The sequence below is a fragment of the Protopterus annectens genome, chromosome 6.part0 (assembly GCF_019279795.1).
Source record: "Protopterus annectens isolate FY-2018-M chromosome 6.part0, PAN1.0, whole genome shotgun sequence".
NCBI classification, from domain to species: domain Eukaryota; kingdom Metazoa; phylum Chordata; order Ceratodontiformes; family Protopteridae; genus Protopterus; species Protopterus annectens.
Window position 1 is genome coordinate 1,050,609,957 of NC_056737.1, and position 72,089 is coordinate 1,050,682,045.

Genomic DNA, 72,089 nt, shown 5'->3' on the forward strand with positions numbered 1-72,089 from the left:
CCACATGAACAGGTGTCAGTGTCAACACAGCCACACTCTCACAGGGATGCACACACATTGACACACTTGGCAGGGCCAGGAATACAACTCATCACTAGTGGGATTGCCACAACACAGTACTGTGCAGATATCACAAGCACCACAGGGGTCATACAGAGGTTATATGGGCAAAGGATATGTTGAGGTGTCTGACATCAGACAGCATGCTTCAGTATGCCATTGGGGGTTGTACTGAGTGTGAATGTGGTCATATGCATCATACAACACACACACAGACACGGGTGCCAGTACTGACATGCATGGGTGCACTGCTTCATGGGTGTGTTGTGGTCAATGGTGCCAGACAGCTATACCAGGCTAAGTGAAGGGTGTACATTGGCATCGGGCCACATGACAATTGTCTGCATTGTGGCTCAGGGGTGTAGTGTCTGGAGTTGCCCACACAGGTGGGTATTGTATTCACCATCCAGTCACCTGGGTGACTACTGCGTGTGGATAAAGCTGTGCATTGCTTGCCATGTATGTGTTCCTTAGTCCATGACATGGACAGAGTCTGGGATGTGCACACCTCCCACATGCATATACAGTGACATGTGGAACTGTACCTCGGGTGTCTGGCCCATGTTGTGTACAAAGATTGTTATCATCAGATGTGCCAGTCCTGGCCTCATGTGGCAGGAACTGTTAATGGACAGCAGGTTGACCCTGCACCTACATTGATAGTATGATACTGGTATACCCTGGTGTCAGTGGCATCTGTCCATACAGGGCTTGTGTTTCAGGCATGGTATGTCCTTTGTGGGTCACATTTGATGGTGCCACAGGTGTGGCAGGTGTCCAGTGGGGAACATGGGGGAGGTGCACTGTCGGCATGTACATGCCTATTGGACTTCTGGGCAGGGTGCCATGCCCTCTGTAGCCCACTGCAAACACACTATGGTTACTATCAGTGGGCAATATGCAGGGTACTACCAACATAGCGGCTGTTCCCTAGGCAAGTGTGTGTGTGTGTATGAGACATGGGTTGAGAGTGTTCTCTAGGTAATACAAGGGTTGCTAATATTGTACTGCTGGCATTGATGTCACATGCAGGGGTATGGATTTGTACCCCAGTCTCTTGGCTATTTCACATCTGTTATCCCTGTAGTGTGGACATTATGATATATACCTGGGCATCCATATATGAAGTTTGCAAAACCCATTCCACATTGAGTCCACACACACACCTGTCATATCTGGGATTAGAACTCCTACCTAACTAGTATATTACACTACAGCACTACAAAGTTATAGGAGTCGCCACGGAGTAGGATTGCCAAAGTAGGGCATTTGAAATGTACTGAATGTGAGTAGCATGGCTCCCTACACAGACATACACACACGCATGCGCACACACACACACACACACACACACACACACACACACACACACACACACACACACACACACACACACACACACACACACACACACACAAACACACAGAGTTGCCATGTTGGGGATTAGAACTCCTACATAACTAGTTTATCACACTACAGCAGTATGCAGTTATATGATGCGCCACAGAGATTACAGGGCTACAGCTTTCCAAAAGGTGTATTTCACAGTGGATGATATTAGCAGACTAGCCAATGCAGGGCATTTGAATTGTAAAGAGTGAGACTAGCCTAAAAAGCATTGCTCTCTACACAGACAGGGACACACACACACACACACACACACACACACACACACACACACACACACACACACACACACACACACACATTTGCCAAGTCTGGAATTAGAACTCCTACCTATTTTATCACACTACAGCAGTACACAGTTATGGGGCACAATACGGAGATTACTGGGCTACAATTTTCCCAGAGGTGTATTTCAAGGTGGATGACATCAGCAGCCTTGCCAAAGTAGGGCATTTGAATTGTAATGCATGTGAGTATCCTAAAAAGCATCACACTCTACACAGACAGAGACAGACACACACACACATGCACACACAAACACACACAGTTGCCAAATCTGGGATTAGAACTCCTACCTATTTTATCACATTACAGCAGTATGCAGTTATAGGATGCGCCACAGAGATTACTGGGCTACACCTTTACCAGAGGTGTACTTCAAGGTGGATGACATCAGCAGCCTTGCCAAAGTAGGGCCTTTGAATTGTAAGGAGTGCAACTAGCCTAAAAAGCATTGCTCTCTACACAGACAGGGACACACACACACACTCTTGCCAAGTTTGGGATTAGAACTCCTATCTAACTATTTTATCACACTACAGCAGTATGCAGTTACGGGATGCGTTACGGAGATTACTGGGCTACAACTTTCCCAGAGGTGTATTTCAAGGTGGATGACATCAGCAGCCTTGCCAAAGTAGGGCATTTGAATTGTAGTGCGTGTGAGTAGCCTAAAAAGCATCACTCTCTACACAGACACACACACACACACACACACACACACACACACACACACACACACACACACACACACACACACACACACACACGCACATAGTTGGCAAATCTGGGATTAGAACTCCTACCTAACTATTTTATCACACTACAGCAGTACACAGTTATAGGACATGCCACAGAGATTATTGGGCTACACTTTTCCCAGAGGTGTGCTTCAAGGTGGATGACATCAGCAGCCTTACCATAGTAGGGCATTTGAATTGTAAGGAGTGTGACTAGCCTAAAAAGCATTGCTCTCTATACACACAGACAGGGACAGACACACACACAATTGCCAAGTTTGGGATTAGAACTCCTACCTAACTATTTTATCACACTACAGCAGTATGCAGTTATGGGATGTGCTATGGAGATTACTGGGCTACAACCTAACCCGAGGTGTATTTCAGGGTGGATGACATCAGCAAGCTTGCCAAAGTAGGGCTTTTGAATTGTACGGAGGGTGACTAGCCTAAAAAGCATTGCTCTCTACACAGACACACACACACACACACACACACACACACACACACACACACACACACACACACACACACACACACACACACACACAGTTGCCATGTCCAGGATTGGATCTCCTACCTAACTAGTTTATCACACTACAGCAGTACGCAGTTATAGATCACACCATGGGGATTACTGGGCTACAATTTTCAAAGGTGTATTTCACAGTGGATGACCTCAGCAGGCTTGTCATAGTAGGGTTATGGGGACGGCATTGTGTGTGCATGTGCCATAACCCATTCATCTACAGGTTGACACACCACATGCAGGCACATGCATGGTCATATTCCACAGGTATGTGTATACAGCTACTAGATGACTACTTCCTTGTACAGTCATGTTGCACAGCTAGCACTTGCACCACATAGTCTGTAATGCTGACAGATACCTGTGGCTAGCATCTACAGTGAGTGATATCAGAACCACATGTGGTTGTAGCCCTTTGGCAGTGTGCTGGGTGGGACAGGCCAGGTTGGCTCCCTGTCACTGTCACCCTCTTCCACACATCTATGTACGTCTACCTTTGGTTTATTATAGTGTGTTGTCCTTGGATATATGTCTGTATTTCTATCCACTGTGGGTGCAAAGCATGAATGGAGCATACTGAGGAGTGTCTGCACTAACATCTTCCACTGCCAGATATGTCTGGTGCACTGTTATTTGCAAACATTACCTTCATTTGTTTAAGTGTGTGAGCATGCCCAGTATGCCCGTTTGTATTGAATGTGTGGATCGAGTCCAGGTAGTTTGTACTGCAGTGCAGACCTTTGTGTTGTACACCTACAGTTAGCATACAGTTTCTGCAGGGTATCCATCGATCATTTAGCAATATGGGGACAAACTGTGCAGGGGATAGTGTGTACTGTAGGTGATTGTGTCTGTGCTGCTTCAGCTGCCTGGTACTGCTGTTAGAGATATTGAGATGTGTACTGTTAAACACAGTGATGTTTAATGTCCTCGTTACTGTCAGGTGGACATTCTTGCTCATTGTGATGTCTTGGGGGACAGGGGTGACTGCAGCTGTGTCAGGGTTGGTGGGCAAACACCTACGTATTCATGGTAATTTATGCCATCCTGGAGGGGGAGCTGCAGACACTTGGTGCTGGGTTTGTGTATCCAGTTCAGCACCTTGGTACAGTGCTGACAGAGGATCCCATACTTGTATGCCCATCAACATGACAGTATGGGCTTTTCTTGCTCTGGCAATGCCTCACAGCTGTACAGATTCACACAGGTTAGCCAGGGGCAGAGGCCATGGGTCAGGACATTTACCCTATTGTGGTGTACGGGCAAGTGTGTAGCCACCCATGTATATGTTTGCAGCCAGGGATAGTGTGTGCACACAGCTTGGTGTTGGACCTTGCACATTCCATGCTGCCCATGCTCGCACCTCCTCTCTGTTATTCTAACCTCTTCCACACATTATGCATACATTCTCTGATACTTCCTTAAGGGTATCACCCCATCACAGGTGTGTGTTAGTGTTGGTCCACAGTTCATGCAGTGGGACATGGTGGACATGTTACTATGGTTTGTCCACATGGCGTTGCATATGGATTATGTGGAGTGTGTTATGTTGTTATTTGGGTATCCATGACATAACATGCATTGACAGTACGTGTAAGACACAGGCTTTTGGCAATCTCCTGTGGGCATTAGGTGTTGCTGCATGCCAGATGTGGCAGGCCATTGTATTCTGTCAGTCCTACAGTCCCAGACCACCATACAGTATATTCCCTTGGGGGTGACAGGGTAGGTATGATTAGGTGTTCATGCCAATACCTTCTAACAGTCTTGCTCAGATGGTGTGGATGCTACCTACAGCTAGGGACACAACTGCATGGGACACCTGCACTGCATGCTGCAGTCTTCCACTATTGCCATATACAGGTGGGGTCTTACTGTACCCATTCCCCACAGCAGGGATGTGACTAGAGAGGTGCCTGTGGGTGGTGTTTGCATGAGCTGGGTGCATGTGTGCTATGGACACTACTTGCATCTGACACACAGATATGCATTGACCATTCCAGTTATGCTTGCATGTGCAGGTACATCAGCTGTTTCCCAATACATCTGTCCTACCTCCTTTGTGATCTGCGAGTGTTTGGGCAGACGACACTGGTATCCCCTACTACAGGACCAGATAATGTGATGCATACCTGTATGTACTTTTCCAAGGGTGCGTCCATTTCACAGTGACACAATATATACTGTATGTCTGGGGTACTTTCCCCTGTGTACTGTTTCTATATCTAGCCCAACAGCCATGCCATGTAAATCTTTCAGATGGTGACATATATTACCACCATACATTTGCAATGGCTTGCTGCTAGCTTGTGTTATACTGATGGGTATTGTGTATGGCACTGCAGTTGTGAAGACTTGTCCCTGTCATCAGCAGTAGTGGGCAATGGCCATCAGGTCTTACCTCAACATGTGTACATACTGACCACTCTCACACAATATGGGACACACACCAACCTAACGCACACATACCTGCATATTGTGCAGATGCTACAACCTATCCTGCTACCTTGGCCACCTCTATAAATCTGTGCTCCACTGGTATTATACCTACACATACATGTTACTACATTTCTACATAGGGTTGTGGGGGGCACACCTGACTGTTATGATGTGTGTACATCAGATTGGGGAGCACACCAGACTGTTACTACATAAATAAGTAGGGTTGGGGGGAGCACACCTGACTGTTTCTACATTCCTACACAGGATTTGGGGGGCACGCCTGACTATTTCTACATTTCTACACAGGACTGGGGGGACACACCTGACTATTTTTACATTTCTACACAGGATTGGGGGGCACTTCTGAATGTTACTACATTTCTACACAGGATGGGGGGACACACCTGACTATTTCTACATTTCTGTACAGGATTGAGGGGGCACACCTGACTGTTATTACATTTCTACATAGGATGGGGGGCACACCTGACACTTCTACACATTTGCTATGACTGTACTGGTATGTCAGGTACTCCATTTCATTCTGTATTCTAACCTATAATGTTGACTAGAGGCATATCAGTGTACTACAGGTCTTAGCTTTGATTGGCCTACATATTAGTTTCTGACTTCCTACCCTTCAAAACTAATGTCCCACTGCCTGACCTGCTGTAGTCTCTCTGTGTAGGCCTGGGGGTGGAGGTTACCCAGAGGCATCATTCAGAGGCCATAGCACAGCCTTTGTTTGTGTTTGTCAACACCTGTCCTACTGGCTGTGACTGTTGTTGGGTATGTGAACCCCCCTGACTGGCATGCTTCCTGACTGATATGCATCCTTCATTTGGAGCTGTCACGGCTCCGTTTTGGAATTTGCAAAAATGTACTCGGTTACTAACCGAGTATATTTCTGCAGATTACACTAGTTCTGCATGGCCGGTTTCCAGCTTCCTGGATTGCAAATTTGCCTCATTTGCATGAATTTCTCCTGCAAATGGGGTAATTTGCATACAGGTGCTGACTCCATGCAGGGCTAGTGCAGGAGAGCTTGTGCATGCCCCTATAGGCTATTCCTGGATCGCACGGCAGACATATTGCCTGCTAGAGCTCCTGCACTGATCCTGCACACCATGCAAGGCTTGCAGAATCCGGGGGAATATCTTTTCTGACCAGATCTAAAGAATCTTCAACTTCTATTACAGTAACATCTGCTCTATCAGTTCTTGCAAACGAATTATCTTCATCACTATTAGTCTTATTAATCCCACTGATTTCATTGTGTATTAAGTTTGCAAGCATAACATTCTCATCCAGCTGGCTTTGTATATCCACAGCTTGAGCCACGTTGTCAACGTCTGTTTCTCTGTTTTTTTTTACACTAATATTCTTCAATCCTTACAAATTCAATTCTGATTTCTTCTTTTTCACTTGCTCCTTGCCTTTTTTCTGCCTTCTCTTTTGGAAAAATTATGCCTTTTTCTGTAGACTGAAGGATTTCTGATAGAAAGATGTTATTATTCACTGTATTCCTTGTGTTAGCAGTATCCTTTTTAGTACGTATTCTTTTTACTTTAGAGACATTAATCTTTTTTTTTTCTTATTTGTTGTAAACTTATTCCTTTCTTTCTTTTTTTTTGTTTCCATCTAAACACTGAATCCTCAGAGTGCTGAATACTTGCATCCAGAATTCAAAAGTTGTCAGGGGCATTGTCTTGTTTCACAGCAGTTGAATGATCTTTACAGATAATACACACATCATTTCCTAAATGTGTTCTATTTGCTCTGTGCCTAACATTATTTATGTCACCATCTAGTCATTAATATATGTAACAACAGCCCCTCTCTCACAGGTGAACAGAGAAACTTCCTTCTATCCAAGTACGGTATGGGCAAACACAGTGATTTTGTAACACAGCTTTGAATTCAGCACTGAACCTAAAAACTGGACTATACTAGCTTAGAAAGGTGGGAAACAAGTATTTTTTTTTGTTTTTTTTTCAGAAAATAAAGCAGATACAATCAAAAAAACACTTTAAATGCATAGAAAAGGATACTTGTTATATATCTCAGATCAGAGTTGTAGTCAATGCCCCTAGTAATAAAGTAGGAAGAAACACAAATACAGTAAAAGCAGATGAATAAAGTACAATTGTTTAATATATATATAAAACATATATTTATTTTATTTTATTTTACATTTGTTAACCGGGCTAGTCTGGCTGGATACATGTCCATTTTCAGCAGAGGCCCGAGGAGAAAAGCTCCATTATGTACTAGCTAACTTACAATACAAAGATTAAACAATCAAATATATTTATGTGGCAAAGCAAACATTTACATGGCAAAGCACGTTATGAGCAATATTTGTGTTGCAAAACCCACTAAATGACATATATTTATGAACTGGAGTACTGCAGTAAATGCACATGTGAAGTGACAGTGTCATAATGAATAAGGCATTAGTAAGCAGGTATAAGCACAAATAAGCAGTAGTAAGCATATTTAAGCACTAGTAAGCGGGTTTAAGTCCATTTGCGCGGGGGTAAGCAATGCCTACACTGGCTAAGCAATTCTAAAGCTAACTCTCTGTAAGCAGATGTAACGGCAGGTTAGCAGTGCTTACCGTCGCACAAACCCGCTTACAACTGCTCAAACGTGACTTAATCACTCTGTATCCAACGGCCCTTGTTCTGCCCATCAACAAAATAAACAGCCATGCAGGTCTCAAACCCAGGACCCTATACACCATAGTCACAGTGGTTAGCCACCAAGCCATTGCAAAAGTAGAGAAGAATGAGGTATCAGCAAACAAGTCCTTACCATAGTAAAACCAAACTGAACCTGTGAAAGGCATCAGCATACAGTCATATGTGCCATACCCCACCACATAACAGACATATGTGAACTGGAGTACAACAGTAAGCCCAGACATGAGGTGTAATTGTAATAGAGTGTTGAAGTCCCCAATAAAACACAAGGACCCCACAGGGTGTACGTACACATCAATCAGGGATATCAGGCGTACATATAAGGTGTAATGAATAATAACACAATGTCAAAAAGGTATTATAATGAAGGTCTAATGTAAGCAATGCTAAGCATTGCACAGGCCAGCTTAGGAGGTGTGAGCAATGTGTAGACCAGCTAACTCTGTGCCCAGTGGTATACCCCTTTAAACAATGCCAACCTTAGGTAAGCAGGTTTGCCCATAGCTTAGCCTTTTCAAAACCGGCCAATCATGGAAAAGTGCGGAAAATTGGCCCTACTTAAACCCAAGAGGTAGGAATACATCTCATACCTGGTTGTAGCTTCCCTCTGCAGCACTATGGCAGTAAGGGGAGAAGGAGTGTGCTTCTGGGTGCAGTGCTGGTGCATCCAGAAGTCCAAGGTCATGGCAGGACTCCTAGTTAAAGACCATGCACAGACTGCTGCAGGGCCAGTACCAGGGCTCCCAATATAAGGCGGACACTGGGACTGTCTCACCCGCAACCTCACTAGTGACACTGGCATACCCCGAACTGGTGAGCAGGTCAGGCATCACTATGCTGACCTGAAGCAGCATAAGGGGGACCTCTTGGAGGAATGGCTCCAAGATGGTAGAGCATCATGGGATGTCCCAGCTGTGTATAAGTATCACCGCAGTGTGTGTGTAATAAGTGCCAGCTCAGGTATATCATGGATAGGTATGGCTAAATATTCCTCTTATGTCCCTCACAGCTGCAATGGAGTGGGCCGCGAACCAGGAGGCCCACATCAGTTGCCTGGCACAGTTGCGATGCCAGGCAGGTCAGTAATACTCATGCTTTTACTGTCATAGGAAATAAAAATAAAAGTAGTAGTAAATTAATTGCTAGTATAAAACCTGTATTGTTCAAGGCAAGTACTGCATACAGTAGAGAATATGGCAGGAAGAGTGTCATACTGTTTGCATGTCAATAAAAGTGTAATATCCTGACAAAACAGGTCTAACTGCTGGACTGCATGTGTATATATATATATATATATATCTATATATATATATATATATATATATATATATATATATATATATATATATATATAGACTGATATCTCTTTCCCCTTCCTGCTCTCACCCCTTTCTCCTCTCCTCTAACCTAGGCCTCTAATTCTAGTCACTACATTTTCCTTCATAGTAGGAGGATAAAATAAAAGGGTTTTCTCTCCCAATTGGGTCTTGCTTAAACTTACTATTGTGTTTAGTATAATTTTTCTTTTGACCAATGTTGCCTCTGTACTGTGATTTTACGTGTCTTTTTATATATTGTAAACTTTGTCACTGTTCATGCTTGGAGCTTTTCTCCCCGGGCCTCTACTGAAAATGGACATATATCCAGTTAGACTAGCCCGGTCAACAAATGTAAAATAAATATTCTGATATCATATGGTAATGTAGATTTGCAATCATGTAATAGCACTGTTGTATTAAGCACTGTTACCCACACCATGCACCATAAATTGAATATGTAGGAATGCCTGTATATGACAGGTGTAATCCCCTGATGCCATTTAGTACAACTGAGAGACACATAGTAAAACAGGGAAATTGCATACAACAAAAACCAAATAGCACATGCAACTGAGATGTGAACTGTTGTTTTTTAGCACACACAGCCATGGTTTGAATCCTGCCAGTGGTAGTAGTCTGCATACAGAATCATACCCCACAACTGTACAGATATGTCCAGAATGTCTATTAAAGTGGCTCATATCTATTGCCTATCAACCCATCCCCCTGGGAAATCAGTGGGATGATCCCAGATGTATAGGCAGCAAACAGGACATACAACTGATTGACACACATCTATGACAACAAACCTGGCACACTAGCAACTCCCCAATACCTTATGCGACTAAGAAGCCACGTATGTCTCATTTACACCCCAACTCATTAAGCTGTGGTCAGAGTGTGTACAGTAACAGAGTGAGATGTATGTGCATAATAGTAATGTGGAACCTGGTACTGTGTGTGGGAACATTCAGGTAGTGCTAACAAACATTCCTCCCACAGGTCTGTCAGATACCAACACTGTGCCCAGAAATACAAGAATGATATGCAGTTGCTCTGAATAATGAGGTATTACACATCACTGTTGCCCACACTGCCCAGCAACATATAACTGTCTAGGAAACTGTATATGAGTGTTGTAATACAAGGTCAGAATGCATAAGCACAGGGGATTAATAAGACAGAAAGCAGATGGGAGATATACAGCAATATCAATATAGCAGACACAACTGTGATGGACAGTGTTTAAGGTGTAGCAGACACAGCCATGATCTGTATCCTGGGAGTGGAATTAGACTGCATAGAGATTCATACCCCTCAACTGTACACATGAGGCCAGAATGTCCAATATATGTGCCCCACATCTGCTGCCTGTCCCCCTGTCCCCCTGGTAAGTCTGTGGGATGATCCCAGATGTGTAGCCAGCAAACAGGGAATACAAGTGACTGTCAACCATCATGAGAACACACCTGTCACTGTAGCAACCCCCAAAACTGTTAGGAGAGTAATATTGCAAATATGTCCTATCTGCACTCCCATGTTGTCAAGCAGTGACCAGAGTCTGTACAGTAACAGAGTGAGATGTATGTGCAGAATACTAACAAAAATTGCTCCCACAGGTACGTTGGATACCAACACCGTGCAGAGAAATACAGACCAATATAACCTGTACTGGTACTGTCCATCCTGGTATTGTAGGGGATTGTGAGTGTTGCAGTTTCTCTGAATAATTAAGTATCACTGGTCACTGTCACCCACACTGTGCTACATAATATAACTGTGTAGGAAAGCATGTGTGTGTGTGTGTCAGGTCACTAAAGGTTGAAGAGGGCAATATTCTAGATATGTCCAAGCACACCAGCATGTGGTCAACACATGGCCAGAGTCTGTGCAAAAAGAGTCGGATAGCATAGTGCAAAACATCAACCTGGAATCCAGGCATTTGTGTACAAACAGTTAGTCAGTGTTAACAAACATTCCCTCCACAGGTATACCAAGTAAGAGGTGTATACTGCAGGTAAAACCGGTTCATGTGTAATGATGACAGCCATGTCACTGTCCAAACTAAGGCTATAGGGTACTGTAGTAAGACCTGTAAAGTACAGATAACAGCACTGACTAGGAAAGTAATGTGGACTACAGGAATATGCTACTTGTTAATTGACATCCTCCACCCCACCGTATCTCCAACAATAATCAACATACCCACCTCAAATGGTATGTAATGACTCTGATAATGTCCAATTGTTTGATAAATATTTTAATGGTTCCCATACATGTGCCATATTGAATTATTCTAACATTGTTAGCATGGTGCCATCAACATACCTGCATGCTGTTCTTATTACCACTGTGGTCCCATATATACATGTGTTTTGTTTGCTATGCAACTGTTCAGTATCTGGTGTCTGAGTTAATGGGAATATCTATGCATGCTGTTATACCTAACCCTGGAATGTGTTGACTATTACTAACCCATATATGATGATGAAATCTAAACACTATAGCATGCTTGGGAAGGCTGGTCCCAGTGGACCCACCTGTCCCACCTCAGCTGGCCATAGCACTGGGCACCAGCATGTCTGGGGCCCAACCCCAGACCTCCCTGTCAGTTGGTCCTGCACCACCTTTGGGTGGAACCGACTCAGGGAATGGGGATCACCCCCCCTGGGAGTGGGAGTGGAAAGGCACCTGTCACCTGGTCGGGGTTGTGGTGGGCAGAGTGATCAACGAACAGTTCGGTGATCTTCTACGCCAGCTTGTGGGCCACGTATCATGATTAGAGAGTCAGCCTGGCTCTATGGCTCAGCCTCCAGCACAGCCACCTTCGGGGCTGTGAAGGTGCAGTGGTGACTGCCCATGGGTGGGGACCTCAGTCCCATTGTTACCACTAGGGGGCTTGTGTGCTTTCAATATCCCAACACCCCTCCCCATCAAGGTGTTTACCCCATACGTGTGTCATATACCGCCCCTGTATTCATCTTGTTTGTCTTGTCTGTTAACCTACCCAACCTACCTCCCCAAATATACCTACTACCACTCCCCAACATCCCACTCTCACCTGAATAAAAAAAATAAAAGGCAATCTGTTCCCACAACAAAATCTCACCCCATACGTGGCTGTCCATTTTGCACACATGTCCACTGGACACATGTAATCTGGTCTAATTGGCATCACAACTTATTATTGTTGTCCTCACCTCTCTCCCAGGGGTTTGAGTGTCCAAATCTACCTCCAAATTCAGTGTATATGCACAGCTGTTGCTGTAGAAGATATGGTCAGCTATGGACCTTCCCTACACCCATCCTGCACATCCCTAGCTATTTTCCCTACTGTCTTTCCCTCTTTGTGCCCCTTTTTCACCACTTTCTTATCAACCCTGTTTTCTTTTCTTTTAAAGAAATTAGCGTGGGGTAAGCGGTAGTAAGCACATTTAAGCAGCAGTAAGCGAGTTTAAGCCTGTTTGCGCAGGGGTAAGCAATGCCTACACAGGTTAAGCAATTGAGAAGCTAAATCAGTATAAGAAACTGTAACCGGAAGTTAGCAGTGCTTACCTCCACGCAAACATGCACAAACTCACTTACACCTGCTTTAAAGTGCCTTAATCACTCTGTATCCAGTGGCCTGTGTTCTGGCCAGCAACAAAATAAACAGCCATTGCAAGGCTCGAGCCCAGGACCCTGCACACCATAGACCACTAAGCCATGCCAGATATACATAAATGTGATGTTTTCAGAAACATATCATCCAGCCCAGTCATGCAACAGTACAGAGAATGTATACCAACATTTAGATGTATGTGTGTGTGTGTGTAAATATATTAATATCTAAACAGATACAACACATCCATATATGTGTATGTATGTGTATATATATATATATATATATATATATATATACATATTTAGAAATATATACATATATATATATAAATATATATGAACATATATACATGCAAATGCCTACATCGACACGTATATATGTCTACACCTATATGTCTACATATACACAGCAAGTTACATATATGTATGCAGATATATATCTATGTAGGTATATACGGACATAGTTATATATATGTAAGCAGATATAGATATATATATATATATATATATATATATATATATATATACACACATATAGGTATATATTTTATATTTATATATATATATATATATATATATATATATATATATATATATATATATATATATGGATCCCCTACACTACACCGACACACCCAAAACACAGAGACCAAAAGACCGACAACACACAATACTGAAAACTCACAAAACCGAACACCATAACACCAACACACAAAATATGAACCGCATATTACACACAACTATATATGCACTAACCTTAACCCAAACCCTAACCCTAAGGTCCGACACTACCGCACACTTACCCTACCTGCACCCTAACCCTAACTCACTTTACCCAGCCCTAAACCTAAAGTCCATCACTATCGCACACTTACCCTACCTGCACCCTAATCCTAACTCACTTAACCCGCCCCTAAACCTAAAGTCCATCACTATCGCACACTTACCCTACCTGCACCCTAACCCTAACTCACTTTACCCACCCCTAAACCTAAAGTCCATCACTATCGCACACTTACCCTACCTGCACCCTAATCCTAACTCACTTAACCCGCCCCTAAACCTAAAGTCCATCACTATCGCACACTTACCCTACCCGCACCCAAACCCTAAGTCACTTAACCCACCCCTAAACCTAAAGGCCATCACTATCGCACACTTACATGTTCGCACCCTAACCCTAAATCCCTCACTATCGAACACTTACCTGTCCGCACCCTAACTCTAAATCCCTCACTATCGCACACTTACAGAATTGCGCTCACACGTTACCCATGTCGGTGTTTTGGCTGTTGGGATTTCACCTTGTCGATCATCTGCATCGTCGGTCTTTTGGTCTCGGTGTTTTGGGTCTCAGCTATATGGCGTGGCGGTGTAGTGTAGGGGATCTATATATATATATATATATATATATATATATATATATATATATATATATATGGGTATATATGGCCATACATCCGTAGATACATACGCACATATATATTCTGATATACCTACTACTGTCAATATATCTGTAGATATCCATATGTATATGTGCATATGTATCACTATCTATATATGTGTAGACATTTATTGCTCTGTATATGTATATATCTAGGTGTGTATATGTATATCTTTGTAAATATACATACCCATCTATATATGTCGATATGTATATGTGTAATCATATATATAGATAGCTGGATAATTATATGTACATATATTTTCACCATATGTCCTGGACATGGAGTGTAGCCCTACCCCAGCCCCTATAGTCCCAACTTCATAGTGCAAGGGGATGTCAGGTATGTATAGCAAATATATTAGTAGACTACTGCTACTGTAATTGGGATTGTCTTCACAGACATGGTGTGTGTGGGAGGTCACATCTGCTTTTCAGATGTGTGCCATTGGCTACTGACAGACATCCTAAGGACATCATAGTAAGGTACCACTGCTAGCATGTAATGCCCCTGTGGACTGCAGCAGAGATATTGGCCAATATATGTGGACATTCTGACACTCTCTGTACAGTCCAGAGGTATACACAGAACCCCTTGATGCAAAACATGTGTACCATACCTGACAATATGGATGTTAACAGCCATGTAGATGGGTATAGCACATGACTGGTGTACATTTGCCACCATAGGTTATGCATTCACACACCCCTATCTGGCCTGATACATAATAACCACTGGTACAGGGGTGCCATGGCCACATACTATCCACTAGATGTTGACATACATCTGTACAGCATCCTACTGCTCTGTCTGATATACATGACTGTTAAGGGAGGCCCAGCAGCAGTACATCTGGCAAGTATCTGGACATGACATCTCAGTGGGTAAGTACACCAAGCTGCTAGGTACTGTGCAGGCTACAGGCAGACTGGCTCAACACTGGCCTACATCTTCTATGGAGGAATGCACATGTACCTGCATATATAGCAGGCTCTAAAGGCATGTCACAGCACAGGGTAAGATACACATGTGTGAAAGTGCATAACCCCAACCAATGTGAACACAGCCACAGCCACATATGGTAAGCTAGCATAATATTACAGTGTATGGAATATCTGTTCAACACCATCCTCATATCTACCACCCACAGACTAACCCTACATATACTGGGCTGCTACACAGTTTGGTCTGTTGGCTGTCTGTAGTATAGAACATGTGTGTGTATGTCCCTACAAACATGTAAGCCAATATGGTAACATACAGTGGAGCAGCATGTAACATCAGATAGGACGAGACCTAGAACAATGGCATCTACCACAGTCTGTACACAGGCCAAAGTACATATTAACAATACACACACTGTCGACATTCATCATACGTAAACAGACCTCAGTACTGTAATAACAACCACAGAATGTCCAGGTTATGTCATCAAATATAACCCTACTGTACATAACATGTGTAGCAGTCTGATATCTCACTGGCTTTTTATCAGATATGATGACACTAATCATGGTGTACAGCACATATGCACCTCTTAATGCATGACATATGTACAAAGGTTGACAGAGTTGTGGCTGGAAGCACATACACAGGGCCAATATTGATATGTTGCTGTGATAACCTTATACATTTACTGTTGTAACAGGAATTGCTGCAAAATATGTCCTATGAGGGATATGAAGTCAGTAACTGTCACGGCTTTCACCATCTACAGACTGCATTCCTCGCACTACCTTTTGCAGTTCACAGATAGATGCTTTGTGGGTAGCACATGAAACCAAAGGCACAACACACTACCCAGTCTGCAGATGACCCTACAGATAGGGATTCCTCATAAACATAGAACTAACATGGCAGGTATTAAAATATGTAGGACAGCCATATCCACACACACCCTGTTAAACCAACATTACTCAGAATGCAGTATAGCAGCACTTCCAGTCTGTAGTCAGGTCAGGCACATCCCCCTCCTGTGTGTTGCCCTGTTTACACAGTGTATATTGTTAGAGGTAAATCCCCAATCCATCTGAGATGCTGTTTGCCAAACAACAGATCTAGTTCTTGCTCACAGTGAATGAAAATGGCCAACACCAACATGATGTTCCTAGATATTGGAGTGTGTTTCCATGCAATTGGCTATGGTAATGTTACCACAGCTGTTCCACATGCAATCAGCTAGACGAGGGCTGCAATTCATGCAGAGGCCATCAGCTGATCATGAGCATCACTTAAAATATGCATGCTGCTGCCTAAGCAAAGGAGGTGTAGGTCTCCACATCCACCAGAGAGGGAGTGAGAGAGGCAGACAGAGGCAAAGACAAGTCAGGGAGGGGGTGGGAGAGTAAAACTTAAGCATGTTTGTGTCACACACCTACCAGCACAGGGTATCAAACCCCTGATGACTATGTAGTGCTATCACATTTCTATGCAGTTATTGGATGCGCCACATAGGTTAAATGTTGTGGAGCCCTCAGAACGTATATGTGATGGTGAGTGACATCTGCAACAGGGATATGGTAGCTATACGGTAGGTGTAGTACACGTGCTTGTCCGCATGAACAGGTACCAGGGTCAACACAGCCACATTCTCACAGGGACACACACACTTTGACACACTTGGCAGGGCCAGGAATACAACCCATCACTAGTGAGATTGCCACAGAACATTACTGTGCAGGTATCACATGAACCACAGGGGTCATACAGAGGTGATATGGGCAAAGGGTATGGGAGGTGTCTGACATTAGACATCATGCTACAGTATGCCAGTGGGGGTTGTAGTGAGTGTGAATGTGAACATACGCATCATACAACACACTCAGGGTGCCAGTACTGACATGCATGGGTGCATTGATTCATGGGTGTGTAGTGGTGAACTGTGCCAGATGGCTATACAAGGCTAGGTGATGGGTACACCTTGGCATCAGGCCACATGACAATGGTCTGCACTGTGGCTCAGGGGTGTAGATTCTGGAATTGCCCACACAGGTGTGTACTGTATTCACCAGCCAGTCACCTTGGTGACTAATGCGTGTGGGCAATGCTGTGCATTGCTTGCCATGTATGTCACCCAGGCATTCTACTTGTATGTTTTATGAGAGTGAAGCTATTACATTAGCCGTATTTCTTAGTAGGTCTCAGCTTGCTAATAAAACTGACTATTGTAGCCTTGTGCCCCCCCCCCCCCAAGCTGGTACAGTAATCCTAACTGTCCAATAGACAGTATACATTTAATTCAGATCCCTGTGACTAAATTAACCATCAAGCAGCCCTCTCAATGCTTTCTGCCTTAGTTTGTATCACTTGGAGGCCCACCTGTTTATTTGCATCTCTATACATTCCCCTTCATTGCTAATGTATCTCCCTACTCTAATCTGTGCACAAACTGGTTACTAATCAGCAAGTCAATGTGAAGAAACACTCTCATCCTTAATAAACTTTAATGTCTCTTCTCTCCTTCACTTTACAGGTAGCTTGAATTATTACTTAACCCCTCTGAGGCCTTCACTGATTTCCACTGATTGCCTCTCTGGTTTCTTTGCATTCCACCTGGTTTACACCCCTTGTGCTATCTCCCTCCCCCGATACTAAGTCTATATTAGAATCCTGCTGAGCATGGAGCCATCTTTAAATTTCTAGTCTCCCACCAGGACACAAGTGCTCTTCAGCAATTGCATTCTACTTGCTGGTAAGTCATTAGACCTCAGGAATTGGATAACACGCCGAGTATATTGAGAGAGACACACAATGAAGATACAGCTTCAATGCAAGATTTAAGTATTTTAATTCAGCTTCTCTCGCAGAAGGTGGAAGGCATCATTGAGAGGTTAGATACCATTGTAGCAGCTCAATGCAAATTATCACAGCAGGACTGAATGGTCATTTCGGCACCACAATTACAGCAGGACTGAATGGTTATTTCACCATCATCATCATTGAGGTGAGGGGGACAGGTCGACTTTAATAATTCACCCACAGTACAGGTGGAGAAAAGCGATATTTTACTGGGACTGAGCCCACAACTAACAGGTACATCAAAACATTCTGGCAGAGACTGTAATATTGATAAAATAGTACATTCTGCTCAAATGCTTAATACCAACAATGCATTAAGTGGCACTACGGGTAGCGACACAAGAGTTAGTAACGTAACTACATTACAAAGGGGATCGGTTGCGCATTCACAACAGCAACTGATCATAAATAATGTTAAACCAGCAGTAAATTTGAAAGATTGGTTGAAAGCACCTATAGGTCTGTCTGAAGATAACATGTCAAATAATACTCCTTCTAATGACATGACAACGGACACACCTATAACTGATCTTTTGAACATGTTAGATTATCATATGTTAAAATACAAAAAGCTCTGCCTGGAAATTGAATATTTCCATGATTGTTTAAAATTGGAAATAGTGCCTAAAGGACTCAGATCCTGGAGATACCCTACAGGGTTATTGCCCAGTTCAATTTTCCATCAAGAATTAATTAAACTTTTCAACCAAGGATTAGCCTTATTACAGACTATGGTGAAACATTATACGTTGATCATAAAAGATCTTGAACCTGCTATAGAATCTATTGATATGCAAATTAAAGAACATACGAATTTTTCAAGATATCAGTATGAATATCAGCACTGCTTCCAGAGTATAGAGCAGCACTTGGCTAATATAAGATCCACTAAAATTAAGAAACTACGGAGAGATCAGCTACAATATGAGGCAGGGACAGCATATCCTTTACCACCTGCCTCACAAGCATGGGCCAACCAACAGACCACCAAGACTGGAATTAATGTTGATGGAGGTGTGCACCAAAATAATGAAGTACCTCTCGAAGAGGACCAACAACAAGGAGAAGTACATAATAGTCATACACGAGACAACCAGAATGACAGTATTAGAAGGAGTGAAAGAATTAGGAAACGTAACAACAATAATAATAACAATAATAATATGAGTAATAATGAAGCAAGAAATAATCAGCAATCCTCCATCACCAATTCCAAACAGGGTTTTCCTTGGCGCAATCAGAGGAAACAATGGAACAGGAGGAAGAATCACAACTACAGGAGATAATAACATCGAATCCACAACATGCTGCAGTGACAATAGTAAAGAATAAGCAACAGGATTTTTTCGTATATAACTTCTCATTGTTTCACGTCACAGAGGAACTGGCTAATATCTTATCTAAGGGTTTAACTTTTATACCCTCTCGTAGAATGAATATAGCACAAACAATCTGTGATGTGAAACTATTTGTAAGAAAGCTGAACTTAAAACAACTTTTAGGCTCTCAACAGTCTACAAGTAATAATTTTAGAGTAGCCAGTTGCTTTAATCCACCTCTAAATAATATATTGTACACATTTGAGAAAATGTTATGAAATAGATCTGAGAAATTTAAATAAAGAAAAGAGGAATTACACACATAGCATGAATAAAGATGAGAAGGATAACATAGACTTACTTTTGTCGGCCAATGTTAGGATTATGAACCCAGATAAGGGTGGGGGGCTTGTGATTTTGGACACACCGGATTATTTAAGTAAAATTAAAGAACTTTTATCAGCAGATATCTACGAGGTTTCATCACTCAATGAATATAATAAATCTATTCAATTCATTAAAAGTTTTTTAAATGAATTATTTATTGAGGCTAGAATAGATTTACAGACTTTTAATTATTTAACAATAGAAGCCCCAAGAGTACCTACAATATTCGGTGTGCCAAAAATTCACAAGGATATTAATGACCCACCATTCAGACCAGTTGTAAATGGTAAAAGATCCTCCACCTATGCCTGTGCCAAATTGGCTGATGACATTCTGAAAAAACATGTAGCAATGGATGAATGGATAGTGAAGGACTCATGGACATTTTTAGAACAAATTAATCATTTAGAATTTCAGCAAGAATATAATTTTATTACCGTTGATGTGAGAGAGTTATATACTAGTATACCACATCAGTTGGGCATTGATTAGGTAATAGAGAATATGCAAAAAAAGAATGCTCCTATCGATGAAATGTCCTTAGTGCGTGAATTATTTAATGTCATCTTATCGTACACTTTTGTTTTCTTTGACAACCAGTATTATATACAAAAGAAAGGAGTAACAATGGGATCCCCTTGCGGCTCCAGTTTTGCTAATCTGGTGTTGTTAACTTGGGAAAATGATTTAGTGTTTGGCAACACTTTTCTTAAAACTGTAATGAAATTTTATGTTAGATTTATAGATGGCATCTTTATGATGATTGAAGGAAATGAAGTAGCATTTAAAATACTAAAAATCTTCAATGAAAGTACAGAATTTTTACAGTTCACGCACAGTTTTAATTCAGATTCAATATCATACTTAGATGTTACGTTGAGTAAGAATAGGCAGCATAAGGTGTTTGAAGCTAATATCTACAGAAAACCTACATATTCTAACAAATTCCTCCACTTTTCCAGTGCCCATCCCTTGCATCAAAAAAGTCAGTGGTCAAAGGTCAACTAGTCAGGGCTGCAAGAATGATTACCACAGAGGACAATTTGGACAGGAGTGTCTATGTTTAAAACATATGTTTTTGAACAGGGCATATCCTGTTCATCTTGTGGAATCTTTAATTGAAGAAGTTTGGTTTAAAAGAACCGTTGGTCATTTTAAACCTATTTTGAGGCATCAGATCTTTAGTAATACTGACAACGGAGTTTCAACAATAGCTGATGTAAGGGTTAACTTGGATATACAAGTAAAAAAATGTAGAGAAAAATGTAGAATTTAATTTAGCTTGTATTTTGAGATTTTCACTTGATTTTATTGCTATCAAAGAAATTCTAATGAAGAACTGGGCAATTTTAAAAGAAGATCATATGTTAATGTCTAAACTCGGTAATGCCCGCAAAGTAATATGGAAAAAAGGTACTAATTTTAAGGAATTATTTCAGAGGCAGACTTTCAATATATTACCACATTTTAAAGCGGGCATGATGCAATGTGGTAATTGTTCCTTCTGTCATCATATGATCCCAAGTTCAAAAATAGGCATCAATGGGGTTAAAGTTCACATCAAAGGCAAATTTAATTGTAGCTCCAAAGGAGTTGTTTGCCTAGCAACCTGCCAAGGTTGTCCCTGTTTTTATATAGGGAAAGAGATAGAGTCTATGAACATCTGAGGAGTATTAATTTACATAAAGAGGAGAATGCTCTGGCTAGACACATTATGGACCACCCTGAGCATAAATTTGTTTTTAGAGTAATTGACCAAATTAAGCAAGAAATTAGAGGAGGTCCTTTTAATTTACTGTTAGAAAAAAATGAGCTCCTTTATCAGCTTAAGCTTAATGCCTATACATACCCTGGCCTTAATGAGAAATGTTTGCTAATGTGTATTTTAAAGCTTAAAAGTTTAGAAAGATAATGCAGTAGTAAAATATGCTTTTTAAGTTTGTATTATCAGTTAATATTGTTTATTATGGTATTCAGGAGTATCATAGCATGGTTTATCAAATAGATGAACTTAGTGCTGTATTTTATATTTATATTGCGGCGAATTCTAGCATTGCTAAAAATTTTAAATCTTATGATGATTTATAAGTTTGTAATATGTGTTTTGTAAATACAATAATATAATATAATATAATATAATATAATATAATATAATATAATATAATATAATATAATATAATATAATATATTATAATATATATATATAAATTTGGACAAATATTAAAGATTCAATGACATTTTAATCATTAGTATTTTATTAGTAGATTTAGTCATAGGGTATATGTAACCTCTCTTTAAATTATGTGCGATGTGTATTGAGGTTTATTTATTTAGTGTATCAACATAAGGAGCCTGTCACTTTAAATATTCCAACATTTAAATAAGGAAGATCAGTTTAAAAATTTGGCGGGCTCTGTATTCATATAAACTGAGAGTAATTTAATTGCTAATATTTGTTTTTTTGTCTTCTGATGAAGTTCAACCAGCGGTGTGAATGAAAAGCGTTTTTACAAGTGTTATAACGTTTAAAGATAATTAAAGCGTGTGTCTGAAATTTCAGCCTAAGTGGTTTTATTTTGGTTTTAGACCTCAGGAATTTGTTTAAAGTGTTCAGATTTGTAAAGTAATACTTACTTTTTTCTCTTGTCTTGGTGGGCTCTGCTCCGCTCTGTTCGCCCTCACTAATGCTCAGGCTCTCTCCACTCCCCTGCCCTGCCCCCTATTCCCTCCTGTCCCCAATACCTCTACATTTATAGTAATCACAGCCACACCCACAGCTCACCCTCACATCACCTCCACCAATCACAGCTCCTCAAGTCATATCACATTATACCACACCAACTTGCTCCACACAAAATATTCCCAATCACTCTCATTCCCACTAGGCATTTTTTACATCACCCACACTACTTCCCCATCCACATATAGTGCAACCCTATAATTCCTGTTCAGACCCCCCACCTAGAACCAACTTAAACTTTATAACCATGACTATCACACAACTAAGTCTAGTCTGTCTTCTCATAATTCTTTACAACACCACAAGTTATCACTCTAGCAATATCCCTAAATTTAGTAACACAACACTGCATTATGCATTTGCATATACAGACACCACACATTATAATAATATCTGCCCACAATTGTTCAAGAACTACATAATGGACCAATTCAGAACTAAACACAAACGCTCTTATTCCTACTCCAAAAAATACAATACTTTCTCACACTCCTGACCAAACTCCAACATCTGTATCACCATTTTAACACCAGGCTCACCATAAATGGGGATATCCACCCCAACCCAGGCCAAAATCCATCCTGTCCAACACAAACTGCTCCAACACAAATGTCAGAACATAACACCCCCACTTTCTTCATCCCTGGGCAAATCAACAACAACAGCAAAACCAACCATCTTTTAATGCTAAATATTAATATTAAAAGTAATAAAAATAAAATACCCGAACTCCAGGCCACAATAGCACACTACTCCCCAGACATAATTGCTTCAACAGAAACCTGGCTAAATAAAAACATAGCTAACTCAGAATTTCTCCCTACTGGCTACAATATCATTAGACAAGACAGACCACTTCATAAAGGGGGTGGAACTGCCTTACTGTACAAGTCCAACTTAACTGTCCATCAATTACCAAACTCCTACCCCTCCCCCAATAATTGGACATACTTATCTCACAACTTCAACTTCACCCTAAAAAGGTCATCACCACAATTGTGATCTATATTCCACCTGGCAATATACTTGCTAGCCTCGAAGACTTCTTATCCTGGTGTTCTTCCAGATACTCACAAGAAACCCTTATTCTGGGGGACTTCAACCTAGATTGGTTCGCCTGTATATCATAACCACCAAGTAATCTAATAAATCTCCATGGCTACCAGCAGCTAGTCCAAATTCCAACTAGATGTGATAAAAAATGTAAAAGAGAATATATCCTTGACAGGGTCCTAACTAACAACCTCACATTGTACCCTAACACAGGCAGTCTCCCAGACACCTTAAGTGACCACAACATAATATACTTTATATGTAGTAGAACAAGCATATGCAAAACCACTAACTATATATCCACTAGAAACACAAAAAAATTCTCTCCTGAGGTCCTCAACACTTTACTCTGTAACTGTGACTGGACCCCCCTAAAAACCCTCCCACTTGACCAGGCTGTAGCATATTTCAACAAAACATTTCTACAACACCTAGACACTGTCGCTCCATTGCGCAAAATCAAGGTTAGAACCTCTACAAACCCCTGTCTCAGTAAAGAAACCAAAACAAATCCTCAAGTCCAGAGACACTGCCTGGCTTTACTATCAAAAAAACAATGAAACACAAAGCCTAAGTACCAAGAACTGCTCAACTGTGCAAAAAATGCATTAGGCTGGACAAAAAAATCCTACTACACAACATTACAAACTAAATACCAACACAATCCTCAAAAATTTTAGAAAAATGTAAACCAGCTACTAAAATCCACCCAAAAGGCTACCCCCAAACCAACCACCCCGATACTAAAGTTTCCATCGAAACACAATTCAACTCTCACTTTGTGAACTCAATTATATCCTTAGTATCACAGGACAGTTCCTTCCTCATTATCCCCCCAACACAAATAACACTAATACAAGCTTTACCCTCAAAACAGTTTCCACCACTTTAATCAAAAGCATGCGGGCCAAACAAAAAATCTCATCAACAGCAGCCGACCTACTCCCCAGCTATTTCTTGACACTCACAGCAGATGCTATTGCTATCCCAGTCTCCACTCTCATAAACAGATCAATTGTTGAAAATTATGTGCCCAAACTCTGGAAAATATCCTATGTTACACCCATACATAAAGGTGGGACCTCCACTGAACTTAATAACTACAGAACCATTGCTTTACTATCCCCCCTGCCCAAAATCCTAAAAAATGCATCCATGCTCAGATGCTAAACTATCTCCTAGACAGCAACATATTCTTACCTACTCAGCATGGTTTCACACCTGTCCAGAGTACCACTACAGCTCTCCATTGCTTCACAGACACAGTAAACCATCTCAAAAATGAAGGCCTACAGGTATCAACTCTTTTTTTGGATATGTCCAAAGCATTTGACACAGTCTCACACCAAATCCTGCTAAACAAACTAAACCAATATCACCTATCAACTTCCACTCTTATCTGGTTCAAAAGCTACTTAACTGACAGGTACCAAGCTGTGAAATGGGAAAATTCTCTCTCTCCTCAGCTGCCCAAAACTATAGGAGTCCCACAGGGTTCTATCTTAGGACCACTACTATTCACAGCCTTCACAAATGACCTCCATGCCTCCACACAGCATGCATCTATCATTCAGTATGTAGATGACACTACCTTAATCTGTGCTGCACAAAACATTCCCACCCTCCTGCAAACAACTCAACTAGCATTCTCTGATGTTGAAAACTACCTTACCAAAGCCCAACTTATCCTCAATCCAAAGAAAACTCAGCTTATGATTATAACCAGTTCTAACAAAAGCACTGATAACAGTCAATTCACTATCTACTCCACAAATGCTACTCCAATCGCTCCAGTGGCACAGGTTAAGCTATTGGGAATGACCATATACTCCCACCTAAAATTTGATAGTCATCTCAACTTAACTATTAAAAAAGTACATGCCAAACTGGGATCATTCTACCATATCAAAACATTTCTTACCAACAACACAAGATCAGCCATTGCTTGCTCCCAACTTCTATCCACCCTATTCTATGCATGTCCCATTCTGACTAATCTCAACAAATCTGAATTAAGCAAAATGGAAGCCTGCTATAACAGAATTGCCCACTTTGCTGCAAATTGCTCATATAGAACTCATCACTGTACTGCTTTGAGACAGCTCCACTGGCTTGAACTGCTCAACCTTCTAACCTACAATCAGCTCTGCATCTGTCATTCTATCTATTACCTCCCCAATAAGTGTCCTGCCCTCAAATACATAATACAACATCACCATCACTCAGCCAAAAGGCCTCTTAGATCATCAAGCAAACTACTACTAGAAGTCACCAACAGCTACAATAGCTTTGGAGACACACTATATAGTAGTTCAGTGGCTAAAAAATGGAACTCTGTCCCCACTAGCATTCAAAACGCATCATCCAAAGCCTCCTTTAAAGACCTCACCAGGCAACATCTCAAGCAAGGTTGGCAGTGCCATGATTGCACCTCAGACTAGTGAAAGCGAATAAGGTATACATACTAAATCTTGAGTACTTGATAATAGTTTTCAATCTTACTCACAAACACTGGCTAATCTACTGTACCTGTGTACTATGTATGTATTCTACCTATGTTCCAAATTTCAGCTGTACACCACAAATCTATTAATTACCTTTATTTTTAAATTAATATTTTTTTTTTGTTTGTTCACTCCACTGTAACTTTTGATGTGCCACATACAACTGTAAAAACATGTGTTTTGTAATTTGAGTGTATACTGATCATATCTAAATAACTAAATGTATCTATAATTTTTTCTTTGTGGAGCTTTTCTCCCCGGGCCTCTGCTGAAAAAGGGCCTTTTTGTCTCAGTCAGACACCCCCAGTTAACAAATGTAAAATAAAATAAAATAATAAATACATAAATGTATGTGTTCCTTTGTCCATGACATGGACGGTGTCTGTGATGTGCACACCTCCCACATGCATGTACAGTGACATGTGGAACTGTACCTGGGTTGCCTGGCCCTTGTTGTGTACACAGATTATCATCAGATGTACCAGTCCTGGCCTCATGTGGTGGGAAATGGTAATGAACAGCAGGTTTACCCTGCACCTACATTGATAGCATGCTAAAGGCATTCCCTAGTGTCAGTGGTATCTGTCCATAAAGGGCATGTTTTCAGGCATTGTATGTCTTTTGTGGGTCACATTTAATGGCCCCACAGGTGTTGCAGGTGTCCAGTGGGGAACATAAGGAAGTTGCTCTGTCTGCATGTATGTGCATACTGGACAGATGGACAGGGTGCCATGACCTCTGTAGGCCACTGCAATCACTCCATAGTTACTATCAGTGGGCAATATGCAGTGTATTACCAACATAGTGGCTGTTGCCTAGGCAAGTGTGTGTGTGTGTGAGGCATTGGTTGAGAGTGTTGTCTGGCTATTACTAGGGTTGCTAACTTTGTTTGCCTGGCCTTGATGTCACATGTATGGGTATGGATCTGCACCCCAACCTCTTGGCTATTTCACATCTGTTATCCCTGTACGGTGGATATTGTGATATTTACTAGGGCTATCATATAAGAAATTTGCAAAACCCACTCCACATTGGGCCCAGTGTTACTCACAAGCACCTCAACACAGAATATGAGTTACAGACACAGACACACACCCACAGAGACACACACACAAATCATGTCTGGGATTAGAACTCCTACCTAGCTAGTTTATTACATTACAGCAGTATGCAGTCATAGTACACGTCATGGAGATTACTAGAGTACTCCTTCCCCAAAGATATATTTCACAGTGAATGACATCAGCAGGATTGCCAAAGTAGGGCATTCAAATTGTTGTGAGTGTGGCTAGGCTAAAATGCACTGCTCTCTACACAGACATTGAAACACACGCAAAATATCCATAACTGACATGTGGGTATAGCACCCCTAACAGAGGTCTATATCACACTACAGCATGAAGCTGTTATAGGATGCACCACAGAGATTACTGGTGAACTCCTTCTCCAAGGGTGTATTTCACAGTGAATGACGTCTGCAGGATTGCCAAAGTAGGGCATTCGAATTGTAGTGAGTGTGACTAACCAAAAATGCATTGTTCCCTACACAGACATTGAAACACACACACATAACATCCAGAACTGCCATGGGTGGGAATAGAACTCTACTAGAGTTCTATATCACACTACAGCAGTACGCAGTTATGGCACACACTACAGAGATTACTGGGTTACATCCTTCCCAGAGGTGTATTTCTAGGTGGATGACATCAGCAGCCTTATCAAAGTATTGCATTCAAATTGTATGTGGTGTGACTACCCTAAAAAGCATTGCTCTCTACACAGACACACACACACACACACACACACACACACACACACACACACACACACACACACACACACACACACACACACACGCATAGTTGCCAAGGCTGGGATTATAACTCCTCCCTAACTATTTTATCACACTACAGCAGTACGCAGTTATGGCATGTGCTATGGAGATTACTGGGATACAACCTTCCCAGAGATGTATTTCTAGCTGGATGACATCAGCAGCCTTACCAAAGTAGAGCATTTCAATTGTAGGGAGTGTGACTACCCTAAAAAAGCAATGCCCTCTACACAGACAGACACACACACACTGTTGCCAAGGCTGGGATTAGAACTCCTCCCTAATTATTTTATCACATTACAGCAGTACACAGTTATGGCATGCGCTACAGAGATTACTGGGACACAACCTTTCCAGAGATGTATTTCTAGATAAATGACATCAGCAGCCTTTCCAAAGTAGAGCATTTCAATTGTAGGGAGTGTGACTACCCTAAAAAGCATTGCTGTCTACACAGACAGTCAGACAGACACACACACACACACACACACACACACACACACACACACACACACACACACACACACACACACACACACACACACACACACACACACAGTTGCCATGTCTGGGATTTGAACTCCTACCTAACTATGAACAGATAAAAAGTACTATTTGCCGAGTAAAGCACCCTTATCACAAACCAAAGCACAAACAGTTCAAAAATGAGGGGTGCACCATCGACTGCAACAAAATCCACGTAAACTGTAAAAACTCCACAATTTATTGACAAAAAGATACACGGACTCCGGAAAGTAAGCACTTTCACGTCCTTACAACGCTTCTTCAGACTTCAATAAAAAACAAACAATTCACTTCATTAAATATACAACTCAATTAACAGCTGTACCTAATTGATAAAATTAATGAATCAGCTTGAAAAAGCTAACATGAGCCATTCATATAAAACTATGATACTCTAAAGACAAAAACAACTGGAGCTACTAAAAAATGTACATAAGCAAGGTTCGAGGAATATATATATAAAAAATATATGTGAAAAATATGGAAATAAAATGTAAAAATATATATAAAAAACACACTAATGTTTAAGTGGTTTGGCTGCTAAAAAGGGTTTTAGTGTGATCTTGTCATTCAACCCATATTTGTGTGCTTGCAGCCTAAGTATCCACTTGTTCTCAATCTCCTCAGTATGGTTTCTTATATTGCCTAGCCTAGTTGATTTGGTGACCAATTCCAAAACCCTAAATTTAAAACTGTGTTGAAGACCATATTCTATTACGTGCTTTGCTAGGGCATTATTGGTGTTTTCTTTGTTAATTGCATATATATGCTCCCTTATGCGTTCACACAATGTTCTATTAGTCTTACCAATGTAGAATTGTCTACAAAGTTAGCATTGAGCTAAATAAATTAAATCCATGGTTCTACAGTCTGCGTACCCTTTAAATGTGAATGTACGTCCTGTGAACGGGTGTGTAAACATGTTGTCATCAGCTATATATTTACATTGATTACAATCACGGCAGGCAAAAGTGCCTATCCTCTGTGACTGAACAAAATTATTATTAGTCCTTTCATAACATAACATCCTTTTAAGGGACTTCATATTTTTATACACTATGTTAGGTTCATCATCGACTAAGTTCCTAATTCTATCATCCATTGTTAACAATTTCCAGTTATTCTCTATAATACGCCTAATATGGCTATTCCTATTAGTGAAGGGAATAGTTAGCCTATTCTTCGTCCGGGGTTTGGAATCCATGTATGAGGCATTAACGTCATTCCTAAAAACAAAAAGGGTGCCCTTGTCTGTTCTGTGTATATCACCTTCTACAATAGCTTGATGTATCTCAGCTGAGTTATAACCTCTTGAGGCAAAATTGTCAACCAATTTAACTTTCTGTTGCTCAAATGCCGTTTCTTGTGTTGTTAGCCTAGAGGCCCTCAATACCTGGTTCTTCATTATATTGGCATGCACATGTCTAGGATGCATACTCCTACGGTGTAACAAGTTGTTCCTCCAACAAGACTTCCTAAACATTTCGGTATCTATACCATTGCTTCCTTTAATTACTTTAACATCAAGAAACTCAATCACATTGACTGAATGTGAGCTTTCAAAAGCCAAAAAAACAGTAGTGCTATTGATATAGCGCACAAAATCATACAACTGTGTCTCTGTTCCCCCCCACACAATAAACACATCATCTACAAATCTACTATAATATTTCAATTTGACAGAAAAAAGTACATTATTCAAAACATATATGCTCTCCCAATATGCCAATTTGCCTGCCGTGATTGTAATCAATGTAAATATATAGCTGATGACAACATGTTTACACACCCGTTCACAGGACGTACATTCACATTTAAAGGGTACGCGGACTGTAGAACCATGGATTTAATTTATTTAGCTCAATGCCAACTTTGTAGACAATTCTACATTGGTAAGACTAATAGAACATTGCGTGAACGCATAAGGGAGCATATATATGCAATTAACAAAGAAAACACCAATAATGCCCTAGCAAAGCACGTAATAGAATATGGTCTTCAACACAGTTTTAAATTTAGGGTTTTGGAATTGGTCACCAAATCAACTAGGCTAGGCAATATAAGAAACCATACTGAGGAGATTGAGAATAAGTGGATACTTAGGCTGCAAGCACACAAATATGGGTTGAATGACAAGATCACACTAAAACCCTTTTTAGCAGCCAAACCACTTAAACATTAGTGTGTTTTTTATATATATTTTTACATTTTATTTCCATATTTTTCACATATATTTTTATATATATATATTTCTCGAACCTCGCTTATGTCCATTTTTTAGCAGTTCCAGTTGTTTTTGTCTTTAGAGTATCATAGTTTTATATGAATGGCTTATGTTAGCTTTTTCAAGCTGATTTATTAATTTTATCAATTAGGTACAGCTGTTAATTGAGTTGTATATTTAATGAAGTGAATTGTTTGGTTTTTATTGAAGTCTGAAGAAGCATTGTAAGGACGTGAAAGTGCTTACTTTCCGGAGTCCGTGTATCTTTTTGTCAATAAATTGTGGAGTTTTTACAGTTTACGTGGATTTTGTTGCAGTTGATGGTGCACCCCTCATTTTTGAACTGTTTGTGCTTTGGTTTGTGATAAGGGTGCTTTACTCGGCAAATAGTACTTTTTATCTGTTCATTTACTTGCATTACACTTTGCCGAGACATGGCTGTGGAACCGGCGTCGACAAGAAGTTCGTACGCATTGAGACCTGAAAAGGCATTCAGTATTGGTGATCTGATAGAGGTGAGCTCAAATCCGTTATTGAAGTTAACGACTAAAGAGCTATCCAATAATGAGGACAGTAATAAGTATATGAAGCACAATATGGATGTTATTCTAGCCACGAGGCGACTTGAGAACAAGCTACAGAAGTTGAAAAATGTGCAGTGGCAGAAGCTCCACATGGAGGCTTGTTTGAATTTTAGACTTGTTGAAAGGGGTTTAAGGGTCCTTAAAATGCCAACATTTGGCACAGCCAAATGGCAGAAACTGAACTTAGATACCAGCTTTAGCTACATTAAGATACTATTGGAGCAATATTGTATGGTAGAGAAAGAATTGGTTACTGAGATCGGCATTATTGAGCATGAACTTTTGGAACTACTTGGTAAGAATGAGCAGGACATACTCTATAATGATTTAAAATCGATGATGTTTTCTCTTGATAGTAAGTCATTACAAGATAAGAAGAGAAAACTTGAAAGGGACTTCATCGATTTTCAAAAAGGCCAGTTTTTTTCCTGGCCGAGAGATAGGGCTGTTAATCATTTCAATTGTAATGAAAATCATATTTCCATTGCTCAGCATAAGCAGACATCCAAGGATGCTACAGCTGATTGGAGAACCGCCCACACGGTGACGACAATGTGCAATCAAGCTGGAATCGTTCCACCCTCTGAACCGGAAGATTTGAACATGGGCGCAAAGGTGAAGAGACCAGCAGGTATTAAACAACGGCAGATCACGATTGAGGCCATGGTACATTCCAACAATGAAGGGAATACATGCGTACAAACAGCGCTCAACCCTATGGATGAGAGCGCAATAAGAGATGTTCGTAAGAAACAACCAAACCATAGACTCTTTCTTGGGGGTCTCTGAAGGGGAGGTCTTTGTGGAAGCAGAAAGTTTTCCTTCTTTTCCACTCCCTATAAAATTGTTCGAGAGGAGGACATGGTCTCCTCAAAACAGGGTGAGGAAGAGAAAGAGCACAGAGGAGATTTACGAACAACAAAGTAAAGCCTTGAAGTCAGTCAACAAGGCTTAGTTGTGAATATTTCCAGGTATGAGCTTAATGAAAATGAACTGTCTATTTTGAACAAAGGACTGAGTTTCATACCATCCGGTTATACAGATATAACAGATATTATTGTTGACATTAAGTTATTTGCCAGAAATATTGGGTTAAAAATGTTATTTGGACAGGATGCCTTAGATCCTGTGGAAAGTGAGTTTAATGTGTTTAGAAAACCTTCAACTTTTGTGCCACAGCAGCATCCGTTACTTGAAGCTTTTGAACGAGCCTGTGAATGTGATCTTTTTGATTTGTACAATAGCAAGAAAGTTAAGTCTGATTATTTCAATATAACTATAGAAGATAAAGAAGCCATTTCTAATTTACAAAAAAATGATGACATTATTATAAGACAGGCTGATAAAGGGGGAGCCGTGGTAGTAATGGATAGAGTGATGTATGCAAATAAAATGGAACAAATGCTGGCTGATAATGATACTTAACCCCTGACTGGTAATTCACTTAACAAGTTAATAAGATATGTTCATGGGCATTTAGTAATGTTATTGATATAGACTCCTACAAGTATTTTTTAGTGGAGAACCCACTAGTTCCCATTATTAGGGGTTTGCCAAAGATTCACAAAGAACTTTTTGAACCCCCATTGAGGCCTATAGTCTCCAGCAAGGGTTGGCTTACAGAGCCCCTGTCCATTTATCTGGACAAGGAATTTAAGCCTATTGTTACTAATATTAAGCAAGTCCTTAGAGACACCAAGCAGTTTTTGGAGAACCTTGCAACATTCAATAGGTTAACACCAATTGGTAATGAAGACATTTTAGTAACTTTAGATGTTAAATCATTGTTTACCTCTGTACCCAATAGCATTGGGATTGAATATGTAAGGCTTTTCTTGTTAGAGAATGATGTCACCAATGATAAAGTTATAAGATGGATGCTACTATTAGAAATAGTGTTGGAGAACAACGTCCTGATATATGAAGATGAATATTTTCTACAAAAAAAGGGGGTTGCCATGGGAACCCCATGTGCAAACTCATATGCCAATTTGGTATTGGCATATTGGGAGAGCATATATGTTTTGAATAATGTACTTTTTTCTGACAAATTGAAATATTATAGTAGATTTGTAGATGATGTGTTTATTGTGTGTGGGGGGGACAGAGACACAGTTGTATGATTTTGTGCGCTATATCAATAGCACTACTGTTTTTTTTGGCTTTTGAAAGCTCACATTCAGTCAATGCGATTGAGTTTCTTGATATTAAAGTAATTAAAGGAAGCAATGGTATGGATACCGAAATGTTTAGGAAGTCTTGTTGGAAGAACAACTTGTTACACCGTAGGAGTATGCATCCTAGACATGTGCATGCCAATATAATGAAAAAACAGGTATTGAGGGCCTCCAGGCTAACAACACAAGAAACAGCATTTGAGCAACAGAAAGTTAGATTGGTTGACAATTTTGCCTCAAGAGGTTATAACTCATCTGAGATACATCAAGCTATTGTAGAAGGTGATATGCACAGAACAGACAAGGGCACCCCTTTTGTTTTTAGGAATGATGTTGATGCCTCATACATGGATTCCAAACCCCGGATGAAGAATAGGCTAACTATTCCCTTCACTAATAGGAATAGCCATATTAGGCGTATTATAGAGAATAACTGGAAATTGTTAACAATGGATGATAGAATTAGGAACTTAGTTGATGATGAACCTAACATAGCGTATAAAAATATGAAGTCCCTTAAAAGGATGTTATGTTATGAAAGGACTAATAATAATTTTGTTCAGTCACAGAGGATAGGCACTTTTGCCTGCCGTGATTGTAATCAATGTAAATATATAGCTGATGACAACATGTTTACACACCCGTTCACAGGACGTACATTCACATTTAAAGGGTACGCGGACTGTAGAACCATGGATTTAATTTATTTAGCTCAATGCCAACTTTGTAGACAATTCTACGTTGGTAAGACTAATAGAACATTGCGTGAACGCATAAGGGAGCATATATATGCGATTAACAAAGAAAACACCAATAATGCCCTGGCAAAGCACGTAATAGAATATGGTCTTCAACACAGTTTTAAATTTAGGGTTTTGGAATTGGTCACCAAATCAACTAGGCTAGGCAATATAAGAAACCATACTGAGGAGATTGAGAACAAGTGGATACTTAGGCTGCAAGCACACAAATATGGGTTGAATGACAAGATCACACTAAAACCCTTTTTAGCAGCCAAACCACTTAAACATTAGTGTGTTTTTTATATATATTTTTACATTTTATTTCCATATTTTTCACATATATTTTTTATATATATATATTCCTCGAACCTTGCTTATGTACATTTTTTAGCAGTTCCAGTTGTTTTTGTCTTTAGAGTATCATAGTTTTATATGAATGGCTTATGTTAGCTTTTCAAGCTGATTTATTAATTTTATCAATTAGGTACAGCTGTTAACTGAGTTGTATATTTAATGAAGTGAATTGTTTGGTTTTTATTGAAGTCTGAAGAAGCGTTGTAAGGACGTAAAAGCTCTTACTTTCCGGAGTCCGTGTATCTTTTTGTCAATAAATTGTGGAGTTTTTACAGTTTACATGGATTTTGTTGCAGTCGATGGTGCACCCCTCATTTTTGAACTGTTCCTACCTAACTATGTTATCACACTACAGCAGTATGAAGTTATGGGACATGCCACGGAGATTACTGGGCTACAACTCTCCCAAAGGTGTATATCACAGTGGATGACCTCAACAGGCTTGTCATAGTAGGGCTATGGGGAGGGCAGTGTGTGTGCATGGGCCAAAACCCATTCATCTAGAGGTTGACACACCACATGCGGGCACACACAGTGTTATATTTCACAGGTACGTGTATACAGCTGCTAGATGACTACTTCCTTGTATAGTCATGTTGCACAGCTGGGATCACATAGTCTGTAATGCTGACAGATACTGGTGGCTAGTATCTGCAGTGAGTGACATCTGAACCTCATGTGGTTGGGGCCCTTTGGCTGTGTGCTGGGTGGGACAGGCCTGGATGGCTCCTTGTCACAGTCACCCTCTTCCACACATCTATGTACATCTACATTTGGCTTATTATAGTGTGTTGTCCTTACATATATGTCTGTATTCCTATCCACTGTGTGTGCAAGGCATGAGTGGTGCATACTGATGAGTGTCTGCACTAACAACTTTGACTGCCAGATATGTCTGGTCCACTGGTGTTTACAGACATGGCCTTCATGTGTTTAGGTGTGTGAGCATGCCCAGTATGACCTTTCAGTATGTTGTTGACTGACATTGCCTTCATTTCTCTAAGTGTGTGAGCGTGCCCAGTATGGCCATCTGTATTTAATGTGTGGATCAAGTCCAGTTGGTTTGTACTGCAGTGCTGACCTTTGTGTTGTACACCGACAGGTAGCATGCTGTTTCTGCAGGGTATTCATCAAGCTTTTGGCATTGACTGTTCCTAAATTTCTGCATAGGATGGGGGTGGGGGCTCACCTGACTATTTCTACATTTCTACGTAGGATGGGAGCACACCTGACTATTTCTACATTTCTGCACAGGACTGGGGGGAGCACACCTGACTGTTATTACATTACTACGTTGGATGGGGGAGGCACACCTGTCTATTTCTACATTTCTACACAGGATTGGGGGGCATGCCTGAATGTTATTACATTACTACGTAGGATGGGGGGGCACACCTGACACTTGTACACATTAGCTATGACTGTACTGGTATGTCAGGTACTCCATTTCATTCTGTATTCTTACCTATCATGCTGACTAGAGGCACACCAGTGTACTACAGATCATAGCTTTGGTTGCCCTACATATTAGTGTCTGACTTCCTACCCTTCAGAACTAACATCCCACTGCCTCACCTGCTGCAGTCTGTCTGTGTAGGCTTGGGGGGGAGGTTAACCATAGCCATCATTCAGGGGCCATAGCACAGGCTCTGTTTGGGAATTTCTACACCTGTCCTGCTGGCTGAGACTGTTGTCGGGTATGTGAACCGCCCTGACTGGCATGTGTGAGTCATATGGACACACATGTCGCTCAGCACATTTCCTGCAGTGGGTTTTGTCACCCTGTATAGTACTGGCTACTATGGTGACTCCAGTATGTGTTACAGATGTCATGGTGCCACTGTGGGTGTCTACTGTCTGCTACCATAACATTCAGTCACCCAATTCCCTTTCATGCTCACATCCATATCATAGATACAGGTAAAGACACATTCTACTTCATTTGGCAATTGATAAGTTGATTGACTTACCTTGTGGGTGTGTCAGGATTGAGGATGGTGCTGGAGGGCTGCCTGTATTGGATGCACATAGTACACTCCCTATACATAGTTGAGCACAGGTTGTGTCATGTTTGGCATCCCTTTTACTGTATGTGTGAGTCAGAAAGAGGTGTCATTCCCTGGGTCCCTACTATGTCACTGTATGTGCTATGCATTGTCTCTTTGCCGCAGCTTCGTCATACTGAGCACAACTCCATCTGCCTACTGCGGCAGGCTCAGGTTGTTCCTCCTCCGAGTCACTCTGTGCCTGTGCAGGTCTTGGCAATAGTGGGGGGCTGTGTGGCCCTGCCCCATGCTGTTCCTGCTGCAGCTGTTTTTGCAGGATCATATTGTGTAGCATGGCACATACCATAACAATCTGGGTACATGTAGCTGGTGAGTACTGCAAGGCTCCACCAGATGTATCCAGACACCGGAACCGTGACCTGAGCATCCCAAACTCATGCTCTATCATAAGTCTGGTCTGTGCGTGTGCCTCATTATGGTGTTCTTGTTCAGGTGTGTGTGCATTTCTGATGGGTGTCATCAGCTACGGCTCCAGTGTGTAACCAGCACCCCCCACTAGGCGACCATAGGGGATGTCCCCATTGGCAAATCTCTGGTACAGCTGCGTCAGATGCCATATATATGGGAATCGTCATAGCTTCCTGGGCAGCCAGCACACACATTCATTATATTGCCCTGGGCATCACATACAACCTGGCAGTTGATGGAGGGGATGCCCCTGCAGTTGATGTAAGCCCTACTCTGATCACCAGGTGGTGCTTTTGATGCATATGTGCGTGCAGTCTATAGCACCCACTACCTCAGGGTATTCTGCTATTTGGTGGAAGAGATGCATATTGCTGGCTGACACCTCACGGGTGTTGAGGAAATATATGTTCTCACTGGCATGTGTTGACATGGCATCCAGGAACTGGTGGAATACTCTGGATGCTGATGGTTGTGAGATCCACATGATATCTCCAGTTGAGCTTTGGGAGGTACCTGTAGCTAGTATTCCTAGGTCTGCACATACCTTGGTATCCACTGGGAAGGGTTCCCCTCGGTCAGTTTGGTGTGCTGTGTGGCCGGCACAGCTCAACAATTTGCTGTAGGAGGTCTCTGTCCAACCTATAGCACTCCACTATCTCCAGCTCATGTAGCCCCTGGTAGGTTACCCTGGGTCTGTTCACTCTTCTCCATCTCCCCACTGTGGGTTGATCAGCAGCATTCACATCCTCACCACCCTCAGCCTCTTGCACATGTTGTTCTATGTTGCCTGCTGCAGCCCTTCTCATTTTGTAGGTTTGTTTGTTAATATTCCCTCGCTTGTAGACACCGGTGGTGTAGAGTGTGGGAAAAACCAGAGGGGAAGGTGTTTGCATAGTTTATAGTAGTGTTCTGGGCTATGCTGGTCAGCTGCCTGTGTAATTGGATGATTCTGATACATTTCACCTGCCAGCTAAGCTAGTTCTCCTTGATTACCTTCCTCCTGCTGTTTTCCCTTCCCATTGCCTTCCTTTTTAAGCCCGGGGGCGTGCCGCGCAAACAGAGTGCTTGAATGTGCACAGTGCTGCTATTTCCTGGTTTAACTTCTTTTTTCTTCTTGTAAAACCTGGTGCGCAGCACGCACACCTGCTTAGGCTTTGTAAAGAGTGCTAGGCAGGTTTAGACACCCCCTCTAGCTTAGCTGTGCTAAGCTAGGAGCAAACCTGAGCCACAGGGCTCCAATCCACTTACAGTATGCCCCCCCCATGATGTCACTCCTAGGCTTGCACCAAGCTATTCCTACTCTTACACTGTTGGGACCTTACTCACATGCTGGGGAAAACTGGGATTCACTACCCTTCCCCTCATTTGCATAGGATTGCCTGCTAATGCATAGTTACATGTCTCACACTGAGCCTCCCCCCTTAGAAACCACTACTCGCTGGCCATGTTGTCTACTTCCTGCCATTGACTTGCATGGCAGCATACTGATTTTAGTTAGAATGCTTAATTTAGGTTCATTTTGTTATTTTCCCACCGATCCCATTTGCGTGCCGCTGCCCTATGCTTAAACAGCCGAGATTGGCTAAAAAAATAAAAGTTGATTTTTGTATTTTTTTTTACTATTTGCAATGCCAATGGCCTTATATTTGGCCATTGGCATGCTTACTAGATGATATGCAGCCTTTATTTGGAGCTGTCACAACTACATTTTGGATTTTGCAGAAATGTACTCAGTTACTTACTGAGTACATTTCTGCAGATAGCACTAGTCCTGCACAGACGGTTGCAAGCTTCCTGGATTGCAAAATAACCTCATTTGCATAGCGTTCTCCTGCAAATGGGGTGATTTGCATACAAGGGCTTAGTCCATGCAGGATTAGTGCAGGAGTGCTCGTGCACGCCCCTGCAGGCTGTTCCTGGATCGCATGGCAGACATATTGCCTGCTTGAGCTCCTGCACTGATCTTGCACACTGTGCAAGCTATGGAGAATTTGGCGGTATATTTACTTCTAATAATGGTAAGTGAATCATCCAACTTTTGACATGATCACCAGTGTTATCATGTGTTACCTTTAAATATGCACAGCAATTATTACACTATACAAGGTATTTGTGCTTTAGCAAATCGTTAATTGCATACTCATTTAAGGAATCCATATTCAGCCTCAAATGAATAAAATATTGTAAAAGAAAAGACTAATCAAAATCAGTAACCGCAGAATTCAAAGAAAAAGTAAATCAACTTCTATGACGAAAATCAGACAAGCAATGTACAACTAAATACTAATGTATATACAGTAAAGTTGTTCTGACCATACAAGCTCCAAACGTCAGACACAATCTATAATTCATTTATGTCATGCAGTCGCTTCTGCTCACTATTGCTTGCAGTCACATTTCTTTTTAACAGTAAAGATCAATTAATCACAAACCAAGGTGGGATTGCTTAGATAAGCTCTGGATTTTCCCCTCTGTTGTCTGTGTGAATTTACAGCTAACTAGTCCCCTTGGGATGGCTAGAGCATGCCTGTCTAAAAGCTATCCCTTTCTAACAACCAGCAATGAAAATTACAGGGAAAACAAGAAAATATAAATCAAAGTAAATGTTCCTGTCTGCAAACCATCCCTTACTTCCTACAAACAGTGAAAAACAGTGATAAAAAATAAAACATAAATTCAAATAAAACCTCTCCTACCAGTCAACTCCACAGTAAATCATAAAGCAAGATATGATTATTTAAATAAGCTCTGCATGTCCAGGAGTAGCTGTTTTGTTACAAAAAAAGAGTTAAAAGTATTGGATATTGTAATAGGAATTAAAGGTAGATTAATAATAGGTGATATTAGAACTGGACTAGGTGTCTTGCAGCTGATAGTAATATATGTTTCCACAAATAGTACAGAAAGAGAACATTCACTCACCATGTTAAAAATAGTTGTGGAAAACAATGAAATAATTTTTTGGGGGGGATGTAGAACTCTCATCTGAGAAAATTGGAAGGTAAAATTTCACATGCAAATAAAATAATTGAAGAAACATTAAAGTATGGCCAGTTATGTTTAGGAAAATGGATGGGGCAAACATAAAGAAGAGGAAGGAAGTTAGATTATTTTGTTTGTTTATATGATTGTGCGGTAGTAGCTTCTAAGCTTTTGGGACTTTCGGTTACGGAACCAAAAGCTATATTACTCCAAGTTCAGAAAAAATGCACAGTTAGAAAAGAAGGAAAAGGTTTAAAAACGTAAATAGTTGGATGGTTGAATAAAAATGCAAGTCAATGAATTTGTGGAAGCAACATGTCTTTATTACCTTTTAATATTTCATGGACTCAGTGATGGCAGATATATAAAATTATACATAAAATTAAGCATAATTTTCCTTATGTGTAGAAAAATTTGTAATCAGAAAAAAATTATATATAGGTAGACATGAAAAAATATGAGGATAGTTTGCCTAACACTGACTCACATGCATAGTTAGAAATAGATAATTATCAATTTTGAGTCAAGAAAAAGTGAGTTTGTTTTGGCTCAAGCAGAATACATGTTTAGGGTACACCACAAGATGTTTCACCATTTTAAGTAAAAAATGTAACACAAGAAGAGTGCAATAGATTTAGTGTTAAAACATCAGACGGTAGAACAGTGATTTCTCTGCAAGAGATAAAGCAGGAAGTCACAAATTAGTTTAAAGGAATGTATATAGAAAAGTAGAAAAGAAGATTAGGAATAGAGAAGTTAAAGAAATAGAAACTGAGGTTACGGAGTACCTATGAAGTGAAGGATTCAGTGTAGAAAATCTAACTCAGAAAGCACCACAGGATAGAGCAATGGACATCCGAACTAAGGAGAAACGAGTGGAACAGGAAGCAACTGGTCAGTTGCCATATGAAGATATTTTGTAGCCTTTCACAGGAAACCATTATAAACGCTCACTTGAACCTGGACAGCAAGGGAGGGAACAGGAAACTGTGGCAACTCTGATGCAGTCAGTGTTGAGGTGTGATAGGCCACTGAGTTCCCATATGACAGAGTAACAGATGACACAGGATGAAATTGAAGAGAATATGCCACAGGAAGATGCTATAGAACTTTCTATAGAATGCTTGTAGGAAATGGAGAACAAAAAATGTGCCCTCAGTTTAGAAGAAAATGAACTAAGAGAAGAGTTGTTTGATTTAATAGAGATATTTAGACATATTAAAATCAATGAAAGAAATAGACTGCAGAAGGTCAATAAAACCCAAAAAGTCACAAGTTTGATAAAACAAATGAACACAGTAATTAGGACTGTGCATAGAGATCCATGCGATATAACAGAAGTAAACAGGACATATTACTGTGCAGCTAAATTAATAACAGATAAAATTCTAACACAAGAACACAGGGTAGTAAGAGAAAGGAAGGCGAGAAATCGAATACCATCACGGAAGTATTGAATAGAGAAAACTATTAAGTAATTAGGACAAGAAGTGTCACTGCTAGAAGAGTTTAGAAGAGGGAACAGATCAACAAAAATACTCAGAAAGATAGATGTGATGAAAACAATTATGTGCAGTATTATAATGGATCAGGATTCATCATGCAGTATCACAAATAATAAATTAAACAGCACAGGCAGAGAAACTTAGAAGATACACATATAAATATAAAGGAAAAGTACAAAATAAGCAATTTACTGATGACCCAAAAAAATTTATAGAGAATTGGGAAACAAGGTAAAAGGAACTGATAGTCCACCAAAAAAAAAAGAGGAAATAGATACATTTTGGAGAAGTATTTATGAAGATCCTGTGGAACATAACAAAGATGCTAAACGGATAGAAGAAATAAAAGAAAGAATAAGAAGTTCAAATGTACATGATATGAAATGGGATGAAGTAACGGCCAGAGAGATTGAAATAAAGTTAAGAAAAGCTTCGAATTGAAAAACCCCAGACCCAGATGCAGTACCTAACTTCTGGGTAAAAGTATTAATATCTTTGTATGAAGATTTAGTCATGGGTAAGAACTATTTATATGCACAACCCAAACAGACACCAACCTGGCTAACAACAGGAAAAACAAAATACTTAAAGAGTGTACCTGCAAGCTATCCTAAAAATTATAGACCGATAACTTGCCTTCCAATGACATATAAACTGCATACTGGAATTGAGGCTGATGAGTTTATAGTCATTTGGAAGAAAAGTCAATTATGGCAATAGAACAAAAGGGCAGTAAAAGAAAGTCATATGAAACAAAGGATTATTTGTTGTTAAATAAAGTCATAGTGGAGAACTGTAGAAAGGGGTAGAATCTAAGTGTGGCATGGATTAATTATAAAAAAAGTATTTGGCAGTATCGCACTTTCATGGATAAGAGTGCTGAAAAATGTACAAGATACATCCTACACTTGATAAACTACATCACAGTGACCATGAAATAGTGGCAAACCACTTTGCAGTTAAACTGTGATAAGGAGCACATTTTTATTCCAGAGATAAAAATCCAAAGGGGGATATTCCAAGGTGACTCTGTCACTGTTGCTCTTTTGCCTTGCCCTTAACTTATTAAACTGTCTGCTTAACAGATTAGGTCATGGCTATAATTTGGCTCCCAGAAAAGAGCAAATTGTAAAGACTTCTCATCTTCTCTTTGTCGATAATTTAAAACTGTATAGCTCATCAGATGAGGAACTGAAAGCACAACTCCAAGTAGTCAAAACTTTTTTAGATGATATAAGAATGTCATTTGGTTTTGATAAATGTGCAAAAGCTACCTTTAAAGCAGGAAAACTGCAGCACCAAGAAAACATCAGTTTGGGACAAGAATGTGATATAAAAGAACTTGAGCAAGAGGAAGTATACAAATATTTGGGAATTGATGAAGGATCAACAACAAAACATGAACAAATGCAAACAAAACTAAGTAAGGAATATTTTAGAAGACTTAAATTAATACTGAAAACAGCGTTGACATCTAGGAGCAAATGTCAAGCTATAAACCAATTTGCTCTTCCTGTCCTAATTTAAAGTTTTAGAGTGAATGACTGGCCCCAAAAGGTGTTGGATAGATTAGACAGGAAAACAAGAAGGATACTTCAAGCTCATCAAATGATTTAAAAAAATCAGTGCATAACAAGATTATATATTACCCATTCTGAAGGAGGCATGGGCCTCCTTGAAATTGATTACACATAGATATCTGCAATTGTGGGACTTCATACATATCTATTGACCTCACATGAGCCAAACATACTGAAAGTTTTGAAATATGAGGAGAATAAATCTAAGATGACTTCCCTTCTTAGTCTAGCAGAAGCAAATCAGCGTCAAGCGGTAATGGAAATCAAACCATAAGTAGATAAAAAACAGGCAACAACTGAATGTGCCAAAAAACAAAAGAACAAATAAAAGGTGAAAGAGCTGATGAGAATGCAAGAAATGTGAAAAATGCATAAATATAGTTGCAAGTACAAAACACTTCTAGAATATCCTCATGTTGATCAGGATTGAATGCAGGAATGGTTAAGGAAAGGTGAATTCAAACCAAAAGATGAAAGGTTAATATTGGCAGCCCAAGATAGTGGGCTATGTACATGTTGATTTACAAAGTCCATTGAACATGTGGGAGAAACAGACATATGTAGGTTTTGTAATACTGAAATGGAAACAGTTGCACACCTTGTTGCTGGTTGTGATATATTAGTGGCAGAAGGACTGTATACTGAAAAGCATAATAATGTGGCAAGACTATTGCACTGGGGATTCTGCAAATATTATAATATTAAAGTAGCTGAAAAACACTGGAAACATGAGCCACAAAACTTCATGGAAAATGATGAAGTCCATATCACATGGGATCACCCATTACCAACAGTTCAAAAGACAGATGCCAGAAAAATAAATATAGTGGTCTATTAAAAGAAGACAAATGCAGCATTGATCATTGAAATAGCTACACCCAGTGACTACAGTGTCTTATGTACAGAGACACAAAATCATAAAAATATCAGGATCTGTAGGCAGAAATGAGAGCAATGTGGAAGAAAGATACCCAGACAGTTCCAATAGTAGTAGGAGTAACGGGTCTAATGAAAAAGATTCTACAATCATATTTAGATATGTTACCAATCCATGTAACCCCGTACGAATTGCAGAAGGAGTCATTACTGGGAACACTGTGGGTTCTGCGAAGAGCACTTCTGGCTGACATCAAAGACTGAAGCAATACTAATTTCATGAACTTTAATTATACTTTGACTTAGGAATGGGGTCCATTCCCATCATGGAATTAGAAACCCAAAAGATTTGGATAAATTAAAAAAGTTAGAAATAGACAATTATCAATTTTAAGTAAAGAAAAAGTGACTTTGTTTTGGGCCACGCGGACTACATGTTTAGGGTACACCACAAGAAGTTTCGCCATTTTAAGTAAAAAATTAAGAACAAGACTGTAATAGATTTAGTATTAAAACTTCAGATGGTAAAACAGTGATTTCTCTGCAAGAGATAAAGCAGGAAGTCATGAATTAGTTTAAAGGAATGTACATAGAAAGCAGCTGGTCAAGAAAATTTGGAAAATAGAGAAACTGACTTCAGAAGAAAAAAGTTTAGAAAGAAAATTAGTCTGTCTGATTTGGAGAAGTTGTTAGCCAGTGTAAAAGCCTATTCCAGGCTTTGTGGAAATCCCCATATACTTTTTATAAAAACATGACTTTACAATTAGGAAAAAAAAAGTATTTTTGAATGTGTTAAAATGAGAGATAAGCAATCATACATTTATATAAATGAAAACATACCACACAGACACAGTCCTAGTTGCTAGCATTTTGCATCACAAACCATATGGACACACTCCCAGTTGCAAACATTACACATCACTTATAGTCTACCCAATCATTTTCAGTCAAACATTACATAGCTTATTTAAGTCCTGCCTTCTTTTAAACCTCATTCCTCCCCAGTATGTATGGTTCTCACAATTCCCATTTTTCCTATGTAGTTTGCTCCTACCCTTTTCTAAACATCTCCATTCCAGTTGTATTATCCCACTTACTATCTTCACTACTTGTAATATGGTTGGCTTAGATTTTGATTTCCATTTTCTAGTAATTGCTTTTTTGGCAGCCACCATAATTAGACACTGCAAGCCCTTACCATATCTAGGCAATTCTGATTCTATATCATAGCTCTGAAAAATCATCTCCTTCGTCACATCAGTCCACCCACCCAGCATCCCTGACAGTGCATCCATCAGGGAAACAAAACGTATGATTTTGTATGGTTGCTGCAGGCGATATGATGTAAAATACTTGGATGTTTATGATAAGTTGTTAGTGAGTGTATTACAAATTCTTTGGATTACTCGATTTGAAGAACTGCTTTAAATTAAGATTATGGCTTGCTCTTTGATGTTAGGAAATTGAGAAAATCGTTATGACAAAAAGGCTGGGGAATTTTCTTTTCTGTTTAAATAAATTTTAATATAAGTGTATTTATAAATTTAATTTGTGCACAAATGGGATCACGAAAAGTTTTTGCATCACATGTGATCTTTGGATTTTTTTTGTGTTTACATAAATAAAAGTCCGTTAGTCTTTTCTGATAGGTACCATCAGATCTTTTCCATCCACTTGAGCAACCACTAACTCCAGCAAATGGAGCATCGGTTTATCATCTCATCCAAAGTACGGACACTCAGGAATGCAATACCCCTATTATTCTGTATTTCAGTATCAGAAATGGAAAATTAACCCAGCTACCTGGTGTGGGGAATTGAGCCCACAGCCTTCAAATCCTCCAGCACCAAAGGCAAGCCCAAGACCTGTTGGGTCTATATTATTTGAATGAAGTTTTATAACTTTGAATACCATTTGGCGACACCATATGGTCGAAGTTATAAAACTTTGAATAGTGAAATTAAAAAAAAAACTAAAACACTAAACCCTAAACTAAGGGTTGTAGGCAGGGGGGCAAGCCCTCCTGCACCTCCATCCCATTCTTTAAATATAACAACTCTGAGGCCACACTATAATGCAGTAAAAGGGATACTTAGGTGACTTTTTTTTTTCACTATTCGAAGTTTTATAACTTTGACCATATGGTGTCACCCATATGGTATTCAGAGTTATAAAACTTCATTCAAATAATATAGACCCCAACCTGTTGAGCTACTGAGACTGCTCTTGCAATGGTTACATACACTACCCAATAGCACAGTCTTGCAAGACAGCTTGACTTGTTTATATGTCGCAACTGATCTGTGACATATGATTGGCTGTTGGGATTAATCAGCATATGGTACTGACTGTTGTATTGTGTGGCATTTGTAAGGCTGTCAACCATCACTCATAACAGCTCTGTTAGGATGTGGATTCTAAGGTCAATGTCATGACTGGCCCTATGAGGCCTAAGATGTCCTACCTCATCAAGACAGCAGTGTGGCTCCAGGTTACAATCACATAATTCCACCCCATCATTATTACAGCCAGATATCATCCCTAACACAGTGTACTCAATGTGACCATGACACCCCTGTCTCCAACTGCTGTGACCTTCTTCCCTACCAAGTTTATGTGGACATCTACATGCCATTATGTTGCAAGACATCCGTACACACACAGCTAAGTATGACCTACCAAACCCTCCAACTTAAATGGCCTATGTGAACATGTCCGATGTGCATTGTGATCTGACCATGCTCTGCCCAGCATACCATTTCATTAAAATGCATTGTATTGTATTTGTTCTATGTAACACTGTACTGTCACTTTATACTTGTTGGGACCCATACTTTTTGGCTAGACATTATCACTTCTCTTTCTGTTGTTACTGTCTGAGGGCCATTATGCATTTCTTGTTTGGGTTCACTGTCATCAACAGATGTGATCACTGCACTGTATGTTTCAGTGGTGTGTGTGTGTGTGTGTGTGTGTGTGTGTGTGTGTGTGTGTGTGTGTGTGTGTGTGTGTGTGTGTGTGTGTGTGTGTGTGTGTGTGTGTGTGTGTGTGTGTGTGTGCACGTGTGAGCGCATGGTTCTACTGTTTCAGTGTCATTAGGATAACCTTTTTGTTTCTGTGTGATTACATTATTTAATATGGCACATGCTACAAGCATCCAAACTTAGATGGCAGGGTAATACTTCAGTGCCCCCAGATACATCAAGGCAATGGAAGCACGTTATGAGTTGTCTGAACACATTCTTAATGATGTTTCTTCTTTTTGCATATGTCACATTGTACTGCAGTTTGGTAGTGTTCTAGGGGTTCCATGTGGGTGCCATTAATTAGGGCTCTAGGTGGTACCAGGAATCGCTTGTAACAAAAGAGGAATATATCTGGGAGGGTTTATATATATATATATATATATATATCTATAGAGAGAGAGAGAGAGAGATGTATAGCTGTATCTATATCTAGCTATATATATATATATATATATATATATATATATATATATATATATTATATATATATATATATATAGATTCACTTTATATCCTTGAAATATTGAAATGTCAGAATTCAGTATCTCAAGGCTATAAAGTCGAAACCCAACAAGAATGAAAACTCAGAAGCGCGGAATTCAAAATCTCGCATATCGGAGATTTTTAATTAGCACTTATGCCGCCCACACACACACACACACACACACACACACACACACACACACACACACACACACACACACACACACACACACACACACACACACACACGCACACACACACAAGCTCTGTACCACATAAAAGCAGGGGGGCACCCGCCATGTGGGGGGCTGCGCACCCCCCCACACCTCCCTACTTAAATATTCTAACTACGAGGTCGCATTACATGCAAAAACACACAAAACACCACCACTCAAGCTACAGTCTCCTCGCACACACACATCACAGCAACAAAACACACTAACACACACCACAGCCCCTACCCAAAACCCTTAACACATCAACACTTAGCTGAATCCATAACCACAGTGAACACCAGAAGCGCTAATTCAAAACCTCCGGTATGTGAGGCTTTGAATTTCATGCTTCTGGGGTTTCGCTCTTTTTAGGATTCAACTTTATCAGCTCGAAATACTGAATTTTGATATTTCAGTAGTTTGAGATTCTAAAGTGAATCTATCTATATATATATATATATATATATATACATATATATATATATATATATATATATATATATATATATATATATATATATATATATATATATTATATGAGTATGCTGTTTTTGTTTTGTGGTCTTTCAACAGATGGTCAACAGCTCTGAAAGACTGCACTGTTCTCAGGGTTGTGGAATATGCTTTCCTCAATTTTCTGCGATCCTGGAGATAGTTTATATAATTATCCGAGAGTATGGGGGCACAAGGCCCCCACATACCAGGGTTTTGGAGAGCTTGCCCCCTGCAAAAAAAATGTTGCTTTGTGCTGTTTATTTGTTGGCAGAGGTTGTTTCTCTGCTTGTGCATAGTAGCTTGTCAATGCTGGCATTTAAGACATTATGCTGTCAATGTTTTACATGTGAATATTTTGTTCATTTGTTTATTTTAGGTAATCCTGGTTTTGTGTGTGTGTGTGTGTGTGTGTGTGTGTGTGTGTGTGTGTGTGTGTGTGTGTGTGTGTGTATACACATTCTTTTTTTGTAACTGTGTACCACATTTCATATGAATAAAATAGATGCTCCAGTAGAATGTCAACCTGCAGTAATCAGCAGTAAAGCTGGCATGATGTCAACCTGCAGTAATCAGCAGTAAAGCTGGCATGCATATCTTGTATGTGAATCATGGGTACTGTCAACCTGCAGTAATCAGCAGTAAATCTGGCAGGAATATCTGGTATGTCAATCATGGGTACTGTCAACCTGCAGTAATCAGCAGTAAAGCTGGCATGCATATCTTGTATGTGAATCATGAGTACTGTCAACCTGCAGTAATCAGCAGTAAAGTTGGCATGCATATCTGGTATGTCAATCATGGGTACTGTCAACCTGCAGTAATCAGCAGTAAAGCTGGCATGCATATCTTGTATGTGAATCATGGGTACTGTCAACCTGCAGTAATCAGCAGTAAAGCTGGCATGCATATCTTGTATGTGAATCATGGGTACTGTCAACCTGCAGTAATCAGCAGTAAAGCTGGCATGCATATCTTGTATGTGAATCATGGGTACTGTCAACCTGCAGTAATCATCAGTAAAGCTGGCATGCATATCTTGTATGTGAATCATGGGTACTGTCAACCTGCAGTAATCAGCAGTAAAGCTGGCATGCATATCTTGTATGTGAATCATGGGTACTGTCAACCTGCAGTAATCAGCAGTAAAGCTGGCATGCATATCTTGTATGTGAATCATGGGTACTGTTAACCTGCAGTAATCATCAGTAAAGCTAGCATGCATATCTTGTATGTGAATCATGGGTACTGTCAACCTGCAGTAATCAGCAGTAAAGCTGGCATGCATATCTTGTATGTGAATCATGGATACTGTCAACCTGCAGTAATCAGCAGTAAAGCTGGCATGCATATCTTGTATGTGAGTCATGGGTACTGTCAACCTGCAGTAATCAGCAGTAAAGCTGGCATGCATATCTTGTATGTGAATCATGGGTACTGTCAACCTGCAGCAATCAGCAGTAAAGCTGGCATGCATATCTTGTATGTGAATCATGGGTACTGTCAACCTGCAGCAATCAGCAGTAAAGCTGGCATGCATATCTTGTATGTGAATCATGGGTACTGTCAACCTGCAGCAATCAGCAGTAAAGCTGGCATGCATATCTTGTATGTGAATCATGGGTACTGTCAACCTGCAGCAATCAGCAGTAAAGCTGGCATGCGTATCTTGTATGTGAATCATGGGTACTGTCTGGATGCTGTGCAGATACATTCGTTATTCATGGGTACTGCCTGCATGCTGTGCAGATACATTGGATATAATCCCATCATGCACAGCACACAGCTTGGCATTTCACAGAACTGTGGTCATTCTTGTTCACATACCCTTGTGCCAGTGGGACTATGTCACTACATGTGCAATCTAGAACACATGTATAATGCCGAATGTCTGAAATGTCGAATGACATTACACTGAACTCAAAATGCTGAAACTCCAAAAGCCAAAACACTTGGCACATCTTCTGTGCAGGAGGGGTAAGCCCCTTGTACCCTACATGTGGGGGGATATGCCCCCTGTTAATTATATATATCAACTCTGAGATCACATTACAGCAGGGACAGGACAAATTCCCAGACCCTGCTGTACTACAATATTGTTGAATCCCTGTTTCTGACATTTTGTGTTTGTTACAATGCATTCAGTAGTGCAGCTGTTCAGCATTGTAAATGTCTGCTGTGCAATCTATGGCACCCAATACCTCAAGGCAGTGAGTGATGTCATAAAAGCCATACATACTGGTGTATTTCTCTTCAGGTGTCTTGGGAAACCAGATATGCACATTCATATGCAGAAGCTGGACTTCAAAAAACCCATTAAGTATTCTAGCGGCAAAGGCCTGTGATGCACCTAAGATGCATCCAGTTAGTCTCTTTAAGGTCTCTGAGGCTAAGACAGTGATTGTTATCCCTATCCATAAGGTACAAGGGTACTAAACCAGGGGTGAATTTGTGGTTTCTCATCCATTCGTCCAGATTATATCTGAATAGAGTAAGGGAAATACTTTTCTTTATGTGTAGGGGAAGATGATTCCAAATAATGGCTTCTTTGTGATACATATCTGTCCCTCCAACCTGTTGTATTTATGTTGCAGAAGATCAGTCAAGCCACTGTTTATTCCACCACCAGACATGCAAATGTGCAGTAGATCAGAGAGGATAGGGTGTGCTGAGGCTTTGTACGTGAAGCAGAGATTGCCCTTCCATATCCTGTATGATACTGAGAATAGAGACAAGGTTTTGAGATGGTCAGCTAAGTTTCTATGATTAGGCCTTTGATTTTCTTGGTGAATAAGCATTGTGGTCATAAGTGTTTGGGCAGGTCCACCCCAAAAGGGGCATTATATTCAATAATCAGCCTAAATATGTGCCAAAACACACTGGAATGATCACATCCCTGGACCTAGATTAGACAACCTTAATAATAAAACTACACAATGAAAAAGGACTTTCTTACACAGCTAACCTATTGCTCCTCCCAAAACCTTACCATTTAATTAATTAATTATTCTCTCCTCATCTGAAGAACATACTGACATAAACTATTCTGCATGCTCCTATACTTCCTCTTAATTCCCTCTCTGTTCCTCCTGTCAGGATTATCATCATATCACACTAACCTACTGTACCCTCCACTATCACCTACTCTTACCCAAATAAATTCCTCTTTCAATTCATCCCTGCACTTCCCTAGCATCCCCTTTCTCTTTAATACCTCCTATATTCATTTTTACAAATTAAACCATTTTATCCTTGTTTCTCTTCCTGTAAACTAAAGATCAAACACACTACTTTCTACCATTAGTTCTCTAAACCTAACTGTCCTTCTTTAACTCTCCTACCAGATGGGGACATGCACCCTAATCTCAGTCCATCCCCTTCCTCCAACCTTACCACCTCCACCTCAACTACTAGGCATCAACTCCCTACCCCTCCAACTAAGCACCTGTCTATCTACTCCATAAACCTACAAAGTCTCCCAAACAAAAGAACAGAACTACATGCCTGGGTTGCCCACCACTCTTCCCACATCTTAACTCTCTCAGAAACTTGTCTTAAACCTCATATCACAAATGCAGATATTCTACCCCCCCCGGCTATAACATTATCCAGCAAGACAGGCTTTCCAAAAAAGGAGAAGGTGTTGCTATCATGTACTTAAGCTTTCCCGCCTCCCTCTACCCCTTCCTGACTTCTCTTCTGCTGAACTTATCTTTCTTAACTGCCACCTTAACCCACACAAAAAAAATGACCATAGCATCTATCTACATACCTTCTGGTAACAATATTCCTATTCTTGAATCTATGTTATCCTGGATCTCCCAACATCGTTCCTATGAGACAATCATACTAGGTGATGTAAATATTGACTGGATTAAACTCTCCCCCACTTCCATACCCTAAGTATTAACTTCTTTGGTTTCAGTCAACTTATTTCTACTCCCACTCGCCTCAATAAAAACTCCAGCTCCATTCTTGATTAGATCTTAACATCCAACCCTAATTATTACCATACTCCCATCACTTTACCTGACTTTTTAAGTGACCACCTTCCTATCTCAAGTACAAAGACTTTCTTCTCAAACCCCAAAAACCCACCTTTTTAGAGATTGCAGCAACTTGTCCAACTTTAACACAGAAACAACAACCATCTCTTCCTTGTCAACTCATCTAACCTGTATAACCTTCCTCTAAATGATGCTGTTCTGGACTTTAACAATACTTTCCTAAACATTGTAAACAACCTGACACCCATCAGGAAAATTAGGATAAACCTAATCCTGCACCCTGGCTCTTTAGACACCCTTACCACTATAAAACTTAGGGATAGTGCCTAGAAACAATGGATAAAGACAAAATCTGTTTTTGTCTTCCCTAAATTCAAAGAACTACAAAATCTTACTAAAAAACTCAGTATCCTTGATAAGAAAACATTTTATCAAGATAACCAATCCACCTACAACTCAAACCCTAAGAAATTTTGGTACACTATAAACAACATTCTCCAGCCAAGTAAATCTTCTACCCACAATCCCGTCCCCAGCAAAACTCCTCTCGAAACTGACACTCTACTTAACAATTATTTAATTGACAATATTCTCAAACTAATTCCTCCTGACAACACTCAGTCACAACCCCCACCCCTCCTCCACTTGCCCCCACACAGCCCTCTCCCTGAAACCTGTCTCCACTGCCTATATAAAGTCTGTTCTACTGAAACATAAACCATGTTCTACTTCTTTTGACAATCTACCCCCCAATATCTCATACTTGTAGCCAGTTCCATAGCATATCCCATCTCAATCCTTATCAACCATTCTATCAAAGAATCCTTAGTCCCTGACATCTGGAAATCCTTTTATACTATTCCACTGCACAAAGGAGGTAACTCCACTGACTCTTCCAAATTCCGTCCTATAGCCATCCTCTCCCCTCTCTCTAAAATTCTCAAGAAATGCATTCACAGACAACTTCTTAAATATCTACTTCAAGAAAACCTCCTAATCCCCCTCTCAAGATGGATTCAGGCCACATCACAGCACATCTACAGCTCTTCTATCCTTCACCCAGACTATGGCAGAGGCTACAGATAACAATAAACTAGTATCATGTCTGTTTATTGATCTCTCTAAAGCTTTTGACACCATCTCTCACCCCAAGCTCCTTTCAAAACTAACTGAACTCAACCTCTCCACCTCCACTACACTCTGATTCTCTAGTTACCTTAACAACAGACTGCAATCTGTTAGATGGCAGTCCTCCTGCTCTCCTTTCTTACCTATCCAAACAGGTGTCCCACAAGGATCCATTCTAGGGCCTCTTCTCTTTAATATTTTTACTAACAATCTTCACTCTGGCTGCTGCACCTTTTCACTGATCCAGTACACCAACAACTCTACTCTAATCACCCTCTCCGACACCCCCTACTAAACGTATCTGCCTCACAAAGTCTTCTTTTAACACCATTGAACACTGGTTAATCAATAACCAACTCATCCTTAAACCTAAAAAAGCCAAGCTTCTTCTTTCCTTCCAAAATCTATGTCCAGTATTAAATCCTTCTTCAGTCTCTCTTCCCTTGACAACACTATCATTCTTGCAGACTTGCACACCAAACTTCTTGGAATTACAATTGACGATCAACTGAAATTTGTCCACCATATCCAACAATCCATCAAAAAACAATCAAAAATTTGGTTTACTGTATAGAAATAAAACATTCTTATCCATCACATCTAGGACCTCATTTGCTCAAGACTACCTCCTCCCCTGCCAACTGTATGCTTCTCCCATATTTACCCACCTATAAGCAAATTTTCTATCCAAACTTGAACAAACTTATAACCAGATAGCTAGATTTGCCTCTAACTCCCCTTATGAATTCCATCACTGCATTGCTCGTAAACAACTGCAGTGGCTTGAATTCCCTCAAGTACACCAGCTTTCACAACTACAGATGCTCATTCCCTTCTGTAAAAACCTGCGGACTATCCTTCTCTGTCCACCTTCCTATCCTTATATAAACCTTCTCGGTCTCTCTATAGTGCTGACCAAATGCTACTTGACACCTACAGGCCTAACAAAACAATAGGTAGATTACTTTATAAATGCTCCTTAGCTCAAACCTGGAACAAACTCCCAAGTAATCTCAGCACTATCAAATCTCCAATCCGTTTCAAAAAAGAATTGAAAAAGCACCTTGCAAACACTCCCTCCTGCACCTGTCACCACCCTACCTAACACATACTTCCTCACTAATTCTGACTACTCATATTTCTTTTTTTCTCTCACTTTACTGTAATATATCTTGATAAAACTAAAGCTGTAGCACCTTAGCCATGCCACTGAGCAACTCAATACTTTACCCCTATTTTCTCCTCCTTTCCCTTTCCTACTATACCCCCCACCCTCTTCTTATGACTATCCTACTATACCCCCACCCTCTTTTTATGACTATTCTACTATACCCCCACCCTCTTCTTATGACTATCCTACTATACCCCCACCCTCTTCTTATGACTATCTTACTATACCCCCACCCTCTGCTTATGACTATCCTACTATACCCCACCCTCTTCTTATGACTACCCTACTACACCCCACCTTCTTTTATGACTATTCTACTATACCCCACCCTCTTCTTATGACTATTCTACTATACCCCCACCCTCTGCTTATGACTATTCTACTATACCCCCACCCTCTTCTTATGACTATCCTACTATACCCCCACCCACTTTTTATGACTATTCTACTATACCCCCACCAACTTCTTATGACTATCCTACTATACCCTCACCCTCTTCTTATGACTATCCTACTGTACCTCCACTCTCTTCCTATGACTATCCTACTATACCCCCACCCTCTTCTTATGATTACCCTACTATACCCCCACCCTCTGCTTATGACTATCCTACTATACTCCCACTCTCTTCTTATGACTTTCCTACTATACCCCAACCTCTTCTTATGACTATCCTACTGTACCCCCACCCTCTTCCTATGTCTATCCTACTATACCCCCACCCTCTTCTTATGACTATCCTACTATACCCCCACCATCTTCTTATGACTATCCTACTATTACCCCCACTCTCTTCTTATGACTATCCTACTGTACCCCCACCCTCTTCCTATGACTATCCTACTATACCCCCACCCTCTTCTTATGACTATCTTACTATACCCCCACCCTCTTCTTATGACTATCTTACTATACCCCCACCCTCTTCTTATGACTATCCTACTATACCCCCACCCTCTTCTTATTACTATTCTACTATACCCCCACCCTCTTCTTATTACTATCCTACTATACCCCCACCCTCTTCTTATGACTATCCTACTATACCCCCACCTTCTTCTTATTACTATTCTACTATACCCCACCCTCTTCTTATTACTATCCTACTATACCCCACCCTCTTCTTATGACTATCCTACTATACCCCCACCCTCTTCTTATTACTATTCTACTATACCCCCACCCTCTTCTTATTACTATCCTACTATACCCCCACCCTCTTCTTATGACTATCCTACTATACCCCCCACCCTCTTCTTATGACTATCCTACTATGCCCCCCCCTCTTCTTATTGCTATTCTACTACACCCCCACCCTCTTCTTCTTTCTATCCTACTATACCCCCACCCTCTTCTTATGACTATCCTACTATACCCCCACCCTCTTCTTATGACTATCTTACTATACCCCCACCCTCTTCTTATGACTATCCTACTATACCCCCACCCTCTTCTTATTACTATTCTACTATACCCCCACCCTCTTCTTATTACTATCCTACTATACCCCACCCTCTTCTTATTACTATCCTACTATACCCCCACCCTCTTCTTATGACTATCCTACTATACCCCCCCACCCTCTTCTTATGACTATCTTACTATACCCCACCCTCTTCTTATGACTATCCTACTATGCCCCCACCCTCTTCTTATTGCTATTCTACTATACCCCCACCCTCTTCTTATTACTATCCTACTATACCCCCACCCTCTTCTTATGACTATCCTACTATACCCCCACCCTCTTCTTATGACTATCTCTCTTTCACTGTTCTTATTATTACCTCTGTTTTACTCTTATGACTCTCCTATACATCCCTCCCATTTAGATTTTTATCCTTTTCACTTTATATTACCTTTCTCCCTTCTAACAACTTGATCAAGGTATTTAAATGCTTCGGGGGCTTCTTTTTTCTCCTTCCTTTTGCCCTTTTGTAAATCCTCTTTTCTTAACTGCCCATTACTTCTTAATTGTATCATTTTTATTAATTTTACACTGTTTCATTAATGTATATATTTTTGTAATTCTTCTTACTATGTATGCATTTCATAATCCTCTACTTTTGGCATGAATGTTTTGCAGTTCTTACTACTAGAATGTTGCTTTGTTATTGCTGTCTTTATGTGTGGAGCTTTTCTCCTCAGGTCTCCACTGAAAATGGGCCACTGGCCCAGTTGGACTAACCTGGTAAACAAAAGACAAATAAATAAATAATACAATAGCGCATATGTGGTGATCGAAGAGCAGTGTGTTATTCACATAGGTTTCCCGGTCCTTAATGACCAAATCAGTTTTCAGGGGTGTGTTGCTGATGTGATAACTAGAGGGGATGTCGTGCTTTCCAAAGAAGAGTATGATAAATTTGCTGTCATTTAGTTTAGTCCATGGTTATGACAACAGCTATTTGTTTTGAAAATACCTTTTTGGAGGATCTTAGTGTCCTCTAAAGAGTTTATGATGGTGCCACGTTTATAGACATCTGCAAACATGGACAGGCACAAATCCTATATATCAGCTTTGACCTCTGAGAAGCAAATGCCAAAGACTCATGATCCAAGTAGAGATGCCTACCCTAATTTCCTGGTTCTATATGTGAGGCAGTTTGCTATTCAATGAGTTACATAGGGATTAACATTTAACTGGGGAAGTTTATCAACAATGCCTAAGTGTGAGATGGTAGTAAACTCCTTTGTGAGGTCTAGATATGTGGTGTGTACTGATTTATCGCTTAAGTAACCTTCTCAAAGAAATGTGACAAAACTGTACTGGCTTAGGTCAAGAGCTTTGTAGGTTACATATGTCCTTATTTATTAAATTCATAAAGATCCTATAAATGGCCTAAAGATGTGACTGGTCAGACTTACAGGGCTGTAATTACCCAGGTCCGTTAATACCCCACCTTTGTGTAAGGGCATGATTGTTGTTGTCTTTCATTTGTCTGGCACAAAGTCTGTTTGGAGAATGGTATTGAGTAGCCTCTGTAGAATGCCCGACATTTCCTGTTTTAGGCTGGTCAGTTGGGAGGTTGGTATGTTATCCAGACCCATAGAAAAAGTGTTCTTGGCATACTTGTCAACACTCCAGATTTTTAGCTCATATTTTTGGTCTGTCTCTCATAACATTTGTGGTTTTCTGGCAAATCACTGAGGATTGAAATCATTAAATAATGACAAACATAACATTTTTGGTTTTCATGTTCTTCAGAAAATGTATGATAATGTGAAATCTGTTATTCTAGCAATGTTCTAAGTGTATAAGATCAATAATTAAAATATATGTTTATTTTTGGGCCTTTGTCCCTTCATTAGTTTTGGCTTTGTCCAGATTTCTTGAGCAAAGAGGTTGAGAGGCATGCTGGGAACCATTTTACTTACATCTTCAGCACTAAATTAAGCTGAGATAACAAGAAATATTATTGTCTGCTACACAGTACATTTATTCTTTGTATAGCAGCCACCTTGTTTTGTATCGACTAATGACACAGGCTATAGATTCATAACCAGGGACAGCAATGATTTAATGGAAACTGGCCAAACAGCTGATTTCTGCTTGCTGAATCCTTGAGTTGGTGAATGCACTCCATAGTGAGATGTAACTTTCCTTATGGTGCTAAAATCTAATGAAGTGAGGGCACTGATTTTTCTAGGAAAAATAACAGGGAAGTCTGAATGTTGAAAAATAAAACATGGGATTTTCATGGAAACTGCTATTTTTACAACACAGATTTCATTCATCAAAATCAGTATTATTGTCAGATTTAATACTTTCACTACTGTCAAGTTTGCTTTATTGAGCATTCTGTATGAAGACTCTGTTTTGATTTTGCACATGCATTCACACACACACACACACACACACACACACACACACACACACACACACACACACACACACACACACACACACACACACACACACAGTCTGCTACAAGCACTTGAGTCGCAAGTGCTTGAAAACCATTGTCTTGAAGCCAGGGAAGTGAGTGCCTTGTAACTAACATAGGCTTCTGCTCAAGCTCCAAATAAAATGCAGTAGAAAGTCGATTATCCGAATGTCAATTATCAGAAATATCAATTATCAGAACCGGCCTTCCAAAGTTTTCGGGTAGGAAAAATCTTAAAGTCTGAATATGTAAACATTTTACATATTTGCTTGAGCGTGTTTTTTTAGCTTGTAGCCAGCTTGTGTTTGAAAAATATTCTTTATTGTCCATTGTAATCGTTGAATGGTTGAAAAGTGTATTCCTGCATGCAGAAAAAAAACAAGATTTTAGAAGTTTTTTAGCCGGTTCAATTATATGTTTGATTATCCAAACTACCCTAGGTCCCAATTAGTTCAGATAATCGACTCTCTACTGTATACCTTCAGCAAGCAGCTGCTGCACTTTCTTGAACACATTATTCTGTTTTGAGAAATGAGTCTGTCATGGGGAGAGAGCAGGAGGGGGACTTTAGAGGGTAGTGAGCAGAAAGGGAGCTTTAAGTTTAGGGAAGATAGTTGTAGATATAGGGAATGACTAGGAATGTTTATTTTGGGGGATGGAGTGATTACAGACTTTAAAGTAAGGGCGTGAAGTTTTAGAGTAAGGCAGCAAGGTCGGAGAACTGGGTGGGAGTTTTAGGGTTAATGTTAGGGCTATGGTTCATAGGTTAGTGCTAGGCTAACTGCCCTTGCAGGCCATTTTAAGTCTAGCCAATTTTCCAGTTTCGTGCTTGATTTAACTTATCCTGTTTGGTGTTTAGATTAAACTTACCCATTACATGGTCTATATTTATATTACCCCACATGATAATAACTGATATCATACCACAGATATTTAGTGGGGCCTCAAGAATTTGATAAAGCATTTAGGAGTTTCCTGTGCCCATTGGTATTTTATGGGGCAGCCCTGGGGTAAATTTGCTATTTCCCATCCATAGATCCAAGTTGCTCTTGAATATGGATTGAGAAGATTTTTGTTTTATGTGGCTGGGGACTCTGTTCCAGAGCAATGGCATCCTCTGCAAAATTTACCTGTCCCTCCAAACTGTTCTATTAATGTTGCAGAAAAAATTTAGATCCCTAGGCCAAGTATTCCTAATGCCATTTGACTTGCTGATATGTACTAGGTCCATCAGTTTTGGGTTGGAGGATACCTCATATGCCAGACATAGGTCACCTCTTAACAGTCTGTAAGAGACTGAGTATATGGACAGAGCTTTGAGGCAGTCCATGTAGAGCAAATTGTTTAAGCCTTGTATCCTTTTTGTTAGGTATATTTGTGGCATTCCATTGTTAGGTATATTTGTGGCATTCCATTGTTAGGTATATTTGTGGCATTCCATTGTTAGGTATATTTGTGGCATTCCAGTTGCTGCATGTGTCTGGACAGATATGGGTGAAAGGGAGTGTTATACTCAATGATTGGCCTTATGAAAGCTAAGTAAGGGGCTGCAATGACATCCCTGGACCTAGATGCAATCCCTTTGTTTATGAACTGCACCTTACCACAGTGGACATGTGGGCTGAAGTTTAGATCACTGTCTACATCAGTTCCCAAATCCCAAACTACTGGATCAACTCTTAGGGGTGCATTATCAGTGTGGTAGTTCCCTGAAATAGATAACATCTCAAAGGAATGTATTTTTTGGTATTTATCTTTAGTCAATGATTATGGCACCAGTTATTTGTATGGGGCAGGACTTCCCGCAGGTGGCAAAGTCTTTTGGTGATTTGATAACTGCTCTTAGCTTGCATTCATCTGCAACCTTAGTCAGCCAGAGCCCTTTGGTATTGGCTTTCACCTCACAAAAGTATATGCCAAACAGGAGATGCCTCATCACTCAGCCCCAGGGGACCTCAGTGGTGACTGGTCTCTTTGTGGAGGTAGCTTCCTTTTCTTTGATCTCCTGCATTGTATCTGTGAGTCAGCTGGTAATCAAATGGGTGATGCAGGGGTTTATTCCAATTTTATTTAGCCTTTCTACTATGTCTGTGTGGGAGTGTGTTTCAAAAGCTTTGGACAGGTAGAAGAAGGTGTGTGTACCATTTTAACTTCATCCGTTGCTTTGCTGACTTTCCCAAAAAAGTCCACCAGGTTGTGTAAACACCACCTGCCATTGGTGAATCCACACTGAGATAGGTACAATGTTTGGAGGTTCCCTATATTCTTATCGATTAATTCCATGATAATTCTTTTCACGGAATTACATATAAGGCTGGTTAGACTTATGGGTCTGTAATTGCCTGGATCAGTGGAAGGTCCTCCCTTGTGCAGGTGGATGACTGTTGCTTTTCTCCATTCACTTGGTACAAAATCTATATGGAGGCTGAGGGTAAAGAGTCAAATTAGGGGTGATAAAGTCATGCTTCGTGTTATTCAGGATGCATCCATGGATATTGTCAGGTAGAACTATAGAGTTTTATAGGTTCAGGTGTTGGGTGGGCTGCTCAGTTATATATATTTATATAGGTTTACTATCACAATTTTAATCACATAATCTTGAAGTGCAAAATCCTTGGACCACAATATCAAAGACCAAAACACTGCAGACCACAATATCAACTCCTGAATTTGTACCCTCCCTCAGGACCTATGTTAGCCCTCGGTTTTGGGTCCACACTTTTGCAAGACCCATGTTAGCACATGTTCCTGGGTCCACACACCTGCAGGACCCATGTTAGCACATGTTCCTGGGTTAACACTCCTGCAGGACCCATGTTAGCACTTGTTCCTCGATTTACACTGATAGGAGGATCTGATATTTAAGATTGTCAGTGTGACAACCTACCACTGGACCAGTAATCAAGGATCTTCAATCCTCACCACTGGCAATAGTGGGGGATGTACACTGGGAGGATAACAAGTACACAAACTGTATTTCCAGATGCAGCTCTCTGCATCAAGTGCAATTTCCCTTAAGAGCACACAGTGACCACAGTCAGTCCAGGGCTGGTTTCTCCCTCTTTCTCTGGATCTCTAATTAGACTCCCCATGGGCACAGCTGTAAAGTTGAGTTCTTAGCCAGGGTTCCAAGCCAAGTCTTCTGATACTCTCTCTGTCCAACCAGTGCTTTGTGTCCCTGCCCAAGTAGCTGACACACACACACTCTTGGAGATTTGTTTTACACACACACACACACACACACACACACACACACACACACACACACACACACACACACACACACACACACACACACACACACACAGACCTGGGAAAGGCTGGCACAGGTTTACTAGCTATGCCCCCTTCTGCCCGGACTATATGGTAGTTATCACTGCCAACAAACCCCTTATCAGCAACTTTAAGGCCCTTAAAGCATGTCCAATTGACTGTGTAATATTGATACTAATACAAATGGTAGTTTGACCAAGAGCAATACTATTAGGAGTGGCCAACACAGTGTCGCCAAATAAATATGCAAGTACTCTCAAAACTTAAATATCTTTAGGCAGATCAGCCACAATGAAAGGTTTAAATATATTTAATAATAAGTAATAAAAGAACAAGAAAATAGTATATATTCATAGTGACATCAGAGTTCAAAATCACAGGAAATATTTAAAACAGCATTGCAGGACAGTCTCAAATTTGTTTGTGTCTTTAATGAATGGCAGTAGAGTTTTACGTGCTGGCTTGCCAGGCCTAATGCACAACCTTCAACGAAGGAATGCCCATTCACGCATGTCGCCACACAGAAGGCACTCTAACTGAGAATCGAACAGGCAACGCCTAACTGTGAGGCGACAACACTACCGCAGCACCACCACTGCAGTCTAAATATCTAAACTAAACTTTGCTATATTCCTGTCATATGTGACTTGGGTACCTTATGTGGAAAACAGTCTATCATTTCATGATCGTGTTTCCACTGTAGTCAGGCAATCCTTTAATCCCACCCAGTTAATTTCCAATGGAATACCTTAAAGATTCAAATAAGTTGTTTTATCAAAGTACTCTTCCACTATTAGACCTTTCACTAAATACAATGAACCAATACAAAAATACAAGCATATTGTTCAACTGGAAAGGCCCCAAATGCTTCTAACCCAAGAAAATTAAAGGCCTTAGTTGGCACACCCCTCCTTATACTCAGTAACCTACTGGCTGCTCCAAGGTAACCTGTGTCTCACTTTTTAAGCCATCAAAGTCCCAGTCCTATTTGACTGCCTATTTTTTTGCAAAACGAGTGGCTCTACAAACACCCACACTAGGGGTCTAACTCTACCCCTGACAAATAAACAAGGCTCACAGCAGAGATGTTTCTAACTCAACATATTCCTAGCCGATGGAATACATTACCACTACAGGTCAAACAAAGTGATACTCTGAATGCCTTTAAGGCTAGTCTTAATGACTGGATGGACAGACACAAATTTACACCAGTGTTATCATTTACATCCCTACCTGATTTGGGAGATGAGAACTATTAAGTGTTCAAAAAGTGTTGCAAGAATTTAAGTGTGTCTTCATAATGGTATATGTGGCTAGGCATCTTATGGTCCTTGTGATTGCTTTTCAAGTATTGTTCCTATGTTTCTTTGAAGTTTCATAATTGTTCTTTATGTTAAAGTCTGTCTTATTTAACTTGGTGATTAATTTTGTTTATGGCAGTTTTGTCTGTGATCCATGTCATTCCTTAAAAGTGTCTATGAAGGATCAATGCATTTATTCACATATCAAATAAACATAACCATCTATTTTCTCAATCATATGTCCTGGTGAGGCTTGTTGTGGTAGCATAGTGAACATAGTAAACAATGTTATCTATCACCTGTAAGAGTCTCCAAATCTTGTGCAATCTCCAACATTCCTAGGCTAGGCAAAAGGCCTTTCCATTGTGTCCTGGGGCTACCTAGTGGCTTCTTTCCATTGGATTCTAACTGCTATACATCCCACAAAATGCATCTGGGGTACACTCACTAGGTGTCCAAGTCACTTTAATTGACTTCTCTTAACCTGAAGAACAGTGGACCTACCCTTAAAATCCTCTGACATTGCTGAAATCCTAACTGTTTCACAAAAACTAAGCCCAGCCACCCTGTAAAGGGATATCATTGTTGCTGCTGTAGCCATGATTTCAATATTTTTACTATCTATGCTTGATTACCAAATGCTGAGATTGGGACACAGATTGACCAATGTATTTAGAACTTAATAATGTGACTCCATTCTCAGTTCATCTCAGTATAGTTACTGCCACTACTGCAGTCATTTTGTGGTCTGTTTCCCAATCCCTCTACATTTATTCATGACTATGACTACAAGGAGCTTAAACTTCTCCATATAAGATAGATTGTCCCCACCTCCACGTATAGAGAGCAAGTCAAGTCAATCTTTGCTGAAAGAGAATCATAACTTCTGAATGTATGCTAATAATCAGACACAAATGTATCTACACACACACACACACACACACACACACACACACACACACACACACACACACACACACACACACACACACACACACACACACACAAAACACGCAAACATGCACACACTTACACAATATTAAAAAATAAATAAAAACTTAATTAAGAAAATGTCAGGCAATTAGTGTATTAAATGAATGAGGAGCAGTGAATATGGTAATGAATTTGGTATATTTATTCTTAAAAAATGTAATAATAAACAACATAGTCATCCCAGCAGCATCTAGTAATGCATTTCTTGGCTAACAGGAGGCAGAATATTGAAATAAACTGGGTAAAATATGACCAGACATGTTACCATTAGGCTAATGGTGACTGAGAAATCGAACTCAGGCAGTGACTTCATGTCTGACAGTGGACACTAGGATGTTGTGTTCATTTGTTGAATGAGGTTTCTGCGAGAAATAAACATTTTCTTACCTTGAGCTGCAGCAACCATGAAGTTAATATAAAGTAGAAAGGTGCAGCTTGCACACCCCTGCTTGAGGGAGTGTTGGGGACTTTGGCCCTGCAATAACAAATTTATTTTCACTATTATTAGTTAATGACCTGGCTTAAACCACTGATCAACTTACTGTTCTCAAAAGAAATGTATGCCTGTTTATAGATGACCCAGTGACCTGCAATATGGTATTGTAGGAAGTATGGCAAAATGCAGTCCAAGGCTGCAAGTGAGGATAAAAGCATTAAAGCCTGTATTCAGTGTAGATTAGTACAATGCATACCTCTCAACCATCTGTTTGCCAGAAAGTACAATAACAGTGAACAACAAAATTCCAAGTGGCCTCTTCAAACTACAATTTCTTAGAGTTTGGAGAGCCATTCACTAGACATCATGTCATCAGTTTTTGAGTTTACTGACACTGGTAATGTGATTATGTTAATAAAGCCATGACCATAGCTGTATGCAAGAGGGATGCAGTTGATTGGAGGAGCAGCAGCTTTGTAGGATGAGCAGTCCAATCATTTCTACTTCCTGATTTATTAATATGCAAATCCATTTTTTCTTTCATGCTGCCTGAACTGGGGATGCGGCACTTCAGTTAGACAGAAGAAAACAGTGAGTCCGCAAATAGTATCGATTTTATGGAAATGGGCTTGGTAGAATGCCATTGCAAGGCAGGCGGGTGGGAAGTTTAGGCTGTGGGCTCAAGTCAGCACAAAGGTCTCCTTAGTAGAGTCATGAAATTTTGTATACGAGAATCATTTATAACTTGGCACTTTGCTTCCTGATTCTTGGGCAGTATTTTCCCAGAAGCAACTAGCGCAGAAATTAGTTTTTCTGTTTATTCAGCGATGTCTCTGATAATTTCTCAATAAAGTCACTGAATATTTTTCAGGTGTTGATCACCTCTCATACGACTGCTTCTATCCCCAAAAGTTCAGTGATCTAAGCACAGCACTGCTAGACTAAACTGCAGAGCGCTAAGGAAAAAAGTGCATTTCCTCTAATCTGCTTAATATGGTAAGCTCCATGGTGGAAATTGATTTTAAAGATGTGCTCCACATTTTTAAGCCTTGTTTGGGTTCATACAACATATGTTTGATACATGATTAGCTCATTAATTTCTTGCTTCAGAGATGACTGGCTTTATTAATAGATATAATTTCTAATATTAACTAAACCCTGATAATATGGTTGTCTTTATAAAAACAGATTACCATTAACTTTCAAAAACAGAACGGATATATTTCCATTCTAAGAAATTGAGTAAAACCACAAATACCAGTCTGATTTGTTCAGAAAATTATGACAGGTTTATTAATGCATGTAATGGTTTGGAAACATGACTGATCATTGCCCCCCCCACACACACACACACATCTTTTGCTTGTCTTTAGATGCTCCTGTGCTTTATTTTTACATTAGTGCCCTTGGTATTATCCCCCCAGGGGTGTGACCACACTGGTGGTAGGAAATAGAAGTGGCTCAGAGTGAGCAGTCAGCAATGCTACATATACTGTCCTACATGCCAGGATATTTTTATATGCCCTAAATAATACTCATCACCTCACAAGATGTCTGATAGCTCTGCCCCCCCCCATGCCAGAATGCATATAATGTTAAGGGCAACCTATAGCATGATTATGGCATTGTTTCAATCACTTTGCACATGTTATGTCAATGGCAGAAATACCATGCCTCTCAATAACATGTCTTTTCATTTATAAAAATATAAATATAAATATGAAATTATGAATAACAAATAGTTTCACTAAACATAACCATAGATTAACAATCTTAGTGTCAGTTTGCTATCTCATACCTTGTCTTTTTTATGCTAATGCTGTTATTAATCAGTAAGTCACGTTTTAAGCTTCTGTTTATGAATGGCAGTATCCCTATTAGAAATGCAAGTAGATATACTATTGGCCATGCACATTTTATGCTAATTAATTTTCAAGATTTTGGACTAGATATACATACTTTTGACAGCCTTTGCTCAGATTTTCAGTGTCTATTGGTTAAGAGGTTTGGTGCAAGACACTGTGTCTGGCAAACAGAAAGTGAAGGGGAAATGGCATGGGGGCGGGGGTGTTTAAAATGCACTAATAACAAATAAGGAAATGGAATCTATTGATATCAGCCTGCCTATAACAGTTGACCAGAAATATAAGAAGTTAGTTAGAATGCTTGGAGATGTGCTGAAGTCTATAAAAAAATACAAACTTTCAATTTGTTCTCCTACTCAGAAGTATCTGGTGGCACGCTTGTATGATTTACCAGGACTACTTTTAAAAGCTATCGTAATGTACACAGAATTGGGCCATTCTAAATGAGGAAAGCAAAGACAGGTATATGGTCTACAGTAAACAACAGCATGAAAAAGACAGATGGAACTGAACAAGAAGACCCCAAAGAAAATTATGGAAGGGAGATATAATAGAAATGCTTAAGCAAGCAAATAGCTGTAAAGCTAAACGTTTAACAACATTCAGAAAATGAGCTGCAGGAGTAAACGGTATCATTTAACTACCTAAGCAGAAGTATTTTGGGGAAATAATGTGAAGTGTTTTTACAGATATAAAGTGATGAACACAGTGAACAGATTTCTTGAGGAAGAACTGAGATAAAATGGTAAGTGATCTCATTAACTTGTGGTATGTGTACACATAAGACAATTGTAATGTTAGAGAGAGACAGTGTATGGAAAATGCAAACAGATGGTTTTACAGAGTTCATCAGTTTGTTAGGTATAAAATAAGTAGCTTGAGTAGCCAAGTTGTCGTTATCTGTTCATACCATCTGTTTATGCATTTCTAAAGAAACCTTTGAAAGAAATCTTCCACCAGAATTAAAAATAAAATGTATATTAATATCACAGATCTACTTTAAATAGATGTCCTTTTCAAGCTTGAAAATAACATTTTTTTGCATTCCATAAAGTAGGTAAAGTGCTTGAAGTGCAAGGTACATCACAGCAGGTACGCTGTCACCTGCTGATTTCATTCTAGGAACAGTAATAACCACAATGCACATCTGCAGAGTGGTGGAAAGGAATGGGTGCAAAAACGGTCTGTACTCCCCCACTAGTATCTATATAAAGAGGCTAAAATGTTTCATGTTACATATTAAGTGAATGAAGCAAAGATTTTAACAGACTGAATGTATTATACAATATTTAATATTTTAAATATATTTTAATACTTAATATTTCATATAATATTTCTTTCCTGCATTTTCACTGTATTGTAGATAAAGTGCTCTTTTAAGAGAACGTTAATTTCCCTGTTAATTTCCCTGAAGTGTGCTTTGCAGGGATATCAACACTTCATAGATGTCCAAAACACTAGGAGATAACTCATTCATCACAAAGGCTACCTTTGATCTTTAATTTGACAACACTATACAGTGTTTTTTTTCTGATGTCTAGTGACCTTGTAAACTCACCATTCTACACCAGAGATATTTTAGTTTTAGAACCGCTCAGGACCCATGTGTAACTCTAATTTGGGAATACAGTTTCCATCAGAATGCTTCATGAACATGGATAATATTGTATCTATAGACATTCCTTCATCCATTTATTCTATTATGCATTCCTTCTTAAGTTACACAATTTGTGTATTTTAGGGCTGTGGGACAACTGGAGACACTCAGTGGGCGAAAGACAGAGAAACTGTCTGATGCAGTACTTATACCTGCAGGGAATTTAGAAGATTGTCAAATCACATGATGCATGTCTTTTAGGATGCTGAAGGAAACAGAGAACCTGGCAAGACCCACAAAGTGAGAAAGAGAACATGCAGGCTCTGTAGAGAGAGCACTGCATCCAGGGACCAAACTGAATAACCAAACACTGTGAGGCAGTAATACAGATTGACTTCTGAGGCATTGTGCTTCCATCCCTGATATAAAATCAGGCACAATCAAGACAGCTCTGATTGAATGAGAAATAATTCTTTATTTAGCACCTTTATTTATTTCACATACTGCACAGAGACATGAGTACACATAGTTATAAAAAGAAAACAAACCATTACAAGCATTTTTCTTTATACATATAAAGTTTCTTTCTTAACAATTATCATTCATTTCAACGTTACATATAGCTCAAGTTCTGCCTTCCCTGAAATTTCACTCATCTTTATGAATGCAATTCTATATGTAGTGTAACCATAAATTCCATAGTTTGCTTGTTGACTTTTCTGAAGAAACCACCTGCAATTCTTCTATCTGTATTACATCATTCAATAATTCAGTTACAGTTGGTTTAGATTTTGATTTCTATTTTCTAGTAATTGCTTTTTTTGACAGCCAACAGCATAAAGATTTGTAGGGCCTAACTATGTCTAAGTAATTTAGTTTCTCCATTCCATACGTTTTTAGTAAGGAGCCCTATAAATATTTAATATGGATGCCATTTTTACAATTACAGTATAATATAACATTGCTGTAAAAGATGTAATTTACAGATTCTAACCCAGCCTAACTTTTAGTAAATGAGACTTCCATTCCTCTGAAATGATTACAGCCCCATGTGGGTTATGCAACTTCATATCCCTAGCGGGGCTTCAGTATTTTATTTAGCAGTACCTGAAAGTTGGGTGGTGCTCCATGTAGGCTAGATGGCAGCACTGTGTACTAAAATAGATTTCTGGGATTCCAAAGGTTGTTCTCTTTAGCTGCATGGAAAAGCTCAGTCTGTCATACTTATCTGTTCTCCTTTGTCAGGTCTAGTATTCTGAAGTATCTGTCCTTTCCTAAGCTGTCTATAAGCTTAGCAGGTCTGTGCATGGGGTAGCTGACAAACTTTGAAATGCTATTTGGCTTTCTGATGTTATTACAGAATCTGATATGCCCATTAGATTTGCAAACATTCACTATTAGGCTTCTCCATTCATTCTCTGACTCTTGTTTCTCCTAATTTGAGCATCTTCTGAACTTTTTCTTTTATTTATTATTTGTGTGAGTGTGGTACTCTGTAAGATTTCAGGCTAACCTTCATTTCAGGTGTTATTGCTATGTTAGGTTCCACCAGCGTAATTCTTCTATGCATTTCTGAAGACCCACCTTTATTTCTTGGTAGAAATTCTCTTATTTTCTCCACTTGTACTTTGGATAAGGATTCCTTTAATGCTTTGGGTAGTGATTTTATGATCTCATTTTTATTAATTTCAACTTGCAAGCTAGTAGCAGAACTTTCTACTTCTTCTCATAACTTTAATATATTAATGTAATAGATATGTTCTATCTTTCTCTTGCCTGATTCCCTAGCATTATAATTCACTGTGTATAGTCATTTATTTGCCTCAAAAGGCTCCTTCCAGTTAACTACAATTGTGTTGCCTGTTGAAAACGCTAGCATTAATAGCCAATCTTGCAGTTCAAATGTCTATTTTTTTACAGACTCATTGAATCTCTTAGGCTTTTTACTTGCAATGCTGTAATAAGGGCATAACCAGCTTTAGCCTGTTTTGCAAACTAACATTCCTCTGTGGTTTTAAATGGTGCCTTCTCTTCTTCTGAGTCTGTTTAACAAAATCAGGCAGACCTCTGATATGTGTGTTATATATAAGAGTTTCTAATAGGGTAAAACTAGTTTAGGTTTGTCACCTCTCTTATTGCGGTGAGCAAGAAGTGTATTAATGGATCTCAGTTCTTACCATCTGCATCAGTTTCTTTGCTTAAAATGAATTTCATTCTTTTTACTGAATACCTCTACTACAATGTAAATGGTGCACTTATGTTTCTAACTGTTAATTTTAAAACAGTGGCACACCTAATGCAATACTCGACATAAAATAAATGTCTTGGTCAATAAGTGTTTGTTAAGGATACCCACTCCGAGAAATAGCAATACCAGTTCTCTGGCAAGGGTCTTATCATTAGTCTTGTATAATGGTACACCTTCTAGAAATGTTGTATTGCAATCCATTACTGCTAGTACGTACCCACTGCTGGATTTTATTAGTGGCTCTGCAATGTCTACCTACAGAAGACGGGAATGTCAATGGGTGCTAGTATAGACGATAGTTATGCTGACTTAGTTATTTCAACGTGGAAAGATAATTATGTATTTAACTCCTGTAACCCATATCTTAAAGATGTTTCATTCTATAAATGTTTTGTAGAAGATATCGTTGTGTGGAACAGCTCATCTGAAGCTGTTGAATGATTTGAGGATTACCTAACATCAACTGTTGATTTTTTTTAACTTTTAAGAAAACTTACTCACTGTATAAAATAAGTTTTCTAGACACAGAGTTAGATAAAAATTTAATAGGCAAGTTGTATACAAAAGTATACAAGAAATATACATGAAAAAATACATACTTATATTGTACAAGTATGCACCCACATTTTACTTTTAAGAATGTAGTGAAAGGGCAAATGATTAGGTTTTTCAAGGTTGAACACAGACAGTACTATTTTTGAAAAACAGATTGAGCCTAAGTTACGATTTTGTGAATTGAGGTTACAATATAGATATGTAAACTTAATTAAAAATGATGTTGCTCAGTAATAAAATCAAAAGGCGAAGTCTTTTTTGAAAACAGATCCACTAGATTTGACAAATTTGAACCAAAATGCTTGTACTACTGAGTTAAGGTTTACCACTCGTTATAATAGGCACACTGAAGTGTTTCATTATGTAATTAAGAAGTGATACATACTGCAAGAAGTGGAAACAGAAACACTATCTCTCTAAATCCAAAGTTTGTTTATAGGAAATGTAAGAATTTAAAAGAAAGGTTGTGCTATAAAGATCTTAGAATGAGAGAGAAAATAATACAGCAAAAGGGGGGACCTTTCTATGTCGTAATTGTACTTGTATGCTTATAAACAGAAATTCCTTCTTTGTTCATCCTGCTACAAAAACTGAATATAGATTTAATAGTTATGCAACCTGCAGCACCACTAATGTGTATATTGCTACATGTATGAAATGTGAGTCATTCTATACAGGTAAGACAAATGGAAAACTTACAGAAAGGATTACTGGACATATGTTGGATATAGATTACTAAAGACAAATGTTTTAGCAAAGCATATAACAGAGAATGATAAAAGATATCACTTTAAATTTGTAGTTTTACAGGTAGTTAAGAACTGTAATAGAGGTGGGGATTTGGTAAGTAGAACTGAAGCTCTGGAAGTAGAATGGATGACTATTTTAAGGTCCTCTCAGCTACCATAGTTAAATTAAATGTGTAATTTAAAACCATTTTTTTTAAAAGCAACCGCTGAAATAATGAATGCTTTTATTGTTTTAATCTAGGATGTTTATATTTCACTGTTACTAATTTGTTTGCTGATGTCAATGATTGAGGTTATTTAAATGGCTTTGTTTTTTACTGCACATTTTAAACTTGATGAAGCATGCTGTGGGAAAGCTGTTGAGCTAGTTGTTCTGAAGTTTATATATCAAAGTTGTGGGAAAGCTGTTGAGGTAGTTGTTCTGAAGTTTATATATCAAATTTATGAAGTACCTGGAAGTTTTCTGAACCA